Here is a 72,089-nt window from a genome sequence, read left to right as displayed (position 1 = left end):
CAGATGTTACAGGTTGTATCTCCTCTATCTCTCTTTTTACATTACTGTTCTTGTTTAAGCTTTCCTGCCTAACATACTCGGTACTTTATTCATACTGACGTCCCTTTTGCCTGGAGATGTTGCGTTTCATGCTCGCAGGTCCCGATTGATAGCTTGACAGTCCTCCTAGTAGGCTATCAGCTCAGCGAAGGTGTTGGTGCACTCCACTTGCTCCGGAGTTGCCTATTTGGTCAGTATGCTTTGGATATATATTGATTGGTATGGCGGCGCCATGTCCCGACCTTTATGATTTTATGTACTCTTAAAGGCTTGTAGACAGATATCAGGTGTATGGATACTTGTATGGCCTTGTCGGCCTATGTTTCGAGTTTACTAATGGTCATGTCGGCCTTATAGGCCCGTATGTCACATATATAAGTTTGTATATCATGTTGGGTCTTCATATGTTGAGTATTCCCTTATGTTTTATTCTTGTTATCTCATGACGGGTTTTCTGGCTCATTTACTCATGATAATATGATAAGAAAGATATGTTGCGTTGGTACTTGGTTGAGTAAGGCACCGGGTGCCTGTCGCGGCCCTTCGGTTTGGGTCGTGACAGAAGTGGTATCAGAGCAGTTCTGTCCTAGGGAGTCTACAAGTCGTGTCTAGTAGAGTCTTGTTTATGGGTGTGTTGTGCACCACACTTATAAGCAGGAGGCTACAGGGCATTTAGGTCGGTCACTCTTTCTTCTTACTCTAGATCGTGCAGTAGAGCTTAGTTGTAAGAATTCAAACTCCTAAATTCGACTTTAGTCGTAATACAACGATACCTACATCCACAAAGACAGTTGGTAAGAGATTGCATGTGGATGTGGAAGAGTTGAGTCAGAGGAACTCGATTTCACATCATGCTTATGATGAGTAAATATGAGGTCTTCAACAGATCATGTGTGTACTAAGATGTGTATGCTTCTTAATAAGGAGCCTTAAGGCACGGATATCTATTCACGAATATGGTGAAAATCTATGAGGAATTCAGAAGCTAGATACAAGTTTTAACAAGTAAAAGAAGTAAAGTGAAGGGGTACGAGGCACCCAGATAATGAAGATTATCAATATTTTCAAATCAGGCAAAGAAATATAAGCATTTTGGTACCTTCATCAATGACAGAGGTAAGTACAATTGGCCACATCCATCTCAGTTATGTTCTATGGGAGCTAACATATATTATTTAAGAGAAAGATGGGATATCAGGATCCAGTTGGAGTTAGAGTAACCCAAAAATTGTGGATAGGTTGTTATCATTAACTAACGTTTCCGAAAGATGGTGCAAATGTTGTAATAGATCTCCTTCTAAGACACCCAGATGGTGAACTCTAGAGTAGTACAATCAGATACGAATACTGGAATATTCAGAAATTTCAGAAGATAGGCAGTGGAATGCTAGAAGGGACAAATATTTACCTTAGTATGACTCTAGCCCCGAGTAAAAAAAAAGAATGTGAGGCATTCCCAAAAGCCAGTGAGATGAAGCTAGGGGAGCTTATAGGGAAAGAACTTTTTGTTGAAGTTTTCAGAATAAAGTGATAGACAAAAGAAATATTATCCAGAGAATAAGAAGAAAATAAATGAAGCATCATGAGTAAGATGTGATATATGGGTAATAACAGTAAATCAAAATATGACACGATGATAGAGTCTATAGTCAAGTGAAGGAAAATACAAGAGGGGACAAGCCTTAAGGCAATAAAAGAGTATAAGCCATAAAGTCATATTCTTATTTCGAGAAATGAGTTGGTGACTTCAACGTGATTACCAGGAGAAAAGGTTATACCCCAGAGTAATAAAAATCAGTATGGGTTGGTGAACAAGATAAAACCGAACATGAATTAGGGACCGGAGGATTTGATAATGGTCGACATCGTGAGAACTTCAAAGATCGTGCTCCAACAATAATAGAATAGACAACAGACGAATAACCTTTAAAGGTTATTTAGGAAGTCGCTTACCTAAAGCAAGCACTCTGAGCAGAGTTAATCTTAAGAGACTAAATGTGCCAATTACCGTAGGTGTCACCTTCGTGCGTAAGAAATTTAGTTATCCCTGGTACAGAAGGTTACCATAAGGTGATTAAGGTTCATTGATAATGTGAAAAGACGCCAAATATGAAAAGGTAAAACAACTATAGGTAGATCGACGTAGTACTAAATCTTAGTACTCCCCTAAAGGGGGGAATATGGTGTGATATGACATTAAGTCAGAGTTAAGCGGTTCAGTTAACTATGGAATGGTAAAGAAAGAATGTGGTAAAAAGGAGAAAGGGATGATGTTGCATTTATTCAGTTCCTGCAGATATGTTGCGACTCCAGAACATTATACAAGCACGACACCGGAGAGAGGCAGTAAAAGTTTTCGGCCAGGATGTTATTGATAAATAAGTGTGAATGGACACTTGATACATCAGGAGCTAGTGGCGAGAGATAAGTTAAGACAAAGGATATATCCCAAGAGGGATTATGCAGAATATATATATATATATATATATATATATATATATATATATGAGAATGGACCAACGAGTAATTAGTAGTTGATTCGGGAAGATCCCAGTTATGGCTAGACAAGAGGTCACGGATAAATCAATAGATCATGCAAGATAAATGTAGTGAACCGCGGCATAGTGAATTCAGTCTCGCAGATACGAGATCGCAATCATTTGGAAAAATTTCAGATAGGAGTTGAGGCAATTAAAGGTACCATTTTTAAAGTTTATAAAAATAAGAGAGAGTGTCACTAAGGAGACAATAAAAATTTGAGCTTAGAAGTAACCCTACGATCACAAAGGCATAAATTTATGTAACTAAGGATTATTATAGGCGAGTAAGAATAACGAAAATTACCTTCGGGTGTACGATATATCAAGCTCGCAACTTTACAAGAGCCAGAAGGTCTCCTTAAGTACTATAATGAAAGACTAGCTGAGGAAATAAGGAAGAAGGTTTCCACCTAAGCATAGTGAGCTAAAGAGTAAATGATCCTGTAACAACAGTCTCACTACAATATTGTATACACTCCATAAGAAAGTGGCACCTATCATGGCTAATGAATGGTAAAAAAAAGCCATCAAAGGTGATGTTTGAGATCATATGAGGTACAGGAAATTATAGTATTCGTGGGCAAAATGACAAGCCAAGTATTCATGCAACAAGTGATAGAACGACCAGCAAAAGTAATTGCTTACATTTAAGGACAACTGAGAAGGCACGAAAGGAAATTTATGGTGCTAGCAAGTTAAAGGAAGGTTGCGAGTAGTATAAATAGATCGGTGTAGGTCCTAAGGTAAAGTATTGTAGAGCAACAAGGTTTTAGGTAGATAGGAGTAAGGATATGAAAAGGTGAGTGAGAAGGTGACGAGAATATGTATGTCCTCGGGATTAAACCCATCAAAACAAGGGAGCTGATGATTTCCATATGTAATAAAAAGCTCGGTACAGCCTGAATGAACACAGAGGAGTCTGAGACTAGGTGCATTTAGAAGAGATGGAATGCTGCCCTGGCGGTAGAATAAGGGTGTAATTGTGATAGATAAGAGGATGATTCTTAGGCCTTTGATTGAGTAATGATTTAACGAGAAAGGGATTTCATTAATTGCACGGGATTAGAATACCCCCATAAGATGAATCGCGTTGGGATGCAATGAAATACGGTTATTGAAGTATAGTATTATCCCTAGGTGGATCAGGAAAATCACTTCATATGTTCCCCGATAAGATGTGAGCCCTAGTGACAGTGTATTACGTAAGAGGTTGCAAGTTATCAGTGATAGATTATAGATCAACATTAAGGTGAATAAACAATAGATGGGTACAAGTTCCAAAGTTCGAGATGAGATTTGTTTGTTATTCTTAGATGAATAATAATGAGGAAGCACTAAAGGACTTAGATTTATACATATAGGATAAGCAGCGAGAGAGTAACCTGGAGTTGGGTAGCAAACCTCGGTAATAATAAACCGAAGTAAGTTTTATGGTATAGTATAACCTACCTAGATGTAGTAAATCCATAAGGATAGGTATACAAGGCTATGAAACAAGAGATAGAAATAGTCTTAAGTTCGATAAAGTACCAAGCGAAAGACATCAGTGCACCTATAGATGCCTAGAGGGACAGCTTGTCATAATTCTGTATATGTTCATAAAGTGAGGCTTAGAGATTGGCTAAAAGATGGAGGAAAAAGAGAAGACGAGTTTCTAGGCGCTCATACAAGGACACAGTCGTACATACTGCATGACATAAGGTAGCAAATGTTACGATGTTGGAAGAATTTCGACCACATGTCATGGCGTGACAAAGAGGCCTAAAAGGGGGAATGCCCAAGCGTTTGGATTTATTCACAAAACAGTTGCTTAGATGGAAAGATGAGCATTAAAATATTCATAAGAGCCATAGTTTATGAAATTGATAAGCGCATCAGTCAACATTAGAGGACGAATGTTCCAAAGGGGGGAATTATGTTACACCTCAAGTTTTCATACGTGAGAGTACGTCGTAAGTCATTGATGTAAGCACGGAAATGAGATTATATTTGGAAGCAAATAAAGTAAGTTAATCATGTTACCTTGGAGGTTACAAATATTTAAGATCATGAATAACGAGTACCAAGAGGGTTGGAAATCTTAGAAGCTAAACCAATTGAAGAAAATAAGTTTCGTCGAAAGTCGACAAGTTTCGAATGTTATAACATGTACTTTGGGGTGAGACTAGGGTTATTAACATGATAAGGAGGTTATTCTATGAGTTATTTTAGTCGTATGATATTCATTTTCTACATTTTGAAGGCAAGCAAGTTGTGGAACAAGAGTTGGCAAAGGTCATCACAAGTTACATTCATAAATTTGTTGAAATTTAGGTCAAATGTATCTGAGAATTTCTCCAAATATACTTGGAATCACGGGGTTTTCTACCTACCAAATTGAATATCTGCGAGTCTAGTTTCTAACGCATTAAACCGTTCGTCAATACGACATCGTAGTAGAGAGATATGCATGTTTTAGCGAGACCGCGCAAGCATCTCCCAATGGGACCCACTTAGGCGGTGGTTGACCTACTTCAATTTATAAACGATTTGGACGCCTATTTTTGCTCATTTTTCAACTAATATTCGTCTCCAAACTTCTCCTAACCCTCCTAAACATATACCACAAGGGTTTGAAGTGATTACACCATATTTCAACATCAAAACTTAGTTCTAGTGAAGAACAACACCTCTTTGAGGTTGTGTTGTCATTGAGGATTGTTGTGGGCTGTATTTGGATGAAATTCCAAGTTTTTGCTGCTGTCTAAGGTGAGTATAACAGCCTACTAATTGTGCTTAATCTTGCTTGTATGTTGGTTAAGTTGTTAGGATGATAAACTACAAGATAATACTTGGATTAGCTTAAGTCACTTCTATGGTGTTGTATTGCTATTAAGGGTTGTTGTAAACTGAATATAACTTGGATTTTGACTTGAAGTTACTGTATAAGGTATGTATATTGTGATCTTTCTTGTGCCTAAGGTTATCTTGATGTTGATTAAGTTAAATGGATGGGCTAGACATGAACTAGTGAATAAAGTTGCTAATTGAGGATAGTTAAAGTTGTGGATTTTTTTCGTTGTTATAAATATATGGTTTAAGGATGGAATCATTAATTAATGACTTCATTATCATGTTAATGATACTTTTATGTTGAATTAATAAGTCTATAAGGATTGATAAGGGGTATACAGATTCCAATCGGAGCTTGTCGCTCGTCGTAATGTAGTTGTGACTTGTTGTTGTTATATGGTATCTTGATATTGATAATTATGTATTGATGGATTGCTATGGTAATTGTTGTTGGTATATGGTATTGGAGGAGGACCTTGTTACAAGGGATATGCTGCCCAAATTTACGTAAACAAGCTACTAGCTTAAGTTATAGACTTAGCCTTTGCTCAGCACTGATTTTGAATCTCCTTATACTATGATAGATTGAGTTGACTTGTTTGAAGAGTTGATTGGAAGGGATTAGGGACTCAACGGGTTTAAGGTATGTTAAGGCACTTTCTTTTTTCTTTTGGCATGATCTAAAGTTAAATCAATACGCTACTTCATAACGGATCTACTCCTAGCAACTAAGGTTGTCCATGTTGTTCTTTCCTTATAAAATTATTCTAAACAAGTGTGTATGATCCTTAAATCCTACTAAGGTTCATATTGATGGTAGGGATGTCCATAATGTTCTTAAGTCACTCCAAAAGGTTTAGAAGATGATTCCATGAGTCTAGCATGCATTATATATAGTATCTATTTTACTCTACCGAGCCGCGCTATAGTCGGCCGGGTACGGCACCTATTGTGCAACCACTGATCAGTTGGGTTTACCGAGCTCCACGTGGCCGGGTACGATTCTACCGAACCTTATGATGGTCGGGTACGCTTTTACCGAGTCCTCTTTGAGGCCGGGTACGATATGATGATGATGATGCCCACAGAGGCGAATGTTTTAAAAAGTTTATGTATATATATGTATTATGCATTTCATATCAGTAACCCCCAGAGGCACTCAGATGTTACAGGTTGTATCTCCTCTATCTCTCTCTTTACATTACTGTTCTTGTTTAAGCTTTCCTGCCTAACATACTCGGTACTTTATTTGTACTGACGTCCCTTTTGCCTGGGGACGCTGCGTTTCATGCCCGCAGGTCCCGATTGATAGCTTGACAGTCCTCCTAGTAGGCTATCAGCTCAGCGAAGGTGTTGGTGCACTCCACTTGCTCCGGAGTTGCCTATTTGGTCAGTATGCTTTGGATATATATTGATTGGTATGGCGGGGCCCTGTCCCGACCTTTATGATTTTATGTACTCTTAGAGGCTTGTAGACAGATATCAGGTGTATGGATACTTGTATGGCCTTGTCGGCCTATGTTTCGAGTTTACTAATGGTCATGTCGGCCTTATAGGCCCGTATGTCAGATATATAAGTTTGTATATCATGTTGGGTCTTCATATGTTGATTATTCCCTTATGTTTTATTCTTGTTATCTCATGACGGGTTTTCTGGCTCATTTACTCATGGTAATATGATAAGAAAGATATGTTGCGTTGGTACTCGGTTGAGTAAGGCACCGGGTGCCTGTCGCGGCCCTTCGGTTTGGGTCGTGACAATACCAACATGTTCTAATCAAAATTTATTTCCAAATCCTTCAAAAAATTTCAGAAAACAATTTTCTTTAAAAATTCATTTCTCGAGCTTGGGACCTCGGAATTCGATTCCGGGCATACGCCCAAGTTCCATATTTTCTTAGGACTCTCCGGGACCATCAAATTATGGGTCTGGGTCCGTTTACCCAAAACGTTGACCGAAGTCAAAATAATTCATTTTATAGTCAAAATTTATCATTTTTTACAGATTTTCACATATAGGCTTTCCGGCTACATGCCCGGACTGCACACGCAAATCAAGGTAATGCTAAAAGAGGTTTTTAAAGCCTCAGAATGCAGAATTCCTTTTTAAAACAAGTATGACCTCTTGGGTCATCACAAAAATGCAAATTATGTTCAAAAGATACTTGAATCTCATTTTAAGGTTATTGATAATTTAACGACCTCTACACAAGTTGCAGCTGCGGTAAAATACCAATCATCTGGTATCTTACGGATGAATGCATCTCACAAGTTTATCCAAAGCTCTCATTTGTTAATAATAACTGCAGGTGGTTTTTGTGGGAGTTGGATATCACTGAGTTTATTTGAGTAGATTATACTCTCTAATGCGAATCATTCACACGAGCTATATGTTTGATGGTTGGTCCAACATAATTAAAACACTGGATGGATAGTTGAAGACAGTGACCATGTTGCTGAATACTCTTAAAATCACATTGTTGTATGTGGACAAAAATTATGTCCTGATAATGAATAGTTATGACTTTTAAATATACTATCTCCCTTTAGCCTGTAATACTTTGCTTTATAAAGCATCGTAGCAAAACCTTATAAGTGTACCAAAACATATTCCATGACATGTTTCTTCTCTAATAATTAGTGAAAACAACACTAACCTACAAATACTTCTCTGCCCTAGGATAGATTTAAGTAGTATTGTCACACCTCTTCTTTACACAACATTCCGGAGGAGAGCGTAGTGTAAAGAGAGTTTTTCCGATTAAAGGACAATCGAAACGGGATTCTTTATTAATTTCAGAGTCGCCACCTGGGAATTTTATGGCGTCCCAAGTCACCAGTTTTAATCCCAAATCGAGGAAAATATGATTCTGTTTACCATTCTGCGAACCAGAAATCCGAGCAAGGAATTCTGTTAATTCGGGAGAAGGTGTTAGGCATTCCCGAATTCCGTGGTTCTAGCACGGTCGCTTAACTATTTATACTTGGCTTGATTATCTTGATTTACTAAATACATTTTTTTAATTTGTTGCATGATTTTATTACCGCTTTTGGTTAGATTGTTTACAATTATAAACCTACCTTGAAACGAATCACGCGTACGTATATTCGTATATATATATATATATATATATATATATATATATATATATATATATATATATATATATATATATATATATATATATATGTAAAGAATCGTGTCACGCATACGTGTACACAATAAGATTGATAGTATTTTTTTATATTTTTTATTATAAAAATGAATTTATGGCCGAAATTGCGCATGCTTAAAATAAAATTACGAACATTCGTCACTCTTGTATGATTAAATGGTGAACTACACATCTCGGGTTATAGGAAATAAATTAATTTAATAACCTCCGAAAAACCCGTTTTATTAAGAAAGTTTGCTCGAAGTTGCGCGAACGCATACTCCGAATTGTCTTTAGAAATGTAATCATGTCACGCGAACGTGTTCCCAATTACACAAAATATTCTTAATGGCAATATAAATTTTCTACAGATGTTTATTATGTCCATCTATTTTAAATATGAAAGCCATGGGAAATCACCGAATGGGATGCCTCGAGATTTCTTGAAAAAAAACAAGATTTATTAGGTGTTGACCACAGGTTATATTTTAAACGTGTGAATTATATACCTCAAAACTATTCAAATTGGAAGAGTTAATGAGATAAAAATAATGTGCAACTAAAATTACAATTTTATTGTGAACGCAACATCCGTAATCTGTTTATATGCCCTAGAGCTTGATAATTATATGCACAAGTTATTTATTATTTCTCTACGCTTAAGACTAAGTGTATATGTTTAAAAACTTACCAAAACGAATTACGTGTAAAACTAGGGGAAAAAATTAATTGATAAGCAAACCAGTAGTTTTCGAAGAATTTTCATTATTCTACTCGGAGCGAACTCTACTTTGTATATCTTTGACTAAAATGCTGCAATCAGTATTCATAAATCCATTCTTCTAGACAACTTGTTTTTAGTCCAAAGTTCTAATTATTTGGTTAATTTGCTTACGATGATTGAATTTGGGATAGATAAAATCAAACCAATTTTTTATCTCGTCTTATGCAAGCTATTTACAAATACTAAATCTGCAATTTGTAAAATTATTGACATTATTTCTTATATACTATTTTTATAAGAAATGAGTTAATCGCATTCCTAAAATAAATGAGTCATTTGTTGTTAAGGAAAAGAACTAATCTACAAATTGATTTAATAAAATGACATTACATATACCGCAAATACACATCTGAACCAACCGGAATATTTCAATATCTTAATCGTAACGAATTATATCGATTCACCTCTCACTTATAGTTATCCCCATTATTAGGCCCTGTTTTGTATAAACGAGAATACTTATGTCAACTAGAATTAAACAATATCAAGCTTGACGAAGTTTACTAGCGTGGTTCCTCGATCTTTTCATGTTACCAAGCGCTTAGTTAACATGGTATAAATACAAAGTTTAAAGAATAGTCAACTTTCTACCAAGTCCCCTGTCTCGACAATTCGAATATAACTATACTTAATGAGATTCTGAAATAAATAGAATTATTGCAAAGTTTATACTAACTTCAAAAGAGGTCTGATGGACTAATAGCTCCCATGCCGAGCATAAGCTATATTAGTTAACTAAAGAAAATGAAACTCAACTAATGAATTTAAATGGATAGCGGACATATTTAGAAGTCCAGATTTCATTTCTTTGCAACATTGAAACTTTGCAATAACATGAGTCTAAATATATATACCTGGAAATGAGGGTAAAAGAGGTAAAATTCAGCAGTAGCAGCAGCAAAAAACCAGCAGCAGAGAAATATGAAGGTCAGCAAAATTTACAGCAGCACGCACACAGCAGTTCAGCAGATTGAACAGCCCCAAAAAAAATCCGTGAAAAAAAACCAAACAAAGCAGTAACCTCAAGAAACTCCAGATTCAAACCAAACAATATCACCAAACAAACCCGGACAGATACGAGGAAACAATATTTCTGATTTTTAAACCTGAAACTCTTAATCTCAAAAATCAACCTTAACACTCTAACTTATAATGTAAGGTTCTTTTTTCTTCTGACTTTTCTCTCTTTCTTTTCTATTTTTTCTTTCTGTTCTTCCAAAATCAATCCCAAGTTCTCCCTCTCTTTTTTTCTGTCTGTCTCTTCTTTCTTTTTGTGTTCTGTCCCCCTGAAATCAGTCCCAACACCCCCTCTTTATACAATTGACTCCCTTTCTCCTCTAGCCCACTGCTCGGACCCCTTTCTATTATTCAAAACAGATTTTTCCACTAAATCTGCCACTAAAACTGCTTTTCTAATTAATCAGCTACTAAGAAAAACTTTCCCTTAATTTCAGCCCCTCCACTTCCTTTGGTTCCCCATTAGGATTAATTAATACTCCATTGATAAAGTACTAACAATAAAGTATCATACTAACTATTTTATTCCCCAAACAACCCTGAAATTCCCTTACTATTACTGCCCTGAAAGTTATGAAATTACTGCCCTACCCACTCCCTTTCAACCTGCATTGAACCTCTCCAATCTATTCAAATCCAACCACTAACTGAATTTAACTACAACAGCTAGAACCAATTCAATTTGAAACTCAAATGACCATTCAAACCAAGATGGATTTAAATCAGATCAAATGGTATTAACATAAGAATAACGATCCAGGGTAATCAATGACCAATAACTTCAGTTCAAGGAACTGAATGTACCAACAGGCTCAATTCTAAGTTCAACATATAGCAATTAACTCCTTTCAGTACAACTTCAGAACATGAACGAATCAAGAGGGGAATCAGACAGGAATGAACCATAATTTAGACTTATTACCAGGCTAATCTTAACATCCAAATGTCCCAGACCAATTGACAACACTTATTTGATCGATTATTCAAATTATAGCATATAACAATTATAGCAAACATAACAAGTGAAAGAATTGGACAAAATAAAAGGTCCATTGAAGATGAGCAGAATTAACTGATAGAAGATGGAAAACTAATAGAAGTTCACTAAACAGATACATAGATAAACAAAAATCATACATATAGATTAAAAGAAAAAGGAAAGAACCTCAGAAATATTCCGACTCAGGCTCGAACTTGAATTGGGACATTCTGAGGTCGAACAGACTTTAATCGAAGTATCCTCAATTGAGAATACCTCGGTTAAGGTCTATTAGACCCCAATCTATTATTTAATTTGGACAGATTCCATGGCTTGGATTTTTTAGGGTTCCTGATTTTTCGATCTAAAATTCGAGCATTTCTAGACATATTCGAACAGAACCAAGATCTTTTATGTTATGGGGGAACCCTAGCGGATATCAGGTGTGAGTTTGGGGTAAGTTGGGGTAGTGTTAGGTTTTTCTCGAATCTTCAATTGAAGATTCGAGGAGCTTCGGCCTGATTCGAGCAAAATGGTTAAGGGATTCGTGGAGAGGGCGGTTAGATGCTCTAGTGGTGTGAATTTCACGGCCATTGGAGTCGGCGCCGCCGGGTTTACGGCGAGGGAACGGGGTGGCGGCTATTAGGGTTCCTCGTCTCTGAAAGAGACGAGGTTTGATGAGAAATGAGAGGAGGGGGCCTGGTTTGGGGGGCGGGGTTAGTTTGGACCCTTTATATATGCACGTGAGGGTTGGATCCAGACCGTTCGATCTGATGAGATCAATGGTCTGGATTAATCGAGTAAGTGGAACAACATCGTTTTGCTTATCCTCAAGACCGAATCAGTTTTGGACGGGAACGGGTCGGGTGTGGAAGATTTGATCTGGAGAGTTGATCAAGTGAAATCAACAAACCAGATTGAGCATGATGAAACGACGTCGTTTAATTTAGATACAGGTGGACTGGATTTGGGACGGGTATGGGCTGGGTAGGAAGTGCAAATTTTTGGGCCTAAAAACAGGCCCAGTCTGAATCTCTTCTTCATTTTTTGAATTCTTTTCCTTTTTCTTCTTTAATTTTCTGATTTAAATACAATTCCTAATTAATTGTAAAATCTAAATACAACTACAAATATTAATTAATACTTACAATAATTAACACGCGAATCAAAGAAAATGAAATCACACAAGGGCACACTTAAATGACAAAATTACAACAATTTCATATTTTTTGTGATTTTCCTTTTTTTGTAAAACAAACCTGTTAATTCCTAAATTAAAAAAAATTAAATCCTAAATGCACATGCAACACATATTACATTATATTATATTTTTTGTATTTTTAAATGCATTAATAAAATTACACACGCACATATGCCTATGCAAACAAATAGGAAAACCGTACAATATTTCCTAAAAATAACACATAATTAAAGAAAAGACCGAATTTCGGGAGTTATTTTGGAGTAATTCGTATGAGGCAAAAATCACGTGCTCACAGCTGTCCCTCTTTGTCCGGAAACACGAAGAGTTTTCGTGCAAAGATAAAGTGAGCGGATACGAGCGATTTTTGCCTGTTTGAATACTCCATGGGAAGCATTTTTTGAAAGCTTTGACCGAACCTCTGCTTCAAAGGTTTCCTACATATCCTTGGCTATAAAGGAATCAGGTCAATGTAGTTCGGGAAGTTTTGGTAGCTGGGACTACCATGAGACTGCAATGTTACTGCTGTTGCATGCTGCTTTTATTGCTTGTTGACCTCCTTATTACACCCTGCTTAAAGAAAAACAAAAAGCTAGACTAGACCATGGTATTAGAAAATCTTATCTAGGTCATGCCCTTCTGTCTCTTGTTGCTTTCATGTCTTGGTGATTCCTTTGGTATCTTTTGCTTCCGATTTGTCTTGTATTCTCTTCAGACTACCGATTTTGAACTGCTTGTTTCCTTTTTTGTATTGTTTTTCATCGAGTCTTGTACTTCCTTCTCTGCTTGGGATTCTTGTTGTTTCCCGCTGGGGATTCCGGTTAGACTCCTCTGCCTTATTGATTCTAAGTGTATTCCTCCATTATATGGGTGGGCTCTTGACTTCACCCAACAATGTCAAAAATAAATCGACATTCTGTTCTTCAAGGGGGCTCCTGACCTCGACAACATCTTTTGAAAATAAATTGTCATTCCTCTCTTCAGGCGGGCTCCTGACCTCTTTGAAATTTGAATTCTATTCCCTTGTTCTCCAGGTGGACGCCTGATTACTGATACTTCAACTGTTCTTCCTTGTTCTCCAGGTGGAAGCCTGCTTGCTGATATTTCCACTGCTCTTCCTTGTTCTCCAGGTGGACGCCTGCTTGCTGATATTTCAACTGTTCTTCCTTGTTCTCCAGGTAGACGCCTGCTTGCTGATATTTCAATTGTTCTTCCTTGTTCTCCAGGTGGACGCCTGCTTGCTGATATTTCAACTGTTCTTCCTTGTTCTCCAGGTGGAAGCCTGCTTGCTACTTCAACTGTTCTTCCTTGTTCTCCAGGTGGACGCCTGCTTGCTGATATTTCAACTGTTCTTCCTTGTTCTCCAGGTGGACGCCTGCTTGCTGATATTTCCACTGCTCTTCCTTGTTCTCCAGGTGGACGCCTGCTTGCTGATATTTCAACTGTTCTTACTTGTTCTCCAGGTGGACGCCTGCTTGCTGATATTTTAATTGTTCTTCCTTGTTCTCCAGGTAGACGCCTGCTTGCTGACATTTCCACTGTTATTCCTTGTTCTCCAGGTGGACGCCTGCTTGCTACTTCAACTGTTCTTCCTTGTTCTCCAGGTGGACGCCTGCTTGCTGATATTTCAACTGTTCTTCCTTGTTCTCCAGGTGGACGCCTGCTTGCTGATATTTCAACTATTCTTCCTTGTTCTCCAGGTGGATGCCTGCTTGCTTCCCTCACCGGGTGTTTCCTGAAACAAATATTGTTTTTGCCCCTGTTTCAAATCAAGGAAAATCTTGTTAGTTTAGGGCGTGGTGGTTAGTTGTGGCATTCTTGCTGGGGGTGAGGTTTCTCTTTGTCCTGTTTTACTGCCTTGAAGCGGTTGAAAAGACTGTTTTATCCTCATAATTGATCCTTAACCGTAGGATCCCCAACTGTTGTTTTCACTTCAAACCCTTTCAATCGTAACCATATGTCTCTCATGACATTACTGAACCACTTCTCTGATTCAACTTTTGCTCACACCCATATCTTATTTTCATCTTATTACTTCCCGCCTATCATGGCCGTATTTTGCATTGTGCAATTTTGAATCTTGGTAGTATACCTTGACATTCCTTTTTATTTGCTGGAACGAAACTTACCTCAAAAGCTTTAGATGAGTAAGATTATTAGTGACGAAACATGACGATTTTGACAATTAAGAATGAAAAGAAAAAATCCAAATTTGGATGACTGTTGGAGATAGGAATAAGGAACTTATCTGATTGGAGTCACTGGCACCAATGATCAGGGTATGCATTTTGGATTAATCAGCCCAGTCTATTTAACCAATCTCCTTTTCAATTGTTTCACTTTGCTTTCCAAAACTTCCACAACCCAATTTTTTTTCTTTTTGCCAACTTACGGACCTTGTTCGACTTGCAGTGTCTTAAAGAGTTTTCACCGACAAACCTCCCTCATTTGTTTATTTCTTAATTCCTTTTCGCCTTATGGTGCCTGCGAAGGTTTTCACTAATAAGACTCTCTCATTTTACTTTTTCTCAACTTTCGTCGTCTCAAGGTGCCTGTGAGGGTTTTCACCTATAAGACTCTCTCATTTTCATCGTTTTTTCCTGTTTGGACCAGAGTGTTATGAATCACCTCCATTTTCTCGACTTGGCATTTTCTAAGATTGATCGAAAGGTCTTTTGGGATGTGGTTGGAATGAAAGGGTACTAAAAGCCAAAACAATTTGATATGGGTTTAAAATTACAACTCTTGGAATCATTTTCTTATTGCCAGTACAATTCCTGCCCCAGCTTCTTGCTTGGGGGTCTTTTGATGTTTTATTTTACTATGTTATAATATGCACATTATGCATATTATGCACCCTATGACCGAGCCGTGAGGCGCCTACGTATCCTCTTTGAGGAATCAGGTCAAACGTAGTTCGCTCCAATAATTTTTTTTTTTTTTGATTCCAAAAGAGGGTAGGAAAGAAACAAATGTGGTTCAAAGGGGGAACAAAGGGTACAGTGTTTAGATAGCAGAATAAATTGCCTTCGTCATTCCAATCCTCGAAATAATGCCAAGTATAAACATTCAATAATCATACCAAAGAAAAATCATGCATAATATCTCTTTACTGCATCAGAATTGATAGCCATGTCTATGCATTTTCCTTCAATATCCGTTAAACATAATGCACCGTTGGACAATACTCTGGTCACAATGAATGGTCCTTGCCAATTCGGGGCAAACTTGCCCTTTACTTCAACCTAATGTGGAAGAATACGTTTCAGCACCTGTTGACCCACTTCAAACTTTCGGGGACGCACCTTTTTGTTGTATGCTCTTGCTATTCTTCTTTAATACAATTGGCCATGACATACTGCTGCCAATCGTTTTTCATCAATCAAGTTTAACTGCTCCAAACGGGTTTTGACCCATTCATCATCATCAATCTTAGCTTCGGCGACGATCCGAAGGGAAGGAATTTCAACTTCTGCAGGAATTACCGCCTCAGTGCCATATACCAACAAATAAGGAGTTGCTCCTACCGAAGTGCGAACAGTAGTGCGATATCCCAACAATGCAAATGGTACTTTTTCGTGCCATTGTCTTGAACCTTCTACAATTTTCCGAAGTATCTTCTTTATGTTTTTGTTGGCTGCCTCGACTGCTCCATTCGCCTTGGGCCGATATGGGGTAGAATTGCGATGTATAATCTTAAATTGTTGACATACCTCTCTCATTAAGTTACTGTTAAGATTAGCACCATTATCTGTGATGATCACCTTTGGGATTCCGAATCGACATATGATATTTGAGTGAACAAAATCGACCACAGCTTTCTTGGTCACCGATTTGAATGTTTTGGCCTCAACCCATTTGGTGAAATAATCAATGGCTACCAGAATGAACCTGTGCCCATTGGATGCTGCCGGCTCAATTGGTCCAATAATATCCACGCCCCAAGCGACGAAGGGCCATGGTGTCGACATTGTGTGCAACTCGGATGGTGGAGAATAAATCAAATCTCCGTGTATCTGTAATTGATGACATTTGCGCACAAAACTGATACAATCTCGCTCCATGGTAAGCCAATAGTAACCATCTCGGAGAATTTTCTTTGCCAACACATATCCGCTCATGTGGGGTCCGCAGACTCCCGAATGTACTTCAGACATGACAGCCGTAGCTTGTCTAGCATCTATGCATCTTAATAATCCAAGGTCTGGTGTTCTTTTATACAAAACTCCTCCACTTAAGAAGAATCCATTTGCCAACCGTCTAATGGTTCTCTTTTGATCCCCTGTGGCTTGTGCTGGATATATCCCCATTCTGATATACTCCTTGATGTCGTGGAACCATGGTTCACCATCAAATTCTTCTTCAACCATGTTGCAGTAAGCGTGCTGATCGTGGACTTGAATATGCAGTGGATCCACATAAGCTTTGTCCGGATGGTGCAACATTGATGCCAGGGTAGCCAATGCATCGGCGACTTCACTATAGATCCTTGGAATATGCCTGAACTCCACTGATCGAAACCGCTGACAAAGATCATGTAAACATTGTCGGTATGGTATGAGCTTCAAGTCTCGTGTTTCCCATTCTCCTTGAATTTGATGTACCAGAAGATCCGAATCTCCCAAGACCAAGATTTCCTGGATATCCATGTCTGCAGCTAGCCTTAACCCCAAAATACAAGCTTCATACTCAGCCATATTATTGGTGCAATAAAATCGAAGTTGAGCCGTAACAGGATAGTGATGCCCGGTTTTAGAAATAATCACAGCTCCTATTCTGACTCCTTTCATGTTAGCAGCCCCATCAAAGAAAAGTTTCCAGCTAGGTTTTTCAATTTGCTCCATCTCACTGATATGCATTACTTCTTCATCGGGAAAATAAGTTCTCAATGGCTCGTATTCTTCGTCGACCGGGTTTTCGGCTAAATGATCGGCCAATGTTTGGGCTTTTATTGCAGTCCGAGTCACATAGATGATGTCAAATTCTGTGAGCAATATCTGCCACTTTGCAAGTCTCCCTGTTGGCATAGGCTTTTGAAAAAAATATTTCAACGGATCCAGACGCGAAATGAGGTAAGTAGTGTAGGATGACAAATAGTGTTTCAATTTCTGAGCTACCCAAGTTAGGGCACAACATGTCCTTTCCAGATGAGTGTACTTAACCTCATAAGTTGTGAATTTCTTGTTAAGGTAATAGATGGCCTGTTCCTTTCTGCCGGTGATGTCATGTTGCCCAGTACACAACCAAATGAATTTTCCAAGACTGTCAAGTAAAGAATCAAAGGTCTTCCTGGTTCTGGCGGAACCAGCACGGGTGGGTTTGACAAGTACCCTTTTATCTTATCAAACGCTTTTTGACACTCATCAGTCCACTTGACCGTAGAATCCTTCTTCAACAATTTGAAAATAGGCTCACAAGTTGTCGTGAGCTGAGCAATAAACGTGCTGATGTAGTTCAACCTCCCTAACAAACTCATTACTTCAGTCTTGTTCCTTGGAGGTGGCAATTCTTGGATGGCTTTGATCTTTGATGGGTCCAACTCGATGCCTCGCCGACTGACTATGAATCCCAACAGCTTTCCAGATGGAACACCAAATGCGCACTTGGCAGGGTTAAGCTTGAGGTTGTACCTGCGAAGTCTCAGGAAGAATTTCCTCAAATCCCCAACGTGGTCGGCCTGATGCTTTGATTTTATGATCACATCGTCCACGTATACCTCAATCTCCTTATGTATCATATCATGAAACACCGTAGTCATTGCTCTCATGTAAGTTTCCCCCGCATTCTTCAAACCAAATGGCATTACCCGGTAGCAATAAGTTCTCCATGGTGTGATGAATGTCGTCTTTTCTACATCTTCTTCATCCATTAGAATTTGATGATACCCGGTATAACAATCCAAAAAAGATCCTATCTCATGCTTGGCACAATTGTCGATCAAAATATGGATATTGGGTAATGGGAAGTTATCCTTCGGACTTTCTTTGTTGAGACTGCGGTAATCGACGCATACTCTAATCTTGTCGTCTTTCTTTGGCACAGGAACTACATTAGCCAACCAAACAGGATATCGAGTGACCCGAATGACCTTTTCATCCAACTGTTTGGTGATTTCTTCTTTAATTTTCACACTCATATCCGTCTTGAACTTCCTCAACTTTTGCTTGACAGGACGAACCATTGGATCAGTGGGCAATTTGTGAACCACTAAATCAGTGCTCAAGCCTGGCATATCGTCATATGACCATGCAAAAACATCTTTGAATTCGATGAGTGCTTTAATTAACTCTTCCCGGATCTTTGGTTCGAGGTGGACACTTATTTTAGTTTCTCGGATATTATTTGTGTCTCCTAAATTGACGGCTTCTATATCACTCAAGTTGGGTTTGGTTTTTTCTTCAAAATGAATTAACTCTTTACTAATCTCTTCGAAAGCCTCATCCTCATCATATTCTGAATCATAATCACAACATACTTCTTGAATTATTATTTCGGAGTCAAATTGATTTTTAAGACTGGGCTGAGGATTCCTTATGCATGCCATATCACTAGAGCCAGCGTAAAAAGGACTGTACAGAAAAAGAAGAAAAACAAAAGAAAACTATCAGGAATGATAATGAAAAGGAAACTGTATTTCATTGGATGATGAAAGATAACAAGGTTTGCACACTTCAAACAAACTGTAAGATAAAAATTTGGATTACAACCCTGAAGTAACCCAAACAAACTGAAGGAAAATCAAAATAAACTACCAAGACTCCTTTCGAATGGGGAGAGGAGTGGCTTTCCAGTTATTAAGCTCTGTCTCTGGCCCCACGAATTGAACTTCTGCGTTGCTAGAACCTTCACCGCTTTCCACCATGTTCACATCGTCAAACAGCTTTTCAAATCTTTCAATTAATTCCTCCTCAGAATTAATCATGGGTTTAGGAATTGTTGTTATTGGGTGATTTCTGGTACCGGACTTGACAAAAGACTTTGATAGATGTGGGATTGGCTTTGGAAGGACCCATGCCTTCTGTTTTGGCTTTCTGGCCTTTCTCACATCTATGACAGTGGGTATGAATCCCAAACAAATGTTCCCCAGTTCTCGGGAAGAGATACTGGTTGTATAATGCCTTGCAAAGATGAGCCCAAACCTTTGCCGAGTACAAAACCATTCTTCAACATTTCATAGGCTACCATGACTGACGCAGCGGTTATCTTTGGATTTGGAATGTATTTCTCCTCCGGAATTTTCTCTCCCAACATTGTGTCGGAAACCTGGTAAACCCATGGTCCCTGGTCATTTTTTATTCCCTCGACTGGTACAATGGCACTGCTGTGAGTATTTAAACTGTCTTCCCCATGCACAACTATTTCTTGTTTATCCCATTCAAACTTGACCACCTGGTGTAGTGTTGATGGGACTGTTTTAGCAGCATGGATCCATGGTCGACCCAACAGTAAATTATAGGAAACAGCTATATCTAACACCTGAAACTCCATTGTGAATTCAACTGGCCCTATTGTCAGCTCCAGCACTATGTCGCCAAATGAATCTCTGCTTCCACCGTCAAATCCCCGTACACAAATACTATTCTTGTGGATTCTCTCCTCTTTTATTTTCAACTTGCTCAGAGTGGAGAGAGGGCAGATATTTGCGCTTGACTCGTTGTCCACCAACACCCGGGTCACTACGGAGTTTTCGCATTTCAATGTGAGGTAAAGAGCTCTGTTGTGCTCAGTACCTTCCACAGGCAATTCATCATCAGAAAATGTGATTCTGTTTGCCTCAATGATTTTGTTGGCTATTTTTTCCAAATGATTCACGGAGATCTTATCAGGAACGTGTGCCTCATTCAAGATCTTCATTAAAGCTTGACGGTGCTCGTCCGAATGGATCAGCAATGACAATAATGAAATTTGAGCGGGCGTCTTTTTCAATTGTTCCACGATAGAATAGTCATGCAGCTTTATCTTTCTCAAGAATTCTTCCGCTTCTTCTTCAGTCACGGCTTTCTTCATTGGTGTTGGATTATTTTTAGTTTTTCTTAACTCTTCGGGAGTAAAACATCTTCCCGAGTGAGTCAAGCCTTGCACTTCACAGACTTCTTCCTTGACTTCTTTTCCTTTGTACATTACCGTCACCCGTTCGTAGTTCCACGGAATAGCCTTGTTGTTGATCACTGGTAACTGGGTTACTGGCTTGATAATAACCCGATCTACACGGGCTCCTTCCACGACTATGATGGGTTTGCTGGCCACCCCTAATACAATCACCTTTGACCCTTCCTACTTTGTGGCAACTTTGCTCGAAGATCCCTTCTCAACTACCACAGATGGCTCATCGCTATTTTTGTTCTGCTTAGGTACCGACTTCTCCTCTGCTAACTGTTTATCTATCTTGGCTTCATGAGACCGAATCATCATGACGGACGGCTTCTTTGTTTCCCCATCAGCCCGCACTATTTCTATCATATTGGCCTCCTGATGGGCTGGCATTGGATTTCTGTTGATATTGGGAGCTTCGGGGGTTTGAACTTCAATTTTATTAGTATCAATCAGCTCTTGTATTGCATTTTTTAAATGCCAGCACTTTTCTGTATCATGGCCTGGTGTACCAGAACAATACTCACAGCTGACGGTGTAGTCCAGATTCTTTGGAGGAGGATTTGGCAGCTTGGATTGTATCGGCCTTAGCATATCTAGCTGTCTTAGCCTGTGGAATAGACTAGTGTAGGATTCTCCCAATGGAGTAAAGGTTTTCTTTTTCTGCAACCTTTCACCCTTAAGTGCTTGATTAGGCCTGAAACCTGGTCCGGGATAGGTTCGCGAATAAGGGTAGGTACTTGGTATGATAGGAGCACGCCAATGAGCGTAGGCAGGTGGCTGATTGTATGCTTGCGCATGGTTGACAGAAAAATGAGGTTTCGACGGGTGATAGTGGTATTGGGGTGAATTGTGGTGATAAGTTGGTTGGTGGGGTCGATGTTGATTGTAGTAATGAGGTGAACCTCTGGATCACGACCAAGTTCCTGAATCAACCATTGCCGCTTCCTCTCTTTTCTTCTTTCCAATCCCTCCTACTCTGCCTTGAATAGCTTGAGTGGTTGCTTTAATAGCCGAATAGCTCATGATTTTATTCGACTTGAGGCCTTCTTCCACCATACCTCCCATCTTCACTACTTCATTGAATGATTTTCCTACCGCTGAAACCAAATGGGCATAATAAGTAGGTTCCAAGGCTTGTAGGAAGTAATCTACCATCTCGTTTTCCTTCATTGGGGGATCCACCCTTGCTGCCTGTTCCCTCCACCAGAAACCATACTCTCTAAAGCTTTCACTGTACTTTTTCTCAAATTTTGTCAAGGATAGTCGATCTGGGATGATTTCCAGATTGTATTGGAAGTGACAAGCAAATGCCTGTGCCAGGTCATCCCAGGTGTACCATCTCCCATGGTCTTGGCGGGTATACCACTCCAAAGCTGATCCGCTCAAACTTTGACTGAAGTAAGCCATTAATAATTCGTCTCTTCCCCCAGCTCCCCTCATCTTGCTACAAAAACCCCTCAAGTGGGCTACTGGATCGTCGTGCCCGTTGTATAGGTCGAACTTGGGCATCTTGAAACCAGTTGGTAATTGCACATTTGGGAACAAACATAGGTCCTTGTAGGCCACACTGACCTTCCCTCCTAACCCTCGCATGTCTCGGAACGATTGTTCTAAGCTTTTGACCTTCCTGAACATCTCTTCTTGTTCGGTATTTTTGACTGGCTTGTCAATTTCTGTTGGGAGGTCAAAACGGGGAGTAAATGAATGGATTTCGGAAGCTTTGAAAGTGGGCTCCGGGGGTAGTATTGGTTGTCCTGGGCCTGGAACATAGGCTCACTAGGAGATTTATGGAGTGTAGCTGGGGGGTGCTACGAAGATAGGAGTTACTGGTGGAGGAGGGTGTGGAACTGGTTTAGGGGGTGGAGACTGTGGTGTATGAGAGGTGGTGCCTCGGTAGTGCTGGTAGATGGGGAAACTCGGGGATAGTTCAGTGGTAGGATTATCCTGAGTTTGGGCTAGTGGTGGGGTGGAGGCAGGGTTAGCTGGGTAAGATGGGGGTGATTGCCCTGTAGACCAAGCCCGATATATCTCGGCCATCTGTTGCTTAAGTTTAAGCATTTCTTCTTTCATTTTACCGACGTCTAACTCCTCTATCTCAATACCTGTGTCGACATCCGGGATAGACATGCTTTTGGGTATCGGTCCTTTTGACCTGGTTTGATAATGATAATGTGCCAGTATACTCTAGATAAACTAACTTCTTGAATTCTGGAAATGAGCAAACTTGTTAGTTTTGAGAGTTTAACACATATACAATTACACGTTGAGATGCAATGTTCCTAGACAAATAACCATTTTCTATCATGCATTTGCTCGGTTGCTTGTGTCATCCCAACTTTTCTTGATCTTTCTTTTTATTGTCACTCACTCTTTATTTTATTCCTTCTTTTGATTGTGGTCGAATCTTATAGAGATTGCCTGCGTATCATGTCCCCGCATGAATCAGACCGTGCGTAGTTCCGGCGGAAGGCCATTGTCAACACTTTTATTTATTATTTAAATAATACAAAGATGGAACGGACATTACATTTGGAAAACATTATAAGAAAATGGTTTTAAAACTCGACACAAACCTAAATCAAACAAAAGACATAACTCTTAACAGCTGTGAACATGCTCCACTCCCCACTTTTGTTTTCAATCATTGGATTATCTGCTCACGGTGGGGCTTGACCCGGATGACCTCCTAGTGTACGATACATTCTTTCTAACTCCATTGCCAGATGACGGGCAAAAATAGGTGCATGCTCTATAAACCTGCCATAATCCATCCCTTGGCAGTTCACATAACTTTGAGAGGTATAAACTGCCAAATCATGGATTCGTGCCCTGAAATCTTGGAGACGTTGGTCTTGGTTTTGCAGTTGTTGTTGGCGAGTGGTGGCTATATCTCTTATACGGTCTTCGCGATCTAAAGCTGACTCTAATTGAGCTCGAAGTCTGGCCTGATCGAGTCTTGCCTGTGCCCTTTCTATGTCGATGTCTGCGTGCTGATGTTCTCTATTGTACCTTCTCGCTTCTTCCAATTGTGCATGGAGTTGAGCTTCTGAATGTATCAAACGGTCTTTCTCTTTCTTGAATTGTGCCATGTCTTCTTCGGATCGCATTACTTGGCGTTCTTTATTAGATTTGGCCTCCTCGTTTAATTGTATGATTCTTTCCTTAGCTTTGCCTAACGCCTTTTCAGTGTTTGCCAAAATGGGGTCATAATCCTGCATTTTTTCCAAAAGATTGGTGATGATTTTTTGATCTTTCCAACTTCTCATTGGTGCTTCAGAATCTTTCTTCATTTTTTGAAATTGAGCATGGAGATTTTTATTTTCACAAGTCAGACTCTTATTTTCACCTTCTGCTTCTTGTGCTTGTAAGTCTTTCTCCAAATTGAGGTTCCTCAGACTTTCCTTTAAGGCATGAATAGTTGCTTTGTATCCCTTTTCCTTTTCTCCCCAAACCAATCGTTCTTGGATTTTATCGTTAAAGGCTTGAACATGTGGTCTTTTTATAGGCCTTCTAAGATCGGGTTCTGGTGCATCATCCACGCGGGATCGTTTCTCAAACCACCTTGCATATCCTGGATTCATCTCGCCCTTTGCAGGATCTGAAACTTGAGTATCATCTTTCAAGTATCGACATCCATTTCACATCTGCTGAATTAAAGCCTCGGGAAGAGTGGCTTCGGGGTGTAACTCGATCACTTGCATACTCAAATCCTCATCATCAGGCACCACTTGGTATCTCCCTAGTTGTCTTAGAACTCTCTGTGGCGCATATGGCTGGACGCTTCTCAATCCCAATAGCAGCAAATAACTATTCAAGGTTGACATGTGTATCACTTCTCTTATCGGGAGCCATCCCAAAGTCCACTCAATTTGACTTGCCGTTAAAGATCTTAGATGAGATATCCAGGCTTCCACCCCTTCTGGAGATTTATAATCTTTTATTGTTTCTTCATAACTCTCGATGAAATTGGCATTACTTGGACCATACTGCATGAACTTGGGGTGATATTGGAGATGTTCGATCATCCACATTTGCAACAAAATTTTGCACCCTTCGAAGACTTTTGCCCCTAATCTACATAAAGTCAACGCCCGATAAATGTCTGAGAGAATGATCGGGGCAAGGGTGTGATTTTCTTTGGTAGTGAGGACCTGTACGACTCTCGCTGTGCGAATATCAATTGTTCGTTCTTTGTTTGGGAAGACCATGATTCCCAGAAAAGCCACCATAAAAGCGAAGCGACGGTGAATCTGCCAGGTGTCTTTGTTCTGTTTCTTAGTAAGGCCCTTTTCATGAATTTCAAATCTGTCTGACTTTCCGAACCTTGAATACAGGAAGTTGAAAGAACAACACCCTTTGACAACGTTGCTTTTTCTGATTTGATTATTGATGTTCAGAAGACCAAAGAATCGATGCACTGAGGGAGCCTTTGGGAATATAAGATTTTGGTTTCTCAAATCTCCGTCAAAACCGGCATATCCAGCTATCTCTTCTAATGTAGGAGTAAGCTCGAAATCATATAAGCGAAAGACATTGTGAACAGGGTCCCAAAAAGTTACTAACGCCGCAATCAAATCATCACGTGGTTTAACTTTCATAATATCTGTGAAAGTTCCCAAATGCTTAATGACCCATTTCTGACCATCTTCTCCTAACTCATGCCACCATATCTGAAGCCGAAATAGAAACTCATCTTCATTTGCGAATGGTGGGTTTTGGGTGGTGCTCATTTTGTATCTGCGATTAATTTTAACAAAATCGAGACTCCTTTTGAAAACAGACACTCAAAAAAAATCATTTTTTTTATTTAACACTTCTTCTTCTTCTTCTTTTTTCAAAATTTAAAACTATTTTGGGAATTTTCTAAAGCAGCCCATTTTATTTCTCAACTCTCATAATGATTTTTTTTTCTTTTCCCAATTAAGCTGGTCAACATGCAAATCCGAGGCAAATGAATGCACAAGTAGCAAGTAGGATGCATCAGGATGGTCTTTTCATTTCGGGTGCACCTTTCCTAGACAGACCCAACCCCTGTGTTGAGTCTCCAAGGTCAAATGTACATAATGCAAACAGACGTTCCTACTAGGGATCCGGTACGAGGCTGAGTTATTCTAAGTGAAAAACCTGAGGCATATTGTTCTAGACCTGGCTTACCCAAACGGACAGCTTGAGCCGAAATGGGGGCAACGTACCGGGAGCACGAAAGTCTACCCGGCCTAGTTACTTGTCCCAACTTCGTCTTATTTGGTATGACTTCTAACACAAAGGTGGGTCACGCGCACGTGTGCACCATAAATTCAGAAGACTCAGAAAGAAGAAGGGTTTCGTAGCAGTTTTATATACACAATTCAGATAATATTAAAGCGGTAAAAAGCAACATTTAGTATATTAAGCATAAATATGTGAAAAAAATCAGATAACAAACAAAGCCAACTATAACAGTTATTTTAAGCTCGAATTCTTGAACCCTGAACCAGTGGCTCTGGGTTTAGTTTTAACTTCCCCAGCAGAGTCGCCAGAGCTGTCATACCTCTTTTTTAAACAACATTCCGGAGGAGGGCGTAATGTAAAGAGAGTTTTTCCGATTAAAGGACAATCGAAACGGGATTCTTTATTAATTTCAGAGTCGCCACCTGGGAATTTTATGGCGTCCCAAGTCACCGGTTTTAATCCCAAATTGAGGAAAATATGACTCTGTTTACCATTCTGCGAACCAGAAATCCGAGTAAGGAATTATGTTAATTCGGGAGAAGGTGTTAGGCATTCCCGAATTCCGTGGTTCTAGCACGGTCGCTTAACTATTTATACTTGGCCTGATTATCTTGATTTACTAAATACATTTTTTTAATTTGTTGCATGATTTTATTACCGCTTTTGGTTAGATTGTTTACAATTATAAACCTACCTTGAAACGAATCACGCGTACGTATATTCGTATTTATATATATATATATATATATATATATATATATATATATATATATATATATATATATATATATATATATGTATGTATGTATGTATGTATGTGTACACAATAAGATTGATAGTATTTTTTTTATCTTTTTTATTATAAAAATGAATGCTTAAAATAAAATTACGAACATTCGTCATTCTTGTATGATTAAATGGTGAACTGCACATCTCGGGTTATATGAAATAAATTAATTTAATAACCTCCGAAAAACCCGTTTTATTAAGAAAGTTTGCTCAAAGTTGCGCGAACGCATACTCCGAATTGTCTTTAGAAATGTAATCATGTCACGCGAACGTGTTCCCTATTACACAAAATATTCTTAATGGCAATATAAATTTTCTACAGATGTTTATTATGTCCATCTATTTTAAATATGAAAGCCATGGGAAATCACCGAATGGGATGCCTCGAGATTTCTTGAAAAAAACAAGATTTATTAGGTGTTGACCACAGGTTATATTTTAAACGTGTGAATTATATACCTCAAAACTATTCAAATTGGAAGAGTTAATGAGATAAAAATAATGTGCAACTAAAATTACAATTTTAATGTGAACGCAACATCCGTAATCTGTTTATATGCCCTAGAGCTTGATAATTATATGCACAAGTTATTTATTATTTCTCTACGCTTAAGACTAAGTGTATATGTTTAAAAACTTACCAAAACGAATTACGTGTAAAACTAGGGGAAAAAATTAATTGATAAGCAAACCAGTAGTTTTCGAAGAATTTTCATTATTCTACTCGGAGCGAACTCTACTTTGTATATCTTTGACTAAAATGCTGCAATCAGTATTCATAAATCCATTCTTCTAGACAACTTGTTTTTAGTCCAAAGTTCTAATTATTTGGTTAATTTGCTTACGATGATTGAATTTGGGATAGATAAAATCAAACCAATTTTTTATCTCGACTTATGCAAGCTATTTACAAATACTAAATCTGTACTTTGTAAAATTATTGACATTATTTCTTATATACTATTTTTATAAGAAATGAGTTAATCGCATTCCTAAAATAAATGGGTCATTTGTTGTTAAGGAAAAGAACTAATCTACAAATTGATTTAATAAAATGACATTACATATACCGCAAATACACTTCTGAACCAACCGGAATATTTCAATATCTTAATCGTAATGAATTATATCGATTCACCTCTCACTTATAGTTATCCCCATTATTAGGCCCTGTTTTGTATAAACAAGAATACTTATGTCAACTAGAATTAAACAATATCAAGCTTGACGAAGTTTACTAGCGTGGTTCCTCGATCTTTTCATGTTACCAAGCGCTTAGTTAACATGGTCTAAATACAAAGTTTAAAGAATAGTCAACTTTCTACCAAGTCCCCTGTCTCGACAATTCGAATATAACTATACTTAATGAGATTCTGAAATAAATAGAATTATTGCAAAGTTTATACTAACTTCAAAAGAGGTCTGATGGACTAATAGCTCTCATGCCGAGCATAAGCTATATTAGTTAACTAAAGAAAATGAAACTCAACTAATGAATTTAAATGGATAGCGGACATATTTAGAAGTCCAGATTTCATTTCTTTGCAACATTGAAACTTTGCAATAACATGAGTCTAAATATATATACCTGGAAATGAGGGTAAAAGAGGTAAAATTCAGCAGTAGCAGCAGCAAAAAACCAGCAGCAGAGAAATATGAAGGTCAGCAAAATTTACAGCAGCACGCACACAGCAGTTCAGCAGATTGAACAGCTCCAAAAAAAATCCGTGAAAAAAAACCAAACAAAGCAGTAACCTCAAGAAACTCCAGATTCAAACCAAACAATATCACCAAACAAACCCGGACAGATACGAGGAAACAATATTTCTGATTTTTAAAACTTAGGAAAATGTAACCTGAAACTCTTAATCTCAAAAATCAACCTTAACACTCTAACTTATAATGTAAGGTTCTTTTTTCTTCTGACTTTTCTCTCTTTCTTTTCTAATTTTCCTTTCTGTTCTTCCAAAATCAATCCCAAGTTCTCCCTCTTTTTTTTCTGTCTGTCTCTTCTTTCTTTTTGTGTTTTGTCCCCCTGAAATTAGTCCCAACACCCCCTCTTTATACAATTGACTCCCTTTCTCCTCTAGCCCACTGCCCGGACCCCTTTCTGTTATTCAAAACAGATTTTTCCACTAAATCTGCCACTAAAACTGCTTTTCTAATTAATCAGCCACTAAGAAAAACTTTCCCTTAATTTCAGCCCCTCCACTTCCTTTGGTTCCCCATTAGGATTAATTAATACCCCATTGATAAAGCACTAACAATAAAGTATCATACTAACTATTTTATTCCCCAAACAACCCTGAAATTCCCTTACTATTACTGCCCTGAAAGTTATGAAATTACTGCCCTACCCACTCCCTTTCAATCTGCATTGAACCTCTCCAATCTATTCAAATCCAACCACTAACTGAATTTAATTACAACAGCTAGAACCAATTCAATTTGAAACTCAAATGACCATTCAAACCAAGATGGATTTAAATTAGATCAAATGGTATTAACATAAGAATAACGATCCAGGGTAATCAATGACCAATAACTTCATTTCAAGGAACTGAATGTACCAACAGGCTCAATTCTAAGTTCAACATATAGCAATTAACTCCTTTCAGTACAACTTCAGAACATGAACGAATCAAGAGGGGAATCAGACAGGAATGAACCATAATTTAGACTTATTACCAGGCTAATCTTAACATCCAAATGTCCCAGACCAATTGACAACACTTATTTGATCGATTATTCAAATTATAGCATATAACAATTATAGCAAACATAACAAGTGAAAGAATTGGACAAAATAAAAGGTCCATTGAAGATGAGCAGAATTAACTGATAGAAGATGGAAAACTAATAGAAGTTCACTAAACAGATACATAGATAAACAAAAATCATACATATAGAATAAAAGAAAAAGGAAAGAACCTCAGAAATATTCCGACCCAGGCTCGAACTTGAATTGGGACATTCTGAGGTCGAACAGACTTTAATCGAAGTATCCTCAATTGAGAATACCTCGGTTAAGGTCTATTAGACCCCAATCTATTATTTAATTTGGACAGATTCCATGGCTTGGATTTTTTAGGGTTCCTGATTTTTCGATCTAAAATTCGAGCATTTCTAGACATATTCGAACAGAACCAAGATCTTTTATGTTATGGGGGAACCCTAGCGGATATCAGGTGTGAGTTTGGGGTAAGTTGGGGTAGTGTTAGGTTTTGCTCGAATCTTCGATTGAAGATTCGAGGAGCTTCGGCCTGATTCGAGCAAAATGGTTAAGGGATTCGTGGAGAGGGCGGTTAGGTGCTCTAGTGGTGTGAATTTCACGGCCATTGGAGCCAGCGCCGCCGGGTTTACGGCGAGGGAACGGGGTGGCGGCTATTAGGGTTCCTCGTCTCTGAAAGAGACGAGGTTTGATGAGAAATGAGAGGAGGGGGGCCTGGTTTGGGGGGCGGGGTTAGTTTGGACCCTTTATATATGCACGTGAGGGTTGGATCCAGACCGTTCGATCTGATGAGATCAATGGTCTGGATTAATCGAGTAAGTGGAACGACATCGTTTTGCTTATCCTCAAGACCGAATCAGTTTTGGACGAGAACGGGTCGGGTGTGGAAGATTTGATCTGGAGCGTTGATCAAGTGAAATCAACGAACCAGATTGAGCATGATGAAACGACGTCGTTTAATTTAGATACAGGTGGACTGGATTTGGGACGGGTATGGGCTGGGTAGGAAGTGCAAATTTTTGGGCCTAAAAACAGGCCCAGTCCGAATCTCTTCTTCATTTTTTGAATTCTTTTCCTTTTTCTTCTTTAATTTTCTGATTTAAATACAATTCCTAATTAATTGTAAAATCTAAATACAACTACAAATATTAATTAATACTTACAATAATTAACACGCGAATCAAAGAAAATGAAATCACACAAGGGCACATTTAAATGACAAAATTACAACAATTTCATATTTTTTGTGATTTTCCTTTTTTTTGTAAAACAAACCTATTAATTTCTAAATTAAAAAAAAAAATTAAATCCTAAATGCACATGCAATACATATTACATTATATTATATTTTTTGTATTTTTAAATGCATTAATAAAATTACACACGCACATATGCCTATGCAAACAAATAGGAAAACCGTACAATATTTCCTAAAAATAACACATAATTAAAGAAAAGACCGAATTTCGGGAGTTATTTTGGAGTAATTCGTATGAGGCAAAAAACACGTGCTCACAAGTATATAGCTCTATTTCTACTTATCTATAAAATCTCAACTAGCCTCTACATAATAGCTCAAAGGAATCCATTCCTTTACTTCATATGCATAACCAGCATGACGGATTTAAATGCAAAAGTGAGTAAACTCCGAAAATAACATTAACAGAAATACTAGATAGTTGTTGGGCCCGGGCATAGCCCGGACAATACCCTCACTAGTGTATATATATATATATATACATATATATATATATATATATATATAATTTTAAATTTAATAAGTTATGAATGTAATTTAATATATTATAGTAAATCATTTATTATATATTGTAATTTATCAATAATTTTTATTAATTTTTTATACTCCCTCCGTATCAATTTAGATGAGATAGTTTGACTCGGCATAGAGTTTAAGAAAAAAGAAGAAGACTTTTGCAACTTGTGGTCTTAAAAGCTTTGTGGGGCCATAACATTTGCGTGATCATAAAAATTTCTCATTAAGGGTAAAATGGGTAAAATAAAGAGTTTAAAGTTGAATTATTTTCAAATTTAGAAATATGTCATTTATTTTGGAATAGACTAAAAAGGAAAGTACCTTATCTAATTTGAAACGAAGGGAGTAGTTATTATTTAAATAATATACTTATGTAAATTATGTTTACATCATCATGCACAAAACTTAAATTAGTACTACTAGCTTATTAATCAGTAATGATGGCCCATAGCCCTGGTGGTTGTTTTATCCTGATTTTTTTATCACATGTGAGTTTTACTTTTCTTTTAAAGAAAAGTTAAAATATAATCATAATTACTTTTACTTTTCCTTAAAGGAAAATATAATTCTCTTCCATATTTGGTTCTTCCATGTCTTGGGCGAAAAGTTTTCCATAGAACACAAAGCATTCACAATGTAGTCATTAAAGAGTCTTGTATAGGAAGATATTATTCTCTCGATAGTTTATATATATATATATATATAATTTCTTCATATTTAGGTCAATTGACCAAAATCATATTATAGTGTGTTATGTCTTTTTAGTATAATTCTTTTTGTCATCAGATTTATCGTCGCTAAGGTTTGCTTTGTAAGCTTCCGCATGACGCCTAGTTATTTTCGACCCCAATAAGTGGTATCAGAGCTATTGATTCAATGAGGTTGAAGACAAATTGAAGGCGGATTCAAATCAAGTTACGACCAATTTGACGATAATGAAGATTTTTATCCCCAAAAAAAAATCTGGAATACTACTTGTGGAGATGAATGTTCAACCATGTCTTCAAAAATCCTACTGCTGCATATACAAAAACAAAAATTATTCTTAACATATGCTTATGAGCTCCAATTTTCAACTCATGCTTACTTTTAATGCATAGGCTCCTACTTTTAACCCTACTCACTTTTAATTCATGGCTCCAATATTTTTAATTTGTGCTCACTTTTACGCATGAGGCTCCAATTTCTAACTCATACATATTTTTAACTATGCCAAGCAGCAGTGACAAAGAATATGTGAAGAAGGTGGATCAAGCATTGTGAAAAAATTCAGGCTAAAAAGGGGAGATTTGTTAGGATTTTTGCCCTGATTTTCTTACCATATTTGAGTTTTACTTCTCTCTTAAAGGAAAGTTAAAGTATTACCATAATTGCTTTTACTTTTCCTGAAAGAAAAATATAATTTTCCTTCATATTTTGTTATTCCTTGTCACGGGGAAAAAGTTTTGGACATCTATAAATTGAAGACATTCTTCCCACAATTAGAACAAATAGAATTCCTAGTAGTTTTTTCTTAAAAGTGTATTTGTATTAACAACTTTATTAAATATGTATGAATATTAAATTCAGAATCCTATTATTAACATTTGAGGTTATTTTCCTAAAATTTAGAGCCCATAAATATAAAATCTTAGCTCTGCCTCTTATTACAAAATAGAAATATCAGAAAGAGAAAAAAGGGCTTTTGTATTCAACAAAAAATATAAAATAAATAACCAAAACTTAAGAAAAAAGTCAAGGAACCAAAAGGATCTTTATGAGGTTTTTAGACGGAAACAATGCAAAAAAACGTTTAGTTTCAGCAACAAAAATAACTCAAAAAAATTATAGTAACTGAATGGAAGAACAAAAAGGAATAAAAGGTAACTAGAAGACTCAAGAAAAGTTCAAGAGGTTACCTTTCTATGTTTTTTGGAGATAATAAGTTGAAAAAGTTAATATTTTGCATAAAAAAAACTGAACAAAATTAAGGAACCAAAAAGAGGGAGCAAAAGATGCTACCTATCACGACCTAAATCCCATAATAGGTCGTAATGGCGCCCAATGATGCTACTAGGCAAGCCAACTATAAACCTCCAATTTAATTGTCCATTTTTAACTTTTAAACTTAGAAATTTCTCAGATAAATAGAATTAAATCTTGGACCAATGGCAACATACGTACCGCTTTACCAAAACAACGAGTACAAATAGTACATAAAGTAGAGTGATAATGATAATAAATACAACTATAAAAGTCCACTAGAAGCCCTCAAAATCCAGGTTCATAAGTGCATGAGCAATCTAAGGAATATACAAAGCTACTACAGCTACTGTCTGAAATGAAATAGACATAACAATAAATAAGATACGAGGGAGACTCCAGGTACTGCAGATCGAATCATGGAAGGCAGTTCACCACTAAGTCTCTGTGTCATGCGTCTACGTGCCCGTATGACCACTAGAAGTAGTTGTCTAGTACCTGCACAATCAATGCAGAAGTGTAGTATGAGTATGTAAATCAACGCGTATTTTGTAAGTATTTAGTCTAACCTTGAAGAAATAGTAACAAGGGATCGACTTGACATTTACTAGTTGTCAAATAATAAAATATATAAAGTAGAAAGGTATGAAACACAACAAGTAACAACAAAACAAATAAGCTTTAATAAACTTCCAAACATGGATAATTACGAAATCACTAAAATATCATAACCGACCTTGAAGGCACAAAGTCAAGTGATATCAATACCAAATCAAATCTCAAGTGTTACGTACGATTTTGCCGAAGCGAATGGCCCGATCCCATAGGATTAGTGGTACACAATACTGCCGAGGCGAACGTCCCAATCCTATAAGAATAACTTACAATATTGTCGAGCCGAACGGCCCAATCCCATTAGAATAGAGAAACTCTCTCACTCGTGAAAGTACATGCGAGTCGAGAAGACACGGAACTATCGTTCATCAAATATTTCACAATTCCCAAAGTAAGAGACTTGGTCAATATTCCATTCTAGTTTCAATCCCAGTCATAAATTAAAGAAATCAAATATACAAGATTAATACAAATAACACATTTAAGTTATGATGTGAATCTAAGTCTACCCGAATATAAACATGAATATAGCTATGTACGGACTCTTGTCACCTCGTACATACGTAGCCGCCACAACAAGAAGCACACAATAATTTATACACCTAAGGATATAATTTCCTCTTAGAATATTAGGCAAGAGACTTACCTCGCTTCCAAGCTCGCTACTCGGCTCTTAAACCTCACTAGAAATCCCCAAACAATGCCAGGCAATCCGAAACTAGTCAAAAGTCGTACAAACTAAACAATACATGCTCAAAGTTTATAATTCATCTATTAGAGTAATTCCTCGACCCAATTTCGGAAATTTTCGAAGATAAATGTTACACATGACATTACGAACTCAAATATATAATATATTCTCAATTACATAATCAATTTCGTGGTCAAATTTACTTTTTTACCAAATCCTAGGTTTCCAACAAAAATCCATAATTTTTCTAATTTCTATGTTAAAATATACCTATAATCCATGTATTTAACTCAAAAAATGGGTATAATTACTTACCTTCTGATGCTTGGTGAAAATCCCCTCAAAAGAGCTCCCAAAGATCGGTCAAACCAAGAGAGGAATGAGTGAAATGGGCCTAAGCCCCGGGTTAAATTCACCTTTTGCCCAGTGATTTTCGCATCTGCAAAAATATCTTCACTTCTGCGACTCCGCGTCTGCGGAACTAACCTCGTAGATGCGGGTTCCACTAAAGTGCTGGCCTTTCTCTTCTGCGAACTCTTCTCAGCTTCTGCGGAAAGATGTCCGCATCTGCGGTTCTTCCTCACCATGCCAACTTCCACAACTGCGCTCCGATTACGTAGATGCGACAAATTCCTCACATCTGAGTACCAGACCACCCAAGCCAAAAGTCGTAAATTCACTCCACTAGACGCTTCTGCGGCGTCGCAACTCAGTCCTTTTTTGCAGATGCGAAAACACCAGACCTCTACAAACGAGCAATCCCAACCTCAACCAAAATGATCTGAAATTTATCTTAAACACACTCGAGGCCCCCAAGACCTATCCAAATACACCAATAAGTCATAAAACATTATATGATCCCACTCGAGACTTCAAACCACATAAACTGACTTCAAAACTATGAATTATCCCTCAAGATCAAGCCATCAATTTCATAAACTTCAAACTTCAAACCAAGCTTCTTATTCAAGCCTAATCTATCAGAAATGAACTCAAATTTTGTACACAATTCACTATATGAACTTATTCTAAGGCTTGGAATTCTAGACGGACATTGGTAACACCAAATTACACTTCAAATTAAACTTAGGAAATTCTAAAACCTTCAAGACGCCAACTTTAAAATATAAGCGCTGAAACGCTCTCGGTCCACCCGAAACTAGATCTGATCATACTCCCAAGTCCAAAATTATCATATGAACCTATTGGAACCTTGAAATCCTGATTTTGAGGTCATTTACTCAAAGTGTTGACTCAAGTCAAACTTGGCCATCTTATGCTACTATTGTGGAACTAAGTGTTCCAAATTTAACCCGAACCCTTCCAAAATCATACCAACTGTCCCATAAGTCATAACACAATAAAATCACATATGGAAAGACTTAAATAGGGGAACGAGGATCTAGAAAGCAAAATAACCGATCGGATCGTTATATTCTCCATCTCTTAAACAAATGTTCATCCTCGAACGGGTTTAGAATCATACCTGGAGTGCCGAATAAGCGTGGGTATCTGCTCCACATGTCCTCTTCGGTCTCCCAAGTTGCCTCCTCGACTGGTTGTCCCTCCACTAGACCTTCACGGTTGAAACTTCTTATAGCTCAGCTTGCAGACCTTCATATCAACAATGTTAACTGCCTCCTCCTCATAACTCAAGCTCTAATCAAGCTGCTCATTGACGATACTTTCAAGAGAACCTTCTGGCCTACCATAAATGATAAATCGCGTGCCTTATAATCCACATAACTCTTATGTCTGGAATGTCTTGTGCGAAGTCGCTCTTGAATGAACTTTACCTTACTTAAGGCATTCTTTACCAAATTAGTACCATATAACCTAGCCGCATCGGGCTCAAACTAGCTAATAGGGGAATGACATCGCAAACCATACAAGGCCTCAAATGGATCCATCTCAATGCTGGATTGATAACTATTATTATAAGAAAATTAGGCCAACGGTAAGAATCGATACCACTGCCCTCCGAAGTCAATCACACATGTTATGAGCATATCTTCTAGAATCTAAACTATCCGCTCCGACGGCCCCTCGGTCTGCGGATGAAAGGTCGTGCAGAGCTCTACTCGGGTACCCAGCTCACTCTATATATCTCTCTAGAAATGTGAAGTGAACTGAGTACCTCTATCTGAAATTATGGAAATAGGAACGCCATGAAACTAGACAATCTCCTGAATATAAATCTAGGCCAACCTCTCTGAAGTACAAGTAGTCATCACTAGAATAAAGTGTGCATACTTGGTCATTCTGTCGACAATGACCCAAACAACATCAAATTTCCTCAACATCCATGACAAACCAACCACGAAGTCCATAGTGATACATTATCATTTCCACCTCGGTATAACCATCGACTGAAGTAAGCCACCTGGCCTCTGGTGCTCGTACTTAACTTACTAGCAATTTAGACATCTAGCAACATACTCAACTATATTCTTCTTTATCCGCTGCCATCAGTAATGCCGCCTTAGATCATGATACATCTTTGTGTCATCTATATGAATAGAATACCCTGAACTTTGCGCCTCCTCTAGAATCGTCTCCCTTAGGCCATAAACATTAGGGACACATAAGTGACCTCGGAGTCGCAGGACACCATCATCACCGATAGTAACTGTCATGCCCTATTCTCTCGCGAGATCGGGTTGCAATGTGTGACAACTCTTTTAAATGGGTATTAATAGAGAAGAGTCGCCACCTAACGGTTTTCAGGTGCATTTGGAGACCTATTTGCAAATAATCCTATTTAAGTAATCTACGTCACCAAAGATCAGGTAAGGTTTCAAATTACCTCGAAGAGAAGGTGTTAGGTACTCTTCGAGGTCCAAAACTGTGGTTCCCCACTGAATTTTACTCTATGCTGATTATCGAATTATAACTGCCTTATGTGTGAATGTCAATTAAAGGAGAGTAAAGAATCCAAATAACTGATCTACTATGTAAAGTTAGGAAATAAGGCGAGTAATTTATCAAGAGAGATGATATACTAGGGGAAGAAATAACTTGTCCATCAATACTTGATTAATACAACTCTTGAGAATTACAAGATATAACTTAGCCAAGTCTAGGTTGCAATAAACAAGTATACAATAAATAATTACACATGGGGGTCCTAAACTTTTTAGCCTAAAGGATCACCATGTGCAACATAAATACTTTGCAACTCCCTTAAGTATAAGGGTTGCTAATATTATCCAACGAGCACAGACTATCATCTCCTGCTATCCGATTAATATCTTGAAGTTTTTTACCTAAAGCGCACTAGTTCAATTATAAGTTGTTCCCTATGTGTGCTTACTCGTCCCATGGCTACGGTCCGGGAGGATTTAGACAACTATATGGGTGGTACTAGAATCGTCTAGACTGCTCAAAAATGAGAAAACTAAGCGTCACACAACTAAAACAAATAGGACTCTACATTTAATGCAAATAGCACAAAAGGAGTCAAGTTTGCCTTCACACATAAACTCATATGCACACATTTCAGATCGTGTCAATATGATTAGTAAATGGGCAATTGTTATTCAATTTAATTATACTTAAGACAGTGTTACTATATGGATGGGCAGTTATAGATAAGCAGATCTGGAAATGGAGCATGTTGTGTTGCTTCATTAATCCTATAGCCATGCATTCTAAGCGAGCCACATAATTGAGAAGGAGGTATCAATATGAACGATATCAATTACTTGGATCAAACCTGGTCCCCAAGCCCACGTCTCGGAATCTGATAAAAATTACAAAACTAGAAAACCCATTCGCTCACGAGTCTACCCATATCAAATTCACCAAAATCCAACGTCAAATGGTCATCCAAATCCCAAAAATCCGCTCTCCAAATTTTCTTCCATTTTTCCCAATTTTCACCTCAATTCCCAAATTAAATGATAAAAATCAATACATAATCATGGAATTTAACCAAATTTGAGTGAAGAACACTTACCCCAATCACTCCTCTGAAATTCCCCTCCAAAATCGCCTTCTTACGAGCTCTCTAATGAATTTTGAAATTATGGACCAAAATCCTCATTTTTGAACGTAAACATTCTGCCCAGACATTTCCTTCATCGCGATCGCGGAAATTGCCTCGCGGTCACGAAGAACAAAATGGACTGCCCCTCATATTAACCATACACGATCGCGGAACTACCCACGCGATCATGAAGTACTGTTTTGCCAACTCACGCGATCGTGACCTTTCCCACGTGATCGCATAGAACAATCACTTCCACTTCTCACCAGCTCACTTTCTTCTACGCGAACGTGACCCTGGCCACGCATTTGCAAAACACAACATCACAGGCATACGCGATCGCGTCCTCACCTCTACAATAGCATAGAACCAATTCTACCTCTCCCCAATTAAGCCTACGCGATTGCGAACTCCCCTTTGCGATCGCAAAGTACAAATCTTCTGCAATAGAAAACCAACAAAATCTGCTAACTTTTCAAGTCCAAAAATGTCCCGTTGGGCATCCAAAACACACCCGAGGCCCTCGGGACCTTAACAAAATATGCTGACACATCCCATAACATCATTCAAACTTAGTCGAGCCTTCAAATCACTCATAACAACACCAAAATGCCAAATCACCCTCGGATTCAAGCCTAAGAACTTATGAACTTTCAAATTCCACAAACGACGCCGAAACCTATCAAATCACCTCCGAATGACCTAAAATTTTGCACACATGTCACAAATGACACTATGGACCTACTCCAATTTTGGAATTCCATTCCGACCCAGATATCAAGATTTCCACTGCCGATCGGAAAACTCCAAATTTTTAATTTCGCCAATTTAAGTCTAATTCTACCACTAACCTCCAAATTACATTCCGAACACGCTGCTAAGTCCAAAATCATCTAACGGAGCTATCCGAACCATCAGAATTCACATCCGAGACCTTCTACGCATAAGTCAATATTAGGTTGACTTTTCTAACTTAAGCTCCTAAATTAGAGATTAAGTGTCTCATTCCACTCAAAGATCACTCCGAGCCCAAACCAGCCAATACGATACAATAAAATATAGCTGAACAACACATAAAGAAGCAAAAATGGGGGAAACGGAGCTGTAATTCATAAAATGACCGACCAGGTCATTACATCCTCCCCTTCTTAGACAAAAGTTCGTCCTCGAACGAGTCAAGAAACATACCTGAAGCCTCAAACAGGTGTGAATATCTGCTCTGCATCTCACACTCGGTCTCCCAAGTAGCCTCCTCCATGGGCCGACCCCTCCACTGCACCTTCACTGCTGCTATATCCTTTGATCTCAACTTTCGGACCTGCCGCTCCAAAATAGCCACTGGCTCCACATCATAAGTCAAATCACCGTCTAACCGAACCGTGCTGAAATACAAAATATGAGATGGGTAGCCAATATACTTCCGCAGCATAGAAATATGAAATACTGGATGCACGCTCGACAAGCTAGGTGGCAGGGCAAGCTCATAAGCCACCTCCCCAATCCTCCGAAGCACCTCAAAAGGCCCAATGAACAGAGGGCTCAATTTGCCCTTCTTCCCAAATCTCATAACACCCTTCATGGGTGAAACCTTCAGTAGAACCTTCTGCCCAACCATATAAGACACATCTCGAACCTTCCTATCAGCATAACTCTTTTGTCTTGACTACGCCGTACGAAGCCGCTCCTGAATCACTTGCACCTTGTCCAAAGCATTTTGTACCAGGTCTGTACCCAAAAGCCTAGACTCGCCCGGCTCAAACCAACCCATTGGAGATCTACACCATCTCCCATATAAAGCCTCATATGGAGCCATCTGAATACTTGACTGATAACTGTTGTTGTAAGCAAACTCCGCGAGCGGTAAAAACTAATCCCATGAACCCCCAGAATCAATGACACAAGCGCGCAAAATGTCCTCCAATATATGAATAGTTCGCTCGGACCACTCGTCCGTTTGAGGGTGAAAAGTTGTGTTCAACTCAACCTGAGAACACAACTCTCGTTGCACGGCTCTCCAAAACTGCAAAGTGAACTGAGTACCTCTATCTGAAATGATAGAAATCGAGATACCAAGCAGGCGAAAAATCTCTGGGATATAAATCTCAGCTAACCGCTCTAAAGAATAGGTAGTACACACAGGAATGAAGTGTGCGAACTTGGTCAGTCGACCCACAATCACCCAAATAGCATCAAACTTCCTCAAAGTCCGTGGGAGTCCTACTACAAAATCCATAGTGATCCGCTCTCACTTCCACTCTAGAATATCCATCTGCTGAAGAAAGCCACTCGGTCTTTGATGCTCATATTGCACCTGCTGACAATTGAGGCATCGAGCTACAAATTCCACTATGTCTTTCTCCATTCTTCTCCACCAGTAGTGTTGTCTCAAATCATGATACATCTTCGCGGCACTCGGATGGATGGAATATCACGAGCTATGGACCTCCTCCAGAATCAACTCCCGAAGCCCATCCACATTGGACAAACATATCTGGCCCTGCATCCTCAATACCCCGTCATCGCCAATAGTCACATCTCTAGCATTGTCGTGCTGAACTCTGTCCTTGAGGACAAGCAAATGAGGATCATCATATTGGCGCTCTCTGATACGATCAAATAAGGAAGATAAAGAGACCACACAAGCTAAGATCCGACAAGGCTCTGAAATATCTAACCTCACAAACTGATTGGTCAAATCCTGAACATCAACTGCAAAAGGCCTCTCCCCAACAGGGATATATGCCAAACTACCCATACTCACCGCCTTCCTACTCAAAGCACCGACCACTACATTGGCCTTTTTCAGATGGTATAGGATAGTAATATCATAGTCCTTTAGCAACTCCAACCATCTCTACTGCACCAAATTGAGATCCTTCTGCTTGAACAAGTGCTGGAGGATACGATGATCAGTAAACACCTCACAAGACACACCATAGAGATAATGCCTTCAAATCTTCAATGCGTGAACAATGGAAACCAACTCCAAATAAAGAACAGGGTAGTTCTTCTCATGGGGATTCAACTGATGAGAAGCATATGCAATCACTCTACCCTCCTGCATCAACACATACCCGATACTAACCCTAGAAGCATCACAATATACCGTATATGAACCTAAAGATGGTGGCAAAACTAATACTGGAGCTATGGTCAAGGCAGTCTTGAGCTTCTAAAAGCTCGCCTCACACTCATCCGACCACCTGAAAGGAGCACTCTTTTAGGTCAATTTGGTCAAGAGTGATGCTATAGATGAAAATCCCTGAACGAACTGACTGTAATAACCTGCCAAACCAAGAAAGATGTGAATCTCTGTGGTTGTGGACAGTGTGGGCCGACTCTGAACTACCTTTATCTTCTTCGGATCAACCTGAATACCCTCACTTGATACTATGTGCCCCAAGAAAGCCACTGAACTAAGTCAAAACTCACACTTGGAGAACTTTGCATAAAGTTTCTCCTCCCTCAACCGCTACAATACAACTCTCAAATGCTCGGCGTGCTCCTCCTGACTATGCGAGTATACCAAAATATCATCAATGAAAACAATCACAAATGAGTTGAGATAAGGCTGAAACACGCTGTTCATCAGATACATGAACGCTGCTAGGGTATTGGTTAGCCCAAAAGACATCACTAGGAACTCATAATGACCGTATCGGGTCCTGAAAGCTGTCTTAAGAATGTTTGAGTCCCAGATCTTTAACTACCGATACCCTGAATGAAGATCAATCTTGGAGAACACTCTCGCTCCCTGAAGCTGATCAAATAAATCATCAATACAAGGCAAAGGATACTTGTTCTTGATTTTGACTTTGTTCAACTGCCTGTAATCAATGCACATCCTTATCGTTCCATCATTCTTCTTCACAAATAGAAAGGGCGCACCCCAAGGTGACACACTAGGTCGAATAAATCCCTTATCGAGGAGCTCCTAAAGTTGCTCCTTCAACTCCTTTAACTCCACCGGTGTCATATGATATGGAGGAATCGAAATGGGCTGAGTGCCCGGTACCAAATCAATACCAAAGTTAATATCCCTATCCGATGGCATGCCCGACAGATCTGTAGGAAACACATTCGGAAAGTCCCTCACTACCGGGACTGAATCAATGGTAGGAGTCTCTACACTAACATCCCTCACGAAGGCCAAATAGGAAAGACAACCCTTCCCAACCATTCGCTGGGCCTTTAAAAATGAAATCACTCTACTAGGAACATAACATGTCGAACCTCGCCACTCAATCTGCGGCACCCCTAGCATAGCCAACATCACTGTCTTAGCATGACAGTCCAAAATAGCACGACACGGAGATAACCAATCCATGCCCAATATCACATCAAAATCAACCATACTAAGAAACAAGAGATCCACTTGGGTATCCAAACCCCCAATAGTCACCACACATGACCAATATACGTGGTCCAAAACAATAGTATCACCCACCGAAGTAGATACACGAACTGATAAAATAAGAGACTCGCGGGGTGTATCCAAATAATGCGCTAAATATGATGACACATATGAAAAAGTGGAATCGGGGTCAAATAATATAGAGGCATCTCTGTGGCATATAGAGAAAATACCTGTAATCACAGCATCTGAAGCAATAACATCTGGCCTGGCTGGGAGTGCATAGAAATGGGCCTGACCACCACCTGATCGACCTCCCCCTCTAGGGCAACCCCTAGCTGACTGACCTCTACCCCGAGCTGGCTGGGCGGGTGGGAAAGTAACTGTTGCTAAAGTCGAAGGCTGACTCCTCTATTAGGATGAACCTCCCATAAGACGGGGACAAAACCTCTTGATCTAACCCAAATCTCCATACTCGAAGCAACCCCTCCCAGAAAATGGCGGTGGGGACTGAACGGAGCCCCGAGAACCAAGATACCTACTAGAAGAACCAGGCACAGATAAGCCTTAAACTGATTGTGCATGAGTCAAACTCTGAGCTGGAAGGGGATTGAGAGATGAGTGACCTTGATGTCAACTGTGAGAACCGTGGCTAGATGATCCACTACGGTGACCCGAACAGGCTAGCTGAGCATGTCTGAATGGACGGCCTCTACCGTGCTGAAACTGACCTCCCGAAGGAACACCACCAAAACTACCAGATCCCCGAGGCCTCTTGGCCTCCCTCTTATCTCGCTCCTGGAAGCGAACTGACTCTATCTCTCTAGCAATGTCAACCACCTCCTCAAAAGAAGCGCCAAATACCCTCTCTCTGGTCAGAAAAATCTGTAGCTGATAAGTGAGGCCATCAACGAACCTCCTGATCCTCTCCCTATCCTTCGGAACTAGCCAGATAGCATAACGGGCCAACTTGGAGAATCTCATCTCATACTGTGTCATAGTCATATCCCCTTGATGCAGCTGCTCGAACTGCCTGCGCAGCTCCTCTCTACGGGAATGCGATATATACTTCTCTAGGAAGAGAATGGAGAACTGATGCCAGGTAAAGGGCGTTGCACCAATAGGCCTATGCCTCTCATAAGCCTCCCACCAAGTGAAGGCAGCTCCAGAAAACTAAAAGGTAGTAAATGAGACCCCACTAGTCTTCAGAATACCCGATGTACGTAGAATCCTCTAACACTTGTCCAAGAAACCCTGGGCATTCTCACCCTTTGTATCGTTGAAAGTCGGAGGCTGAAGTCTACAAAACCTCTCCAATAGATGTTGCTTGTCATCAGGCATAACTGGAACCATATAATCCTGAGTAGGTGCAACCGGCTGGGCTGGTGGTGCCTCCGGTGTCTAAAGTGCCTGAGTAACCTGCTCCAGTGTACGAGCGGCAGGAGTCTAAGTGCCTCCCCCGGCTTGAGAAGTAGCTGCTGTAGTAGAAACTGCGACCGCCTGAGCAAGACTAGTGCACACGGTCAAGATTTGAGCCAATGTCTCCTGAAGACCCAGAATGACAATAGGCACAGTCGGTGCCTGAGCTGGTCCTGTTGGAGCATCCCTCACTGAAGCCTGATCATGAACTAGGGCGGCTCGTAGATCTGTAGGTGTTGCCCTAGCTACGGTGCAGACTACACCCTTACCCCTACCACGGCCTCGACCACGACCTCGACCTCTAGTTGCCCCAACTGGTGGTATTGCTAGTCGTCTGTACTGACTAGTAGCAAGTGTCCTCACCATCTGTGAGAGAATAGAATAACAAAAGTATAGTACCAGAATCAACAAATTCGCACGACAAGAATTCAAGAATGTGAAGTTTTTCCTAAAGGTTTTGTAGCCCCTCGAAGATAAGTACAGACGTCTTCGTACCAATTCGCGAGACTCTACTAAACCTGTTCATGACCCATAAGACTTGTAAAAACCTAGGCTCTGATACCAACTTGTCGCGACCCCAAAACTGACCCCGTCGTGATGGCGCCTGTCGTGAAACTAGGCCAGCCGACACATTCCAAAATAATCTACATTTCATTTAAAACTTAAATGAACCATTTTTAACTGAAATCCGATAAAAGATATAAAGTCAAAATCAAACAAAGCGGAAAATACAAGCCCGACCTCGGGTGTCACTAAGTCATGAACAATACTACATCTGTTCCGAAAACATTACTAGACCAAAATAGTGTGAAAATATCCAAAATACACTAGAGGGTAGATAAGGAAGGAGAAAGTCATGACTGCGAACGTCAGGCAGCTACCTCGATTCAACAGTCAATAATCGCTACCGTGGCCTAAAATACCTGGATCTGCACACAAGGTGTAAGAGGTAACGTGAGTACACCAACTCAGTAAGTAACAAGTCCAAACTATAGACTGACAGGTAGTGACGAACTAAACCTCGGCAGTTATAACATAATTAAATGGAACAGTAAAGTAGGCATGCTAGCAGTTTAATATTCAATTCAACAGTAAAACAAAGCACATATCTGGACAATGTGAAGTGTAGAACTCAATAAATCTCTACATGTAAATGCCAGAAATATATGATATTGCACCATGTGCTCCCACTCTCAAGTGCTCAACCACTCGGTATTGTATATGGCCATCCGGCTTAGGGAAGATCCATCCCGAAATATATATATCACTGATCGCAGTCATCCAGTACCGAGGAAGGCCATTCCATCCCAATGGAGAAGATCCATCTCCAGGTATAAGTTCGTCGAACAATATCCATGTCCAGGGAAAATCCATCCCTCAATAATATCAACTGCGCTCACTGGGGTGTATAGACTCCGGAAGGGCTCCTTTCAGCCCAAGCGCTATAACAAGCCAACGAAGGGGTAATCAATATCTCGCTACAGCGTGCAGCCCGATCTCATACTATCATTCAATATCAGGCTTTCGGCCTCACTCAGTCATCACTTTCTAGTCTCACACACACTGGCTCAAAATGCCATGATACTAGCCCGAAACAAAGATATGATGTGCCAAATAATAATAACCGAGACTAAGACATGATATAATATGCATAAACAGGACTTAGTACAGAATATCAATGAAGCTAATGATATGACAGCAAGAAACGACCTCTAGGGTCTCAACAATATCAGCGTGAAGCCTTAACATGATAATTAGCATGATTTACAGCTCATTAACTTAATCACCTAATCGCAACACAAATATCAACAAGAAAGAGTCACTAAGCGGTGCCATGGAATGATCCAGGTCGTAATTCTCACGGTGCACGCCAATCATTTAGAATTTGCGTCACCTCAATAATAATCATAGAACACATAGTTCGGGGTTTCGAACCCGCAGAACCAAGTTTGGAAGCGTTACTTACATCAAACCAAGCCAAAACTCTAGTCTGCAATGCCCTTGCCTCTCGATTCAGCCTCCAAATGCTCTAAATCTAACCAAAATTAGTATATTATCTTCAATATACGCTAAAGGAATGAAACCATACGAAAATTATCAATTTAGACCAAAAATCCCAAATTTGGCTCAAACCCAGCCCCCAGGCCCATATCTCAAAATCCGATAAAAATCACAAAATTACAAAACCCATTCGCTCGCGAGTCTACCCTTATCAAATTCAACAAAATCCGATGTCAAATGGTCATCCAAATCCTAAAAATCCACTCTCCAAATTTCTTCCATTTTCCCCAATTTTCACCCCGATTCCCAAATTAAATGATAAAAATCAAGATATAATCATGGAATTTAACCAAATTTGAGTGAATAACACTTACTGATAGGTTACAAGTACCTTGGGCACAAGTACTTTACTTTATGTTTTGATTATCTAACATACTTACCATCCAGAACCAGATAAGGAACCTATTACACATTTACAAGAACCTGAGATCACAAAGTTCCAGGTTGGGATCCAGCCCTTGGGAAAGCAAGATGAATGCTATTACTGAATTAAAGGACTTGCAGGAGCTGACCATAGAAGAGTTGGTTGGAAATATGAAGACCTACTAGATGAAGAGGAAGATAGACAGTGAAAGAAGAGAACCAAAGAAAGAAAAGAACTTGGTACTCAAAGCAGATAGCAATGACTCAAGTGAGGAAGAGTGGAAGGAACAGCTGAGGGAACAGGTCCCTACCAGTTCCCGAGGAGACTGTATGAACTCAACTCTCCAGCAGGAAAGTTGTTGTCTGCATACGCTATTGTACAGGAACAGTGCAGCAGTCAGCTTTCTGTGGAATGCTTTTTACCTACCTTGCTTATGTCATTGTTAGTGATGTCACACAAGTATAAATACAATCAAGGAAGGTAAAATAACTTACTTCATGAGAGAACCATATAAAGGAACTGAAGCATGCCAGGTACAATCATTCAAGTTAATCGACTCAAGATAATCTGGGCAGTGTGCTTTAGATTCACAGGAACCAGATTAGGGACTTGATACCTTGTTGTTCCCATAACAGAAGTCTAAGTCAACTATACAGCTTGAAAGCAACTGCAGAAAGTGACTACCTGCAACTGTACACGCAACAGTTCAGCAGACAGTGCAGCAGTCACTTCTCTTTGGAAAAAGGCATGTACTAACCAAGATTTGACATCACCATTGTGATGTCTTTTGCATGATAAACCTGGTGCAAGGCACAAAACATCCTTCTCCAAGACTTGCAAAATTAGAAACGAAATTATCCTCTCAAGTGCAAGAACAACCTCTCTCTCAAGAACAAAATTGCTTCAACCTCAAGAACCGAATTCAAGATTGAAGATATCTTAAGTCCTTAGGTTTGTTGAGTCTTTGTTATTTGTTCTTCATTGTAACTCCTATCTAGCTTTCTCAGAAGTTGTTTTTAGGAAACCCAAAATCACATACCCTCTAAGTTTGTGTCTTGGCTAGAGTTAGTCGAGTTGTAAAGTCTTTATAACTAGAGAGTTAAAAAGTGGCTTGTAATAGTGTTATTACAAGTTAGAGTGATTAAAGTCTTTGTCACTAGAGAGTGACAAAGTGGCTTGTGGTGAGAGCATCACAAGTTAGTTAAAGTCTTTGTAACTAGGGAGTCACAAAGTGGCTTGTGGTAAGAGTACCACAAGTTAGTTGAATTCTTTGTAATAGAGTTATTACAAAGTTGTTTGTACAGGGGTTTACAAGTTAGTGAAGTTGAAAGCCTACAAGTGTAGGTCGTGGTTTTTGTCCCCTTGAGTTGGGATTTTTCCACGTAAAAATCCTCTGTGTTCTTTACTTACTGTCGAGCTACTGCGAGAACAATTAGAGAACCTAATTCCCTATACTGGCTAATTTTACAGTATGTTGCTTACAGTGGGAACCTAGAGAGAATCTGGTTCTCTATATAGTGGGAACTTATTATGTGTCTCATTTACATACTAGTTTAGTAGTTAGCATTGTGGGAACTGATATAGGACCAGATCGCTATATAGTTTAGATCATCAGTATCTTCAGTGGAAACTCATAGAGAACCTGGTTCTCTATACAGTCTGGTGGACGCATAGTTTCTAACACTTACCCCAATCACTCCTCTGAAATTCTCCTCCAAAATTGCCTTTTCCCGATCTCTCTAATGAATTTTGAAATTATGGACCAAAAACCTCATTCTTGAACTTAAACATTTTGTCTAGACATTCCCTTCATCGCGATCGCGGAAATTGCCTCGCGATCGCGAAGCACAAAATGGATTGCCCCTCATATTAACCTTATGCAATCGCGGAACTACCCACGCGATCGTGAAGCACTGCTTTGCCAAATCAGGCGATCGCGACCTTTCCCACGTGATCGCATAGAACAATCACTTCCACTTCTCACCAACTCACTTTCTTCTACGCGAACGTGACCCTGGCCATGCGTTCACGAAACACAACATCACAGGCATATGTGATCGCGTCCTCACCTCTACGATTGCATAGAACCAATTCTACCTCTGCCTAATTAAGCCTACGCAATCGTGAACTCGCCTTTGCAATCGCGAAGAACAAATCTTCTACAACAGAAAACCAGCAAAATCTGCTAATTCTTCAAGTCCAAAAATGTCCCGTTGGGCATCCGAAACACACCCGAGGCCCTTAAGACCTCAACCAAACATGCCAACACATCCCATAATATCATTCAAACTTAGTCGAGCCTTCGAATCACTCAAAACAACACCAAAACATCAAATCACCCTCGGATTCAATTGTAAGAACTTATGAACTTTCAAATTCCACAAACGATGCCGAAACCTATCAAATTACCTCCGAATGACCTAAAATTTGCACACACATCACAAATAACACTATCGACCTAATCCAATTTTCAGAATTCCATTCCGACCCCGATATCAAGATTTTCACTACTGATCGGAAAACTCCAAATTTCCACTTTCACCAACTCAAGTCTAATTCTACCACGGACCTCAAAATTACATTCCTAACACGCTCCTAAGTCCAAAATAACCTAACGGAGCTATCCAAACCATAAGAATTCACATCCGAGATCTTCTACGCATAAGTCAACATCATGTTGACTTTTCCAACTTAAGCTCCTAAATTAGAGACTAAGTATCCCATTCCACTCAAAGATCACTCCGAACCCGAACCAACCAATACAATACAATGAAATATAGATAAACAATACATAAAGAAGCAGAAATAGGGGAAACGGGGTTGTAATCCATAAAACAATCGGTCAAGTCGTTACAGATATATCTTGAAGCCAATTACCCAAACATGGCCCAGCAGACTAAGACCAAATGACAATGGCGACCATATTACTTACCCATTAACATCAACAAAGACACAAGCAACAACAAACACAATACCAAGCTAGTAATAAAACTTCAAATTCCAGACAGAGAAGGACATAAGGATTCTTGCAGGCACACACATCATGTAGGACACAAAGATTCACATACGATGACTTTCCATACTCGTCCAAAATGTTATAGCGACAACATCACAAGGGTGGACACTATAGAAAAAATAGAACTTAATCGCATAGAATGACAAACAGAGATTCAAGGCAGATATATAGTCATAATCTGACTCCAAAGATAGCTAAATAGGAATTCTAATTCTCAGAAGATGTCAGTTTAGGTAGGTTATATTCAACAAAAAAATAGATGAAACACAATCAACAACGTACTCATATGAAGCCACATAATCAAAGGCAAACTATGAAAGAATAATTCTAGCAGTCAAGCCTTAGCATGGTAACTCTAGAACATAATTCAGAAAATGAAATCAAAGGACAATTCATATAAGGTAGTAGGTAATGACTTAGACATGAAGAACTCAGCATGAAACTCTATAGCAAATATGTTCAAGAAGACAATTCTGGGAAGATATCAATTTCTCTAAGAATATTTCAACACAACAATCCAAGTGAGGCATAACTATACACATCACACGAAGTTAGGTTAATTAAATTAGCAGGCAAATACCCAATTCTGAGAAAAGTCAAGGTTCATTCAAGTCATTGCACATAGTGAAAACTAAACTACACATATTTGGGGCTTAAACAGGTCTGAAACTAGTAAACAAAAGGGCTGCAAAACATCATTTGAACCATGAAATCATAGTAAAACATGTATAAACAATTTAATGCTGGAAATTCACAAATAGCAGGGAAAACTAAGTCATGAAGATTCGTAGAGAATTCACATAGACATGATCATATAGGAGTAATTTGAATTGTAAAGGTTGAGAACACTAACCAGTTGCAAAGACACATGAGAAGAAAGAGTCAGAAACTTAAAATCTCAGAAATGATTCAGTAACAACAGTTGAGAGATGACAACGAAATCCCAAATCTCCAGTGCTTTAGAGTTCACAAGAGCCTTGAAGTGGGTTTCGAGCAGAGCTTGCACCAGAGGAGATTAATGAATTAGCCTCGGTGGCATTGGCTTTCAGTCGTCCAAGGATCAATAGTTTTAGAGAATACCAGAGTAAGTGACTGAGAGAGCAGTAGTGATTAAGGTATGTTTTAGGGGAATTGGGGAAGGGTTTATATAGTATTCGATTAAGCAGACAAACAAGGAAATAAAATCAATTAGGTTCAACTAAATGGAGAGAAAATCACATGCAGAACCTATTACAAATCGGAATAGGTAAAAATCGGACAAAACCTTGTTTGACAGGAAGTCAAAATTGGCTAAAGATCTCACTTAATCGGACCCATATGGTGTTATTTAATGTATCAAGTCAAAAACGTGGTAACAATCCAGAGTCAGAGCCAAATAAACCTCCCAAATATTGACTTCCTTAAATAACTCGGTACCAAACGAACAATGAGAAAGAATCATTGTTAGTACAGAAAAAGGAAAGGAAATATGGAAGATCTCTATATTATCTGGGGTACATACTAGGATATGGGTGGGGCGGCTGCTAGGGTTTTTCAAAGAAGAAGAGGGAGTTGAGAGTGTTTGAGGGCGGCTGGTGGAGGAGAATAAGATCCAGGGTTTGGGTTTAGGTAATTTTAATGGAGGGGTTATTATCGGTCGTTGGTCATTTGAGATCAATGTCCAAGATTTTAAAGGGAGGCGGGGCGGGTCGTTTAGACGGGTTCCGACCGGATTTCATGAAGGGGTTGTTTGGTTTGAGCAGGGGTGGTTGGGCTAAGGGTCTGGGATCTCTAGGATAGTGATTTAGGCCTATTTGGTTTAAAACATTGGCTCAAATTTGGGCTAGAATTAAAACAAATAGAAATTAAGGAAAAATAAAATAATAAAAATAACTAATAAATATAAAAAAATTATTTATGCAATTTAATACCTTTAAAATAGTGACTGAAGATTATAAAAACATAAAAATGCTATTTTGACCTAAATAATTCAATAAAATACAATTATTTGTAGAATATAGGCTATTATTGTGAATAATGTATAAATTGTATAAAAATACAAATATAATTATATAAAATAAAGTAAAATATAATACAATATGTATGTGGATATAAATAATTAATTTGGATGATTAAATCAATCAAAATAATATAAAGGAGTAATTAATAAATATTTAACAATTAAAACATGAGAAATCAAATTTAAAAGCTTTTAAAAATTATTTGTATGAGAACTTGTAATATAAATTGGATAATAATACAAAATAATATTTTGAAAAATATATGGAATATTTTATAAAATTTGAGGGCAAAATTGAGTATCAATATTAACCTCCTTGGAATCACCCCGTACCACTGTCTCTCTAAGGACCAGCAAGTGCTGATCATCATACTGACGATCCTTGATCCGCTCGAATAATGAAGACTGAGCTACAACACATGCAAGAACTCGACGGATCTCTGAAATATCCAATCTCACAAGTCGGTTAGCTAAGGACTGGATGTCTAAAGCTAGTGGCCTCTCCTCCGCTGAAATGAATTCCAGACTACCCATACTATCGACCTTTCTGCTCAAGGCATACGCGATCACATTCGCCTTGACCGGATGATAGAGGATAGTATTACCATAATCTTAGTAACTCAATCCACCTGTGATGCCTCAGATTAAGATCCCTCTGCTTAAATAAATGCTGCAAACTGCAGTAATCGGTGCAAACCTCGCACGACACCCATAAATATAATGCTTCTGGATCATGAGGGTATGCACTATCATAGCCAACTCTAAATCGCGCACATGATAATTCTTCTCGTGGGGCTTTAGCTGACATGAATCATATGCAATAACTTGACCCTCCTGAATCAATACACGATCCCAAACCAATGGGTGAAGCGTCGCAATACACAGTATACATTTCCGAATCGAAGGGCAAAACCAACACCATTGTTGTAGTCAATGCGGTCTTGAGCTTCTAAACTCTCGCCTCGCAATCATCAGACCATCTACACTAAGCACTCTTCTGGGTCAATCTAGCCAAATGAGGTACAATAGATGAGAAACCCTGCAAAATCCGGCGATAACAACATGCTAGCCCAATGAAACTCCTGATCTCGGTTGTTGTGGTAGGACGAGACCAACTCTGAACTGCCTCAATCTTCCTAGGATACACCTTAATACCCTCACCTGAAACAATATGCCCCAAGAAAGCCACAGAATCTAACTAGAACTCGCATGGAGAACTTAGCGTATAGCTTTTGTTCCCGCAAAGTCTCGAGCATTATCCTCAAATGGTGTTCGTGTTCCTCCATACTATGCGAGTAGATCAATATGTCATCAATGAAGACAATGACAAATGAATCAAGATATATCATGAATACCTGATTCATCAAATCCATAAATTGACGGGGCACTAGTCAAGTCGAAGGACATCACTAGAAACTCATAGTGCTCATATCTAGTCCGGAAAGCCGTCTTTGGAATATCCGAAGCATGAATGTCGATCTTTGAGAACACTCTAGAACCCTATAGCCGATCAAACAAATCATCAATACATGGCAACAATTACTTGTTCTTAATGGTGACTTTGTTCTACTAACAGTAATCAATACACATCTACATACTCCCATACTTCTTCTTCACAAATAAAACTGGTGCACCCCAAGATGACATACTCGGCCTAATGAATCCCTTCTCGAGCAACTCCTGAAGCTGATCCTTCAACTCCCTCAACTCCTTTGGAGCCATGCAATAAGGCAAAATAGATATAGACTGAGTGCCTGGCACCAAATCAATATCAAAATCGATATCCTGATCCGGTGGCATACCCGGTAGATCAACAAAAAAACATCGAAAAACCCCCGCACTACAAGCAAAATATCTTTGGTGGGAGTCTCCACAGTATTATCTCCAACAACGGCCAAATATGCCAAACAATCCTTCTAGACCATATGTCGAGCCTTCAAGAAAGAAATAACCTGATAGGAAGTACCAATAAATGAACCTCTCCACTCTAATTTGAGAAACTCAAGTATCCCCAAGGTAACAGTCTCAGCATGGAAATTGATAATGAAATGGTACGGAGACAACCAGTCCATGTCCAAGATAACCTTGATGTCAATCATATCAAGCAATAGAAGATCCGCTCTAGTCTCATAGCCATAGAAAGTCACTAAACAAGACTGATGAACCCGATCCACAATAACAGAATCACCCACTGGCGTGGACACATATACATGAACACCCAAGGACTTACTAGATACATCCAGATAAGGAGCAAATAGAGAAGAAACATAGGAAAAAGTAGACCCTAGAACAAATAGTACCGAAACATCTCTACGGCAGACAAAAATAGTACATGTGTTCACTACATCGGAGGTGATTAACTCTAGCCTGGATGGGAAGGCATAGAATCTAGATGGAGCGCCACCTATTTGGCCTCCACCTCTAAGGCGACCCCTACCCACTTGAAATCCGCCTCTGGCCAGGCGGCCGAGCGGTGCGATAGCTGGTAGGCCGATGTTCCTGCTGCAGTGCCTTGCCCTGAAACCTAGGGCAAAACCTTTTCATGTGGCCCAACTCCCCGCACTAAAAACAATCTCTCTGAGTGGAGAACTGCTGACTCTGAGTCTGACCCTGATAGCATGAATACCCACTAGAGGAAGCCTAAATAGTTGGCAAACAGTAAGTACTCTCAAGAATAGCACTGAAGTAGGGTAGTGTTGGAGCACCTCGAGTAGGCTGTGGTGCTGAATGCATTGGCCTGCTAGGATGCCCCTCATAAACTGACCCCTACCCCCAAACGTGTTACACTTATATTTTCGTACGTAAAAGTGTGTCGTAAGCAAACTAATGTAAGACCAAAAATGAGATCATCTTTGAAAGTACATAAGGTAAGTTAATTATGTTACCTCGAAGGTTACAAATATTGAAGATCATGAACAACAAGCACAAAGAGGGTTGGAAGGTTTAGAAGCTAAAGGAATTGAAATGAATAATATTTCGTCGAAAGTGGACAAGTTGGGAATGTTATAACCCGCACCTTTGGGGTGAGACTAGGGTTCTTAATATAATAAGAGGTTTATGTTATAATTTATTTTAGTCTTATGATAGTCATGTGTTACATTTTGAGATCAAGCGAGTTATGGAACAAAAGTCGATGAAAGTCATCACAAGTTACGTTCATAAGTTTTACCAAAATTCGGGTCAAATGTCACTGCGATTTTCCCAATATACTTAGATTTACGGGGTGATCCACCATCAAATTGAAGATCTGTGAGTCTATTTTCGAACGCATTAAATCGTTTGTCAATACGACATAGTGGTAGAGAGAGATATGTGTGTTTGTGAGACTACACAAACTGTTAGGTGACAAGTAGGTGTGTCACCTACTTACTTAAATGAGAGGACTAAATATGTCCAAATATGGGCTATTTTGGGTCAGCCAAAGAGCCTTTTTAAGGGCTTATCTCCTGAAAATATAACACTCATTATATATAAAAATAACCAGAGATAAGCCCCTGTAAAAATCCTCCCAAAAATTGAACACAAACCCTAATTGATTTTCTCAGATTATCAATTTCTAGTTGGAGGAAAACCTAGCGTTTGAAGAACCAAGATAGGAGCTGAGATATTAAACAAATAAGGTTAGTTTACTGATCTTTTTTATCCATTTTTTTTCCTATAAATGTATGAAAATTCATTCTATAATTGTAAGAACTCACGGGACGGTGATCGGAAGTCGTGAGTTCGAGTTATTTAACTTGTAATGGACTATTTTGTGGGCTATTTCGTGTTGCTGTTGGATTGTGTGTTTTGCTACTGTTTTAGGGAGTTTTGGAGGAGAAAGGGTGTGGATACATATCACATAAATGCATGGTGGTGGGTTGGTCGTTCATCGTAATATTTTTGGGATGTTTGACACTACTACGGTGGTCGTTTTGTGTATGAAGAGATTGGGGTGTGTTGGGATGTTTTGTAGTATTTTGTGGTGTATATAAGGTTGAAAAATAATGTATATATATTTTTATTATTGTGTTGTTATGTTGTTGGTATTATCTAAAATTGGGAGGAAGTAAAGATTATATGGGAGATGTTACCCGTTTTAATATAAAATAAGCTTGCCATTTGTTATGTGATAATTGTACCTTTCGTAACTTAATGATAGTATTATTATCGTTGTTATAGATTAAGGTGAGAAGAGACGAGTTCAATGTGGTTATTGGAAATATTGTGACAAGGTATGTTAAGGCTAAACCTTTCTTTCATTTTGGCATGATCTCATAACTACATGCATTTGATAACGAGACATAAAGAGGAGTTCGTATTCCTGAATTTATTCACATTATCCTAGTCTCAGAAGTTACAGTATTCTCCCTAATTGGAACTTTCTATTCAGTTAAGTATTATCTTTTTTCAGTCAAGAGGGTAGAAGGTCTATATATATACAATATTACAGTATTTTCACCACCACCGAGCTATAATCGGTGGGCAAGCCCCTATTGGGCAACTTTTGATTAGATGGTAGGTTATATACCGAGCCCATTATGGTCGACTGCCTATGAGCGAATCCAGAACGGTCGAGATACTAAGCCTAGTATGGTCGAGCACCTATGAGCAAGCCTACTATGGCCGAGCAGTTACACGTACCGAGCCTTATAAGGCCGGATGACTATTTTACTTACTATATTGAGAGAGTTGAGTTAGTATCAGCAGCTAAGTATATCTCCAGATCATCTTTGACTCCCAGTTACTTTCAGTTATTATATTATCAGTTCAGTTTTAGCTTTCAGTTATTTTATTGCCTTACATACTCGGTATATTATTTCGTACTGACATCCTTTTCCTAGGGACGCTGCATTTCATGCATGTATGTTCGAATAGACAGACTGGTAGACCTCCTTCATTGGTGTTATCGGTGTTCAGCTTGATCGGTAAGCTCCATGTCCTTCGGAGTTGCCGGGTCTAGGGTTTTTAATACATATTGTGTATGTATTTATATATATTATGGGTGGGTTGAGGCTCTATTCCGACCACAGTACATCCATCAGTAGAGGCTTGTAGACATATCCTAGTAGTCGGTGCAGTATGTTGGGCTTGTAGGCATTGTATGTATATTTTTGTTGGTTTGTCAGCTATAGTAGTTATGGAGGCCTTGTCGGCCCAACTTTATATTGATGTTCAGTCAGAGCTAGTTTCCATTCAGTTTTATCTTTTATGCCACAAGTTGTCTTGCAATGTGACCTTATGGCCAAAGTATGACATTGTATGTTCAGAGTCCCTCAGTCTCAAGTTGGTACGCTTGGTTAAGTGAGGCACCGGGTGCCAGTCTCGCCCTCGGGTTCGGGGCTTGAAAAACTTAGTATTAGAGTAGTTCTATTCTAGGGAGTCTATAAGTCGTGTCTAGTAGGGTCTTGTTTATAGATGTGTTATGCACCATATTATATAAGCAGGGAATTACAAGACATTTATGAGTTGGTTACCCTTCTTTAAAATCTAAATTGTGTTGTAGAACTGAGTTATAATAAATTTGAGTTAAACTTATGTATTGGTATTTGCATACAGAGATGACGGTAACTAAGAAGATAATGGCTAGTCATATGAGAGATACAGCAGCGGGTAAGGGGACCAGCAGGGTACCCTTAGTAGATGGGGCCCAGTTTGAGGCCCGGGGTGAGACCCATACTCGGCCATTACCGACTCCTACACCACCTGAGGAGATTCCTAGGGATACCGCACATCCAGTTTCCCCTCTACTTCCATCAAATCAAGACTTGAGGAGTGCGGTGCATTTGTTGACACAGTTGGTAGCTACCCAGCAATAGGCTAGGGCATCAACTAGTGCTGGGTCTTTTGAGGGGTCTGGGAGTTCAAAGGTCCAAGAGTTTATTACTTTGTGTCCCCTAGAGTTCATGGGGATAGATCAGAGGGAGGACTCGCAGGATTTCATAGATAAGCTTCACAGGATCTTTCGAATTATGCATGCCACAGAGAAAGAGGAAATTGAGTTAGCAGCTTTTTGACTCCGAGATATAGCCACCCTTTGGTACGAGGGATGGGAGAGGTCCAGGGGACATAATGCACCTCCAACTATTTGGGAGAATTTTTCAGATGCCTTTCTTGACCAGTACTTACTGCGGGAGATCCGATAGGCTCGAGTCGATCAGCTTCTAGCCCTCAAGTAGGGCAGTATGAGCGTTCGAGAGGATAGTCTCTATTTTGACTCATTGGCCAGATATGCTCCATCCATAGTTGCTACTATGCGGGACAGTATTCATAGGTTTATAGCATGTTGGCCCGAGAGTTGAGTGAGACATGTGCCACTGCTGCATTGTAGGATAGTATGAATATCTCCCAGATTCAGGCATTCACCCAGAATATAGAAAGAGGCAGGCGTCGGCAGCAGGATACAGAGAGGATTGAGCAGGAGCAGCATAAGTGGATGAGATTTGCCAGGTCTCAAGAGCAGTCTTGGGGTAGTTATAGGCCAAAGTACTTCGGATGGCCACCTAGGCCTCCACTACCTCAGCTATAGGGTTATAGGTATGACCGCTATACTCAGTTAGGACCAGGTGAGAGCTCACGAGTGTCGAGTTTGCAGCGATAGCGAGGTTCAGGACAGACATGGTCATTTTTGTCGCGGTGTGACATCTGTGGTAGAGGACACTTGGGCCAATTCCGAGTAGGTTCCAACGCTTATTATACATGTGGGTGTCCGGGGCATATGATATGAGATTCCCCAAATAGAGATTCTGGGGGTATGGCACAACCAACGAGTTCAGCACCAGGATCATCTATGTTTGTGCATCCTTCAGGGTACGAGTGCCAATCTTCGGCTGGTAGAGGTCGAGGCAGAGGTAGAAGTTCTAGTTCAGGCGGTAATTAGAACTGTATCTATCCTTTAGCGGGTCGACAGGACCAGAAGTCTTCACCAGACATTATGACATGTATATTGACCATTTGCTCTCATGATGCTTATGCCTTGATAGACACAGGGTCTACTTTATCGTATATTACCTCGTTTCACGTGGGGAGGTTTAGTATAGTGCCTGAAATACTGACTGAACTTTTTGCGGTATCTACACCAGTTGGAGAATCGATTATTGCAAGATGGGTTTACCGAGGTTGTACGGTGACAGTTTGTAATCGTCAGACCTCAGACGATTTAGTTTAGCTAGAGATGATGGATTTTGATGCTATATGGGCATGGACTAGTTGGCAGCTTGCTATGCCATAGTTGATTGCCGAGCAAATGCAGCCAGGTTTCATTTTGGGTGAGCTGGTCCTTGAATGGGTAGGTAATACAGCGACACCCAAAGATAGGTTTATTTCCTACCTGAAGGCGAGGAAAATGATCGCAAAAGGGTGCATTTATCATATTGTGCGAGTTACAGATGCAGATGTTGAGATACCTACACTTCAATCTATTCCAGTAGTTAGAGGGTATGCATATGTATTTCCAAATGAGCTTCTAGGTATTTCTCTAGAGCGAGAGATTGATTTTAGCATCGATTTGCTTCTGAGAACTCAACCAATATCCATCCCTCCGTATAGAATGGCACATGCCAAATTGAAGGAGTTGAAGGGTTAGTTAAATTTTGCTGGAGAAAGGTTTCATCAGACCTAGTACCTCACCTTGGGGTGCACCGGTACTATTTGTGCGGAAGGAAGACAGCTCACTGAGGATGTGTATTGATTATAGGCAGTTGAACAAGGTAACTATTAAGAATAAGTATCCACTTCCAAGGATCGATGACTTGTTTGATCAGTTGCAGGGGGGCTAGATGCTTTTCAAAGATAGATTTAAGGTCGGGGCACCACCAGGTCAGTGTTTGGGAGAAAGATATTCTAAAGACAGCCTTCAAGACCCGATATGGACACTTCGAGTTCCTTGTCATGCCCTTCGGGTTGACAAATGTACCCACCGTACTTATGGACTTGATGAATAGCGTATTCCAGCCATTTTTAGATCTGTTCGTGATCGAGTTTATTGATGATATTTTGGTTTATTCACGTTCAGTGGAGGAGCATGCAGACCACCTGTGAGCGGTACTCTAAACTATCCGTAATCGTAAGTTATATGCTAAGTTTTCTAAGTGTGAGTTCTAGCTGAAGTCTATAGCATTCTTGCAGCATATTTTATCCAATGAAGGTATAAAGTTAGACACTCAGAAGATTGAGGCCGTGAAATCCTGGCCTAGACCTACCACTCTGATAGAGGTTTGTAGCTTTCTAGGCTTAGTAGGATACTACCGAAGATTCGTAGAGGGTTTTTCTTCCCTTTTGGCACCATTGACGAAGCTGATTCAGAAAGCAGCTACATTTCAGTGGGCAAAGGCTTGCGAGTAAAGTTTCAAAGAGCTTAAGAACATGTTGACCTCAGTGCCAGTTCTAACACTTCCAGGGGTTCTAGAGGGTTATGCCATGTATTATGATGCCTCAGGTATCGGCTTAGGATGTGTTAGATACAATATAGAAAGATAATTGTGTTCACTTCAAGGTAGTTGAGGAAGTACGAGAGGAATTATCCGCCCACGACCTCGAGTTAGTTTTGGTTGTCCATGAACTTAAGATATGGCGGCATTATTTATATAGTGTTCATGTGGATGTATTTACAGATCATAAAAGCTTGCAATATATCTTCAAGCAAAAGGAGTTGACTTTGTGATAGAGGCGATGGCTAGAGTTATTGAAAGATTATGAAGTTAAAATTCTCTACCATCCAGGGAAAGCTAATGGTATAGTTGATGCCTTAAGTCGATGATCTATGGGTAGCTTAGCACATGTTGAGGCTGAAAAAAGAGAACTAGCTAGAGAGCTTCGTCAATTGGCTTGTTTCGGGGTTACGGTTAGTAGATTCTGACGATGGTGGAGCTATACTCCAAAACACTACAAAAGCATCTCTCATAGCTGAAGTAAAAGAAGGCAGTACGAGGACCCAAAGTTGGCCGAGTTGAGAGAGCGAGTTTTGCAGCAAAAGAAGTCGTTGTTAGAGCTTAAGGAAGATAGGGTTCTCAAATATAGGGGTCGTCTGTGTGTCCCAGATGTAGTAGGGCTAGAGATAGGATTATGTTAGAGGCACATTACTCGTGGCACTCCATTCATCCTGGGTCGATGAAGATGTATCATGACATTAAGGATATGTATTGGTGGAACGATATGAAGAAGAACATTGCAGAGTTTGTCGCCCAGTGTCCTAGTTGCCAGCACCAAAAGCCCGGAGGGCTAATGCAAACTATAGAGGTCCCGACGTGGAAATGGGAGGCGATAAACATGGACTTCGTCACAGGTTTGCCTCGTTCTCATCGTAAGTTTGATTCTATATGGGTGATAGTCTATAGGCACACGAAATCAACCCATTTCCTACCAGTTAGATCTACATATACAGCCGAAGATTATGCAAAGTTATATATTAAGGAGATAGTGCAGCTACACGGAGTACCAATATCTATTATATCTGACCGTGGGGCCCAGTTTATAGGACATTTCTAGAGGTCATTTGAGAGAGGTCTAGGAACTCAGGTTAATCTCAGCACAACTTTTCATCCACGGACTAATGGACAAGCCGAGCATATAATTCAGACGCTCAAGGATATGTTACGAGCATGTGTGTTGGATTTTAAAAGAAGTCAGTATGAACATCTACCTCTTATCGAGTTTGCATATAATAACAGTTACCACTCCAGTATCTAGATGGCTCCATACGAGGCTTGTTATAGGCGCAAGTGCAGATCTCCTATAGGGTGGTTTGATGTTGGAGAATCTAGGTTACTTGGGCCAGGCTTGGTTCAGCAGGTCATAGAGAAAGTAAAGCTTATCCAGGAGCGACTCTTAATAGCTCAGAGTCATCAGAAGTCATATACTGATGTGTTGCGACGAGACTTAGAGCTCGGGGTTGATCAATAGGTATTATTAAAGGAGTCGTATATGAAGGGCGTGATGAGGTTCGGCAAGAAAGGCAAGCTTAGTCCACGGTATATTGGGCCTTATAGGATTATTCAGAGACTTGGTTGAGTAGCTTATGAGTTAGATTTGCCCTCGGAATTGGAGTCTGTCCATCCGGTTTTTCATGTATCTATGCTATAGAAGTGCATTGGGGATCCTACCCGAGTGGTGCCCACTAATGATGTACAGATCACAAAGGACTTTTTGTATGAGGAAGTCCAGTTTCCATCCTAGACTGAAAAATCCGCAAGCTACAAAATAAGGAGGTAACCTCCATGAAAGTTTCATGGAGAAGCAAGAACGTGGAAGAGATGATGTGGGAAGCGGAGGAAGAAATGAAGTCTAAATACCCCCACCTATTTCAAGATGAAGACATGGTTCGAGATGGGATACTTCAGCACAACTCTATTCAGGCATGTAGGTCATCAGGTAAGCTCTTATTTTTGACTTTCAATATTTATAATTTACGGACGTGTGAGGCCAAGTATTGCTATTTATAGACATTGGCCATGTGTAGAATGTATAGTATGTGTTTCTGACTACATGCAGGTTGGTTTTAGTCTAGTGTACGGAGGAGACTCTTGCAAAATTTTCCCAAGTCTCTAAGAGTAAACATTCGAGGATGAATGTTCCTAAGGGGGGAATGATATTACACCCTATATTTTCGTATGTAAAAGTGTGTCGTAAGCAAACTAATGTAAGATAAAAAATGAGATCATCTTTTAAAGTATATAAAGTAAGTTAATCATGTTACCTAGGAGGTTACAAATATTGAAGATCGTGAACAACAAGTACAAATAGGGTTGGAAGATTCAGAAGCTAAAGGAATTGAAGAAAATAATGTTTCGTCGAAAGTCGACAAGTTTGAAATGTTATAACCCGTACCTTTAGGGTGAGACTGGGGTTCTTAACATGATAAAAGGTTTATGTTATAATTTATTTTAGTCCTATGATAGTCATGTGTTAAGTTTTTAGGTCAAGCGAGTTGTGGAACAAAAGTCGATGAAAGTCATCACAAGTTACGTTCATAAATTTTACTGAAATTCGAATCAAATGTCACTGTGATTTTCCCAATATACTTAGATTTACGGGGTGATCCACCCATCAAATTGAAGATATATGAGTCTATTTTCGAATGCATAAATCGTTTATCAATACGACATAGTAGTAGAGAGAGAGATATCTATGTGTTTGCGAGACTACAAAGACTGCTAGGTGACAAGTAGGTGTGTCACCTACTTGCTTAAATGAGATGACTAAATGTGTCCTAAAAGGGGCTATTTCGGGTCGGCCAAAGAGCCCTTTTAAGGGCTTATCTCCTGAAAATATAACACTCACTATATAGCAAAATAACCAGAGATAAACCCCTCTGAAAATTCTCCCAAAAATTGAACACAAATCCTAATTGATTTTCTCTCCTTTTCAAGTTTTAGTTGGAGCAAAACCTAGGGTTTGAAGAACCAAAATTGGAGCTGAGATATTCAACAAATAAGGTAAATTTACCGCTATCTTTCATACATTTTTTCTGCTGAAAATGTGGAAAGTCGTTCTATAATTCTAAGAACTCATGGGACGGTGATCGGAAGCCGCAAGTTCGAGTTATACGACTTGTAGTGGACTGTTTTGTGGGTTGTTTCGTATTGTTGTTGTATTGTGTGGTTTGCTACTATTTTAGGGAGTTTTGGAGGAGAAAGGGTGTGTACACATCACATAAATGCAGGGTGCTGGGCTGGTCGTTCATTGTAATATTTTTGGGCTGTTTGACACTACTACGAGGGTCGTTTTGTGTATGAACAGATCGGGGTGTGTTAGACTGTTTTGTAGTATTTTGTGGTGTATATAAGGTTGAAAAATAATGTATATATGTTTTTATTGTTGTGTTCTTATGTTGGTGTTATCACGAATTGGGAGGAAATAAAGATTTAGTGGAGATTCTGCATGTTTTAATATAAAATAAGCTTGTCGTTCGCTATGTGATTGTTGTACCTTTCGTAACTTAATGATAGTATTATTATCGTTGTTGTATATTAAGGTGAGAATAGACGAGCTCAACATGGTTATTGGAAAGATTTTGATAAGGTATGTTAAGGCTAAACCTTTCCTTCATTTTGGCATGATCTCATAACTACATGTGTTTGATAACGAGACATAAAGAGGAGTTCATATTCATGAATTTATTCACATTATCCTAGTCTCAGAAGTTAGAGTATTCTCCTTTATTGGGACTTTCTATTCAGTTAAGTATTTTCTTCTTTCAGTCAAGAGGGTAGAGGGTCTATATATATATACAATATTAGAGTATTTTCCTATTAGGCAACCTCTAATTAGATGGTAAGTTATATACCGAGCCTACTGTGGTCGAGTGTCTATGAGCGAGCCCAGAATGGCCGAGATACCGAGCCTAGTATGGTCGAGCGCCTATGAGTGAGCCTACTACGGCCGAGCAGTTACACGTACCAATCCTTATAAGGCCGGATAGCTATTTTACTTACTATATTGAGAGAGTTGAGTTAGTATCAGCACGTAAGTATATCTTTAGATCATCTTTGACTCCCAGTTACTTTCAGCCATTATATTACTAGTTCAATTTTAGCTTTCAGTTATTTTATTGCCTTACATACTCGGTATATTATTTCATATTAACGTCCCTTTCCTGGGGACCCTACATTTCATGCATGCGAGTTCGGATAGACAGACTGGTAGACCTCCTCCGTAGGTGTTGTCCTTGTTCGGCTTGATCGGTAAGCTCCACATCCTTCGGAGTTGTCGAGTCTAGGATTTTGAGTACATATTGTGTATGTATGTATATTATGGGTAGGTCGGGGCCCTGTTCCGATCACAGTACATTCATCAGTAGAGGCTTGTAGACATATCCTGTTAGTTGGTGCAGTAAGTTGGGCTTGTAGGTCTTGTATGTATATTTTTGTTGGTTTGTCAGTTGTAGTAGTTATGCAACTAATGGTGTTCTCATTAGAAAGATTCACACCAGTTAGCAATCTATCGAATTCAGCTTGATATTCTTTTAAACTATCAGATTGCACCAAATTTTTGAGAGATTCCATGTGATCTTCAAATTCTTTCCCAAACCTTTCATTCAAAGTTATTACATACTCAGTCCAAGTAGGATCGATCACTGAATTTCTGGGTTTGATATATGCCATATGCCAAGCAATTGCCTCACCTTCCAAATGAATTGAAGTTACCTTCACTCTCTGGCCAAAAGGAACCTCATCCATAGAAGAAAACGGATCCACCTTATACAGCCAAGTCTTCAAATCATGCCCAGAAAATTTAGGAAATTCTAACCTCGAATGTCTGATGAAGAAACTACCCGTAGGTGTTTGATTGCCTTGATTATCCCTTGCTCTTCTTTCATGTATGACCTCAACAAAACACTCTCTCTCCTCAGATTCAGTTTTGCGAGTTTCATTGTCACTCCCCTTCCTGCTGAGATTATTAATTGTGGATCGCATCTCCATACTCTTTGTCCGCCATTAAATTGTGCTCATTCATGCTAGTCATTCCTTCCATAAGCTTCTGTAGCTGCATTTCAATCTGCATTTCTCCCATTTCTTCTGATTGTTGTTCTTGACTTCTGTTTCTGGTCACTATTTCGTTGTTTTTAGTCATAATTTAGAGCCGAGAATTGTGTTGCTCTGATACCAATTAATGCACACAGTGCCATAGAAAATAAAATAGTTCTAGGAAATGCAAAGATTTCGAAGAACAATGAAACTAAGTCAGGGTTGTCACCGAGATATTAGCTTGAGGAGAGAATTCAAGAGTAGGAGAAGAGTATTTAATGAATGAATCAAATGTACACAATACAAACTACATATGAATGAATCTCTAAGCTCAAGGATCTTCCCCCTTCACTGTAACTAACTCCTAACTAATTTCCCGACTTTAACCAACCTCCGGAACCTTCAAACAAATTAACTACTTGTGTTGCCACATCAGCTAAGTAAGGCTAATTCATCACTAAACATTTGCAACACCATTGTAATCACTCCTCAAGAAGAGACGAAGAGATGAGCAAATATAATAATTGAGGTAAGAATTAAAGAATATCCCTGTTTCCACGGGAAGAAAAATATTACATATTGACATATCAAGTACTTATATATTAGGACAGAATAAATAAATCCAATCCAACTCTAGTAAAAGCACCAATATTGGTGTCTCTTTGATAATAATTGACCAATGGAGCTCGAACACAATGGGCAAGGTCAAGGAAAAACCTATTGGCTTCAAACCACTAAACGCTACAATGTACCAATAACAGCTTCACACTACAATTACTAACACAAGAATAAATTAATGACGTTTACAGGGACTGATATGACCAAACCTAATTCAGAAAGACAACTGTATAAACCATAACTTCTATCTCTTTTTTCTTTTTCCCTTTTTACTCTCTCTCTCTTTTCATTTCTGTCGCTGAAAAAATAAATAAAACCCAAAAGGCAAACCAAAAATCACCCGCAATAACCTGTGTGTCTATTTTATATCATGGGTTTAGGTAGTGATGTGGATACGGATGTATGTTGAGAGGAATGTCCAGGCATGCCTCTCGCTAACCGAGGAGTACAAACCTCTCTTAGCATCAACAATTTCATTGTCTCTTCTCTCTCAACGGCCAGTCTTGGGACGTTTCATTCCACTAGTATTGAAAGGGGAGACGCTGCCACTTGGACCAGGAGACTCTTCCCTAAAATTTGAATTTAGCAGCGCAAGTTCACGCAATTGCTGTCTCTTTATGAAATCTTGTGATTCATCCTGTAGATGAAAATCATTGCAAATAAAAAAAATTAAAAATAAAAATTGAAAGCCTAAAAAGGCAACGAAACTTGAGATATACATACCACAGGCTTGAGCAACTCCTCTATTATTTCTTGTGCCTGTCTCAATCTAATATCCACAACACTGGCTGGCAAATCAGCTTCAATTAAAATATGGAGTGGTTCATTCAGGTGCTCATATCCTGGTCTTCCCCTTAGTTTCTCCTCCTTGAAGTTATCAACAGCGAAAATATATTAGAACTTCAATGATACAGTTCACACATACGACTCCACAAAAGACACGTGATCTACCTAGAGCTAGAAGTCTACAAATTGAATAGTCTTTCATCGACCTTTTTTTTCATAAAGAAGTCTTTGTTCTGGATAAACTAAATTTTGAAATACCAAAAGTCCGTCCCATATTCCAATTAAAATTGTCAGAATTAATAAACAAAAATTGTAAGAAAGAAAAGAAGATGAAAACTACCTTGTCCGGATCTTTTATTGACCCTTTTCCTCTAATAAAAACACGACATCCTGTAGTAGCTTCCACCCGTTTCAATGAATTTCCTCTGGGACCCAGAAGTCGCCCGACAAAATTAAACTGAAATCCATAAAGAAGTTGGTCCAAAGTTCAGACAAGGCTATACTACTAAGCATTTATCTATCCCAAAAAAAAAAGTAACTAAGCAACAACAATAACAGCCTTACATTCGGATAAGTGTCGACTGGAATTTCTAAGCGCAATATTCTTTTCACAGTGTACGAACTAGGACTTGCTGGGGCCCCTTGCCAGTCCATTGACATTCCAGGAGGTCCACTTAACCTCTGGCACAATTTGAGAAATTGATATTTTAGAGAACATTACGAAAAATAACTAGCAAAGAAGAAGAGCACCAGTTAGCTGACAACAAAATGGTTGGTACTTTGGATGGTAAAATAGGAAAATATGCCAATTGAAAGAGTATTAAGAAGACAAAAGAAACTGTCAACCACTCCGTTTACTTGTATTTTAAAAATAAATAAAAGTAACTACCAATCCTTCTGAAAATGTTCAACAGGATGCACACAGCTATAGAGCTGAAACCAGTCAGAGAGATCGACCTCAACTGTTATTAATGTTCCAACCAGTGTGCACTGCCACTGACCGAACATAACAGCCTCCAAACGAACTAGAGACCGTCTGTATCTTCACTCATTCTCCAGCAAAAATTCTACTTCCCTACCTTAAGATTACTATACCCGAAGAGATAAAATTAGAATCTTCAGGGAACTAATTTTGCATTTTACGGATTTGCCTATATTCTTTTAGGAGGTCAATCTTCTGGTATTATGAAAAATTGACGTCTAGATGGAGAGGCAACAAGATAACACAACATACAATGAATCATCATTCATCTTTGAACCAAACATCTTCGTCCCACAAAAATCTATATTCAGAATATAGCAAATTCAACATTCGCATCACCCTTGTTAACCGAAAGATATTCTGAAGCTTCCAAAATTTTATGTCCATAATCTGTGCCATCCACATCCTTAAGGCTTCAATATTATACATGGAATGTATCAGAAACTTAAGATCCCTCCCTGGCCTCGTATGCTTGTTTAAATTGTAGATCAATCAGATTACCATACTCTGCCGCTAATGGACATATATGACACCCAAACGGAATGCCTGAGAAGCGAAACCAAAAACCTAAAGAACTTCCACGTCTGAAGAAGACGTCTTCACAGCAAAACATTCTCCCTTTTAAAATTGAATATTAAAACTAGTAGAATAATAACATATCTAAGCTTTTCAATCGGAATTTTACAAGAAACAAATAAGGCAAGGACAAGACATGTAATTTCAGGGTCCAGCAAACCTTGCTCAAACCTTGAGGATGCGCATGACAACAACAACAAACCTAGTGGAATCCCACAAGTGCGGTTGGGGAGGGTAGTGTGTACGCAGATTTACCTACCTGGGGAGGGGCATCAGGATGCACATGTAGAAGAGAAATTCTATGGTTTTCTCTTTAGCTTATTCGGTACTTTTGCTGCAATTCTCTAAGATCTCTCACCAAAACTTAAAATGGTTTATAGGTTTTCCCTTTCTTTTTTTTTACTTAAAAACCCAAACACAACTGAATTAGTTAATCTTACTTTAAACAACAAGTGGATATGAGGTGACAGCTCGTATGTCCACACACACAATCCAATATTTCTAGAGGCTTGTTGAGAATTAGACAGTCAATAACTAAGCAAATGGGCTATATAAAAGTAGCTTGAACATTTTTTTAAGAGGCTAAGAACTTTATTTAAAAAGTAAAGTACTTCAAAAATCTTACATGGTGACGAGAAAAAAATTACATTATTTATAGAAACTTAAATTAGAAAATAAAGTCAAGCCTAATATCTCATTAGCCTCATAAAATAAGTATCTCTTTTTAGAGACCTATGCATTAACTATACATGTTAGCCCAGTTCAGTCCAATGAAATATTAATTTTATTTGATACGTAACCTAACCATGTATGCCAGGTTGAGATATCTAGCAGCATAAACATATTTCAGAAAGACGAAAATCTAAGAGCGTATAGCTGCTTAAGTTATAATAATTTTGATTCCATGACAAGATTGTTCCCATTGCACGTGAATACTGCTACATTTTTACACCATGTAAAGCCTTGAGGTGCACTCTGCATTATCTCTCCATTGGCAGTCGCTATCTAGCCGCTGCTATGGTTTCATTTAGCAGCATCGAGAAACTTACGAGTCTTTTCCTTAGAAAAGAACGCAGCTCGGCTCCTAAAAGAGTTACTTAATAGCTTATGATCAATAAGAAATAAAGCAGCTATTAAGTTCCACTAATAAGAATAGTGAGGATAATTTTGCTCTATTTAGACTGAGTTGTCACCAGATGCTAAATGTTTTGAAATAAGTGGCCAAAACATATCTTCTTGTCTTAACCTATTGAACATCAATTGGGCATAATCTTCCATGGGTAAGGAATTCTTGTAAACATGGTCCATGTACTCTAATGGATGAATTAATCACTTGCATGTCTTAGCTGGCTTGTATGGAAAGAAAGGAATAGAGAAGCCTTTGAAAGACTGGAATATAGCTTTTGTCAGCTCAACAACCACTTGTAATCTGCCTTACACTTGTCGCAAAATCGTAGAAGTCCTATCAGCCACTTATATTGCTGAATTTTTAAAATGAACTTGCAGTCCATCTCTTTTTATTTTTATTTTAATTGGGTCTCCATCACATGGTTGACACTCCCCTCAGTACCCATCATTTTGCACTTGATAAAATAATAGGGATGGATCCAAAGTAAGAAAAAGAAGCTGACTTTATTTGGTAAACTATTGCACTTGGTCCAGAAACAGGCAAACATGCCAATCAATACATTTTATTGGTTTTAAAAGCTTATTAACAATAGTTGCGACAACACACTATTCACCAATGTGAAGACACTAAAAATTCATATCCATTTGTTTCACTTAGACCGAACAGCATAATTACTGTTAGGCAGACATCAGAGGATTTCATACCTATACATGACCCGCAAGATATGTATGGACAGTCTGGTTAAGAGAAGACGTTTACCACATTGAGCCAAGTGTCAAAGATAACATGAAAAAGACAATTACCTCCTGGGGAAGTCCATTCCAACCAGCCAATCCTGCTCCAGAAACATTAGACATAAGGTTTGCTGAACCCATCGGACTGGGACTTCTATGTCGCAATCTGTCAAGTTCACCAAATCCTTGGTTTGGCAACATTCCGGAAACCCTTAAAATCTCTGAAAAAAACCAGATCATACTTAGAAACCAAGCATCACTCAATAAAATTGCAATAGCTTGATGACCATGAACCAGAAGAAAATACAGTTTGACACCATAACCACTATAGTTATCATTAAAGGTTGGGAAAAAAATCTGATAAAATTCCACAAGATTAAGATAAGCATATCATGTTGTGTACACTGGAAGGATGAGGACAAGTTGTAAATATCATAAGATTTCTAAACCAAGGGTTCCTAAACGAAGAGCATGTAATTTGATTATTTGCAACTGAGCAAATCTGAAGGTCACCAATTGGCCAGATATCTTTTCCAGAAAAGATCAGCATCAACCCCCCCCCCCCAAACCCAACCCAAAGCAGGTAATTCCACAAATGACTTCTTGATTGCCTTCCACAAATGACTTCTTGATTGCCTTACTCATGTTTCCTCTTTTTCTAATTTTTAAGCTTTTTCAGAAGACATGTGACAAGACAATGAAACAGCCAAAGGTTTCAAGTGCCCTTAGGATAACATTTCAAACTTGAACAGCTAATTGAGATGATCCACAATTCGCACACCAAACAAGAACCACTAAACTTGAATCACGATTCCCCAATAATTATTGGCACAAAAAGATTTCTTTTAATTGCAAAACTACTGGCACAAAAGTCGCGGATGGTAGTCCGAAACGTGTTATATCTATTAGAAAAGATGCAACTTTCTGAATAAAGGAATATTTTTGCGCCCCCATAATCGTCTCCATTTATCTGTTTCATTTAGTAATTAGAGCCTTGCTTGTGAATTGGGAACCTCAAGCTGCAAATGAACCAGAGTTAGAATGTTTCTCAAATGAGAGGGATTGCAATTGTTTTCCATTTCAACAGCAGAAGGATACATTCCAGACAGAATCCAAGAAGAGTAAAATGTAAAAAAGATTTAATTTTTCCATTCCAACAACCCATCCTCGAGAAAAAGATGGGCAAGAACAGATATATATATAGGAGTCCAATTTCCTCATGATGGTAAGAAACAATCGGGCCAGATCTAGCTTGTCATCCATAACCACAAGAAACCATAAGCACATACTGAAAATGTAGCTAAACCCCACAAAAACTCAAGAAACATAGATCCAAGACAAGGAATTGATTCAAAAAAGTAACCTTGATTCAAGAGTCTGCTACATATGGGAAGAACTTGCATGAAAGGTCCAAGCTTTTGATGCTCCGCCAATAGCTCTGACAAGTACTGATTGCTAAGATATAAAAGAAACACAAGAAGATCAAAACCCACATAGCCAAATTCAAATACACAAGTTGAAAAAAATCAGCTAAAAGAGAAAAATAATTAGTAAATGATAGGATAGGAAAAAACAATATATACCTGTCAACATCAGGGGTACTTCTAATCTGAGGAGAAGCAGCTCTAGCAGGTGAAAAGTTGGGATTATACAAACCTGACATAGCTTTTTTTCAGGTGAACAAGCTTTTAGACTGAAATGGCTCCCCCTGCTGGGTTATAGTAAAGCGGCAGAAGATAGGAAAAGAAAAGAAAAGAAAAGAAACAGAAACAGAAAGAGAGAGAAAAAGAGAAAGAGAGAGAACCCTTGAAAAGGGTTTTGTGTAAATAAAGGGTGAAAAGTCTAAAAGCCTGTGAAATTGGCAGAAAGAAAGCCAAAGCCTTTTTTTTTTTTGTTATTTGAAGAAGTTACTATAGTAGTAGGAGTATTTAGGTAGCGTATCAGATTAATGATAATTGAGAAAAATCTATGAAAGAATAGTATGTAATTGATGATAGTTATTATTAGTCTCCTAATAATTGTATGTCAACACAGACTGTGCTGTCTCCTTCCGTTTCTGTCTAACGTGTGTGAATGCAAAGAAAAATGAGATTATAAATCAACCAAATTTATAGAGTTGATTTATTTGCGTTCGGTGCCTAACCAAGAGATTTTATCATACTCGCCGTTCCCCAAAAATTAAGGAAAGACGAATATTCCCACTTCTT

The 72,089-nt window shown here is 39.0% G+C and overlaps 3 protein-coding genes across 3 annotated transcripts; all 3 read right to left on the bottom strand.

Annotated features, from left to right (window-relative positions):
* Positions 1–23,180: 23,180 nt before the first annotated feature.
* LOC138873707 (uncharacterized) lies at positions 23,181–24,222 on the bottom strand. The gene is made up of 2 exons (XM_070152184.1): positions 23,399–24,222; positions 23,181–23,214 (listed from the first exon to the last, which is right to left on the bottom strand). The coding sequence occupies exons 1-2, from the start codon at positions 24,220–24,222 to the stop codon at positions 23,181–23,183; spliced, it is 858 nt and encodes a 285-aa protein (XP_070008285.1).
* A 28,378-nt stretch (positions 24,223–52,600) lies between these two features.
* Positions 52,601–65,012, bottom strand: LOC138873706 (uncharacterized). Its single transcript, XM_070152183.1, has 5 exons — positions 64,379–65,012; positions 53,568–53,899; positions 53,233–53,400; positions 52,971–53,115; positions 52,601–52,776 (listed from the first exon to the last, which is right to left on the bottom strand). The coding sequence occupies exons 1-5, from the start codon at positions 65,010–65,012 to the stop codon at positions 52,601–52,603; spliced, it is 1,455 nt and encodes a 484-aa protein (XP_070008284.1).
* Positions 65,013–65,573: 561 nt separating this feature from the next.
* On the bottom strand, positions 65,574–71,764 carry LOC104212636 (KH domain-containing protein At2g38610). Its single transcript, XM_009761961.2, has 7 exons — positions 71,466–71,764; positions 71,246–71,337; positions 69,952–70,103; positions 67,026–67,142; positions 66,802–66,918; positions 66,399–66,542; positions 65,574–66,312 (listed from the first exon to the last, which is right to left on the bottom strand). Exons 1-7 carry the CDS (start codon positions 71,543–71,545, stop codon positions 66,166–66,168), a joined length of 849 nt encoding a protein of 282 aa, XP_009760263.1. The 5' UTR covers positions 71,546–71,764; the 3' UTR covers positions 65,574–66,165.
* Between the last annotated feature and the right edge of the window lie 325 nt (positions 71,765–72,089).

Source organism: Nicotiana sylvestris, chromosome 7 (genome assembly GCF_000393655.2).
Source record: "Nicotiana sylvestris chromosome 7, ASM39365v2, whole genome shotgun sequence".
Lineage (NCBI taxonomy): Eukaryota > Viridiplantae > Streptophyta > Magnoliopsida > Solanales > Solanaceae > Nicotiana > Nicotiana sylvestris.
This window is presented reverse-complemented; position numbering and strand designations above follow the sequence as displayed.

Coding starts and splice junctions, on each gene's coding strand:
- LOC138873707 (XM_070152184.1), bottom strand. CDS start 24,222: ATGAATCCAGGATATGCAAGGTGGTTTGAGAAACGATCCCGCGTGGAT. Junction 23,215..23,398: donor CAAGGGATGGATTATGGCAG/GTTTATAGAGCA, acceptor TGTTTGATTTAG/GTTTGTGTCGAGTTTTAAAA.
- LOC104212636 (XM_009761961.2), bottom strand. CDS start 71,545: ATGTCAGGTTTGTATAATCCCAACTTTTCACCTGCTAGAGCTGCTTCT. Junction 66,919..67,025: donor CAGTCGACACTTATCCGAAT/GTAAGGCTGTTA, acceptor TATGGATTTCAG/TTTAATTTTGTCGGGCGACT. Junction 66,543..66,801: donor CAATAAAAGATCCGGACAAG/GTAGTTTTCATC, acceptor GATAACTTCAAG/GAGGAGAAACTAAGGGGAAG.
- LOC138873706 (XM_070152183.1), bottom strand. CDS start 65,012: ATGGAGATGCGATCCACAATTAATAATCTCAGCAGGAAGGGGAGTGAC. Junction 53,900..64,378: donor ACAAGCCTCTACTGATGAAT/GTACTGTGATCG, acceptor TATTTGTTCTAG/GGTCTACTTTTTCCTATGTT. Junction 52,777..52,970: donor TTATGGATTTGATGAATCAG/GTATTCATGATA, acceptor ATATTGTTTCAG/GTGAGGGTATTAAGGTGTAT.